The sequence below is a fragment of the Indicator indicator genome, chromosome 1 (assembly GCF_027791375.1).
Source record: "Indicator indicator isolate 239-I01 chromosome 1, UM_Iind_1.1, whole genome shotgun sequence".
Lineage (NCBI taxonomy): Eukaryota > Metazoa > Chordata > Aves > Piciformes > Indicatoridae > Indicator > Indicator indicator.
Genome location: NC_072010.1, coordinates 86,890,886 through 86,962,016, shown reverse-complemented (window position 1 = coordinate 86,962,016; position 71,131 = coordinate 86,890,886). Strand labels below are relative to the sequence as shown.

General features: G+C 43.3%; 2 protein-coding genes across 2 annotated transcripts; one reads left to right on the top strand and one right to left on the bottom strand.

Annotated features, from left to right (window-relative positions):
* The first annotated feature begins 12,798 nt into the window (after nt 1-12,798).
* On the top strand, nt 12,799-38,098 carry ST3GAL6 (ST3 beta-galactoside alpha-2,3-sialyltransferase 6). Its single transcript, XM_054384141.1, has 9 exons — nt 12,799-12,887; nt 14,054-14,122; nt 15,337-15,414; nt 17,947-18,050; nt 19,883-19,946; nt 27,370-27,465; nt 30,272-30,458; nt 36,433-36,585; nt 38,018-38,098. Exons 1-9 carry the CDS (start codon nt 12,799-12,801, stop codon nt 38,096-38,098), a joined length of 921 nt encoding a protein of 306 aa, XP_054240116.1.
* A 7,430-nt stretch (nt 38,099-45,528) lies between these two features.
* Nucleotides 45,529-49,824, bottom strand: COL8A1 (collagen type VIII alpha 1 chain). Its single transcript, XM_054384726.1, has 2 exons — nt 49,512-49,824; nt 45,529-47,435 (listed from the first exon to the last, which is right to left on the bottom strand). Exons 1-2 carry the CDS (start codon nt 49,822-49,824, stop codon nt 45,529-45,531), a joined length of 2,220 nt encoding a protein of 739 aa, XP_054240701.1.
* Between the last annotated feature and the right edge of the window lie 21,307 nt (nt 49,825-71,131).

Genomic DNA, 71,131 nt, shown 5'->3' with positions numbered 1-71,131 from the left:
TGGCATGAATAGCAATTCATGATCCTGGAGGCTGATCTGGGTTTGGTGTGGTCAGTGCAACAAGGAAAAGATATCAATGGACAAGACAGCAGGTCCTGCTTACAGTATGCCTTACTCTAGAGGATTTCCAGTTTTATGCTGAAGCAAGTATCAAGCTTCCTATTTTATCCCTGCCGCAGCATGGGGCAGTTTGGTTATGGAAGAGCAAATCTGTGCCACAAGAATCCATCACTCTGCTGTGACTCATGGGGAGGAGAGCCCTGTGTTGTCTCAGGGCATAATCTTATCTCCTGATTAGATAAGGTGGAGACACTCACACATACAGCCCTGGGCACATCTAACGCTCAGCAAAGATCAGGTAGGGTAGAACGGCTAATCTCTTTAAAAATACTCCAGTCCTGAAGAAACTTCTGTTCATTTTGTTGTAGCATTTCAGGACTGCTGAAACTGAGCACCAAACAGGCAAAACAGACAATGCTTCACTTACAGCAAACCAGGCTTGCCTTAGAAAGGAACAAATCAAAGTGGTGGAGGGAGCTGATGACATACAGCAGAAGGTACTGTGTGAAGCCCTTGCTGCAGCAGAACCAGGATGTATGTCTGCAGTCTACCCTGCAGAAAAGTTGCCTGAATGCCTGCTGGCTCTCAGCTGGGCTCATAGCCATTTTAGCCACTACAAGGCAGCCCTAGCAGGAGGGCTGTGAGACTTTGAAAGAGTGTGTGTGGGTGGGGTGAAAAGTGAATTTGACTCCCTTCAGTTTTAGTGGTGACCTTGGAAGAAGAAAAGGGGGGGAAACCCCAGGAAAATGGAAAAACCCAACCAAAATGGTGATACATAAGCTTTCTTTTTTTGGGGAGGAAGTGGGTTGTGTTTGAATTCAAGGAGGATTGAAGTCTGGAAGTTCTAAATGGGTTTCTCTGTGTAGCACTGAGTAAAGCATATAAGCGATCCCATCATTTCCTACTGACTAATTTAGGCAGCTTTCCTCCCAGACAGATGGCAATTGAAGATTACCATCACAGATAATTAGCTTTCCTTAGGTATAGGTAAGGAAACTAAGGTGTACAATTCAGGGCTTTAAACTTCATCATAGCACGAATATCCACTAAAAGTTAGCACTGCAATATGTGTTGTTGTAGTGTCATTTCATAGTTCTTCCTGCACAGAAATATCTGAATGTACTTTTGTGAACTTTTCCATGAGAAGCTGAGGTCCCTTACAGCAGCTAACAACTGCTCTGTGACCAGTCCCAGTTTGGGGTTTGTTTTGGTCTTTTAGCACACTCCTTTGTCGTGCCTTTTTGTTGTGAATTTGATTTCAGCTTTGTCTAAGGAAGATGCTCTGAATGCTGCAGTCAGATACACCTACATCTTTGCTTGTTGCCATTGGAAAACTTCATTACCTTACAACCTATTTTTTTTTTCTAAACCACATGCAGACTTATCAGTAACCTTTCCTATTCAGAAAAGATGTCAGTTATGACTTTGTCTTGTATTAAATGTTCTTCAGGACTACAATTTGCAGCTGTGCTATGCATCTCATAGCTCTCAAAATCCTCAGGTTATGTACTGTTTGGATACTGTATGTATGTGGTAATTTTTTCTATATTGACATTTGAGAAACGAAGCAAAGCATTAAAAGCCTCTCAGAGATCAGATACAACCTCTGTTGCAACCTGTAAGAGAGTTCTTTGTTAGCTCAAAAAACACTTTACCTCCAGAAAGCATTCTCATAGTTATGAAATTGCTAATTAGAGCTTTTCTTTTTATTTTTCCTATTGTAAATTATGTCTTTGGAGCTTTAGTGCAGTGTATAAAGGAGGCTTTTGAAAATAGTCATAATATTTATCATATCCAAGGTTTTCCAGTTTGTTACAGTCAGTCTGGGTTTGGCTTTCTTGTTATTAGCAGTTAAGGTGTATATTTCAAGATCCAAAGGCAACATGGATGTATTGCTTGGACTGCTGAATTGAGAGCAGTGGTGGAGGTACAAGGCATTAAAGTTATCAGAGAAGCTGCTTATACTGTTGGTGTCCTGCACTTTTCTTCTGAGCTGGCAGGATGGATTCCCTGGAAAAATTCCAAGAATTAGTAATAGTGTGGGGTGCTACCACTTATCTTCATTTTCCTCCCTGAATTAATTTAGCTTTACACTTTTCACTGACTTGTTTAGCTGCATTCCTGAGAATCCCAGAGCTCTCCATTGGCACACATGCATGGCAGCAGATTGACTTGCAGAATCTGCTGCTGGGGTAAATTCACCTCAAACACCTGGAGGTTTTTTGGAGTGTTTGGTGTGAGTTTGTTGTTTGTTTGGGTTTGCTAGTTTGATGGTTTTTTTTTTTTAAGCAGTTGAGGCAAGGTAGGGAGCAACACAGCAAAAAGCAGTGAACATGATGTGTTCAGGCCTCTTAGTACTGACCTGCTTTGCATGTTATTGAAATGAAAATTAAACTGTTCAGGTTTGAATGCTGATAGGAGCACCTGCACACATATTTGCTGAGCCTCTTAATCCACACAAACCTGCATAATGCGACTTGCTGCTTTTAAAAATATGGGGACTAAAAATTCCAATTAAAAAAAGCTGTGGCATCATATGAGGGAGGCAGACTGTACATATTTGGACTTAATCATGGCTGGGGCTTGCTGCTGTGAAAGCTAGTCACACAAAAAGCACCCATGTCTCTTTAGGGACAAACTCTGAGGAAGTGCTCTGATTTACTTGGAACTTACTGGAGCATTTCTTTCTCCAGATGCTGGTAGTGAAACAAGTAAATTAGCCATCTTGGTTGTCTTTAAAAAAAAAAATTCTCTCTGTCCTTGAGAGTCTTAATTTCACTTGTGTTTGGTATTTTTTTTTTTTTTTTGTATATGTGATTTTTATCTTAGCCTAGTTGAGATTATTTCCCCCAAGCTGACTGTTAGATTTAGTTTCATAATTCCCAGCCATTTTTGTGAGAGCTGGGGTTAAAAACACTAGCTCCAAATCAACCAGAGCTAGATGGCAGATATCCTAGGCATTATTAGAAGACAAAGTGTGCCTTGTTTTAGGGTGAATGTAATGCTGTAGTGAATGTGCACCTATAATACAATAAAACTCTTTGGTTGGACCTTTAAATATTTAGATTGATCATGATTTCTAGAAGGGAAAAAACGGTAAGCTCATCTGGTTTGTAACTGAACTCTTCAGAAGCCTGACTAGTTCGGTTATTTCCAGCCTGCTCTCCTTCTACTTTTTTCCATCCTTTCTGTGGGAAACCTAAGAAGGATTATTTGTTTGACCTCAAGCCTCTGACTCTGGAGGCAGTCATGGACAAAGAACAGCAGGTGTGAATAAGTAACTGATGTTGTGGTGGGATGTATGTGTTTATATTAACCATTTTCTGTTAAGGCAGAAAAGCATTGTGTAGTATGTCTGTCCTTTTTTTTTTTTTTTTTTTTAAATAAAGGAGATGAAGAAGCAATACTCAATCATGATGCTCTCCTTCAGGAAGGGCAGTTCAAGCTGGCAGTTTCAGTTATGCAAGTGAAGGTATGGGGAGCAAATGAGCTCTGACTGCCAGAACATGTTGCTCCACTTGTTTATATTCCAGTCTTTCTGGAAGACAAGCTGAAGGGAGATGGGAAGCACAGGCTGAGAAGGAACAGTGTTCACCACAGTACACAGGAGAAGCTGTGTGGATGGCTAGCACCTGTTCTCTGTGTATTTTATTCTAGCCTGTATCATACTGACACCTGTGATGTGGAATATAAATAGCAGCCTAGCTTAGGCTGGCTAAAGCTTTAAAGGTTAATCTGGAAGAGTACAACAGGGTTGGAAGAAATCTTTCAGCTAAGACTGCATTACTGAATTAGTGATTTTTTTTTTTTTTTTTAATGTGTATCTAGAGCTGGATTTGTGATGTTTGTTTTGATTAAAGCTTTGGGAGTTAAGGAACTGGAGGTGCTTGTGCTCAGCTCACACCTGCTTTGGACTTTGCATGCCCAGGTTAGGATTTGTCTGAAACCAAAGTAGTTGGTTTTGTACTGCACTGTCTCAGTGGCTGCTGGGCATGGCAGTGACTACTGGTCTGTGTGTGTGTGTTCAAGTGCACTGGAGGAGGAAAAAAGATACACACACTCAAAAGCTGCATATGTTGGGGGGAGGCATGTGGAGGGACAGGACAGGGTAAGCAATGGAATTGTTTCCCAACTCTGTGCACCTTTTTGTAAATTAACTGCTTCCTTCTAGTCTTCATCTCAAGGCACAAAGGCAGGCAAGAAGTTGAGGCTCTGGACTTGATCTTTTTCTTGATTGGAATTTTAAGGCAAGTTTTCTGGAAATTTGTGATACTTAGAGGGCACCAGGAGAATCCAGTAGTTATTCTTTTCCTCGAAGCAACAGTTTGGGATTTGGATCTTAATGGGGCTGACTTAAGCTCAAGTTAGCAGTGTTTGTGCCACAAAAAGTTTGTTTAGGCTGGGAAAGACCTTTAATATCAAGTGCAAACGTTAACCTACATTACCAAATCCACTGCTAAAGCCCCAAGCTGTTTTAGAACATGAGGGAATATTGTTTACTGTGTTGGAGGACAAAAATAATCAACACTAAAATTCATTAGCTGAGAAATACAACCCCAGATTTTTTTTTATTTTCACACTTGCAGGCTTGATTGTGTGTACACCGTGCAATGGAGCTTGCTGTCACTTTGAGCTGGTGCCAGGCATCCACACTTCACTGTGATAATCTAAGCTAAAATACTGGCTTGGTTCTTAAGGGTGGCATAGCAACCCTGTGGTAGCCCCAAGCTGGAGGTAACATGTTCTGTCTCTCTGCAGGGCTAATTTACTGAGCATTGGACAGTTGCACCAAATGCTGCTGCTAGTTGAGGGCCTTCGTGGTGTTAGCTAATGTGTGTGCTCCACCATTTTGCTCATGGTGGTTTTTTTGGCAGGATGCACTGGCTGATGCTTTGTACTCTGTGGAGCTAGTATTTGGTGTCAGTATAAGTGACATTAACTTTTGCATTGATAGGCTCAAAAGTGATGTGTCTGTGAAGCAACGTGCATCATCGATTGTGCTGCCTCTGAGGCCAGGGTCACAGCAGGTTTTTGCAATGTAAAGGGGGAGTGTTTAAGCTTTAAAAAGCTTGTAGTAACTTGACCTAGGTATGTACGTGTGTCTTCTTGCTATCTAGGAAACAGTCTTGAGCACATGCAAATTCTCTTTCCCCTTTATTCTGCCCTGGTGATGCCACATCTGGAGTATTGTTCTGGGCTTCTGAGTTCAAGAGACACTAGAGATACGCTAGAGAGTGTCCAACAGGTTATGAGGATGATTAAGGGACTGGAACATCTGATGAGGAAAGGCTGAGAGACATGGGACTGGAAAAGAGACTGAGAGGAGATCTTATGAATGTTTATAAGTATTTGAAGGGTGGGTGTCAAGAAGAAGGGGGTAATCTTTTTTCAGTGATGCTCTTTGATAGGACAAGGGGCAATGGACACAAACTGGAACACAGGAAGTTCCACCTCAACAGGAGAAAAAAATTCTCTGCTGTGAGGGTGCTGGAGCACTGGAACAGGCTGCCCAGAGAGGTTGTGGAGTCTGCTTCTTTGGAGATTTTCCATGTTTGCCTAGATGCACTCCTGTGTGACCTGCTCTAGGTGATCATTGCTTTGGCAGGGGGGTTAGATTGGATGATCTCTGGAGGTGTCTTCCAACCCTACCATTCCATGATTTTTTTTTTTTGCTCTGGACTTTTCTTTTTTTTCTGTTTCTGCTCCTACTGTGGGGCACTTGTAAAAGTTGCTGTGTGCTCAGGCAGAGGTGGGTAATTGGAGTGGACAAGGAACTTGGACCACTGAACAAATGGTACTGTACTAGATAAAAAGTAGATAAGAATAAAAGAGTCTAAGTGTGGTGATAAGACTGTAAAAGTAGGTCAGGACCTGCAGGCTTGTTTCAGGTTTTGTATTGCTGTGTCTTGTGGTATGGAAGTTCCACCACTAGCACGATGAATAAAGAGAGGGAGAAAAGGTCAAAGATGGGCACATCTCTAGTCTACATCTCTCCCCGGTAGGTTAATGTCAGCAGAGGCTACATTTCTGACTGTCGTAGCTGACAAAGAACAAAGGTGGACTAAATATACTAAAAATCATTACCTCTGTGATGCTAAATCTACTCAACATCATTGCTTGCTGTTGACTACTTGGAGAAAAGGCTGTCTTGTAGTTTCACAGATTCACAGATTGGACTGTGTTGGAAGGGACCCTCAAAGGTCATGTCCAACCCTGCTGCAGTCAGCATGGCCACCTCCAACTAGATCAGGCTCCCCCTGGTGACATCAAGTCTGGTCTTGAATGTCTCTAGGGACAGGGCCTCAGCTGCATCTTTGGGCAACCTGTACCAGCATTTCACCACTCTCATTGTAAAGAACTTCCTTCTTATGTCCAATCTAAATCTACCCTGCTCCAGTTTAAAACCATTGCCCCTCATTTTGTTGCTACAAGCCCTTCTAAACAGTCCCTTCCTGGCCTTCTTGTGGGTCCCCTTCAGATACTGAAATGCAGTTGTAAGATCTCACTGAAGCCTTCTCTGCTCCAGGCTCAATGACCCCACCTCTGACAGCCTGTCTTTGTAGGAGGGTGCCCCAGCAGGTCTATGCCTTTCTTGTGTTAGGGATCCCATAGCTGGACACCATACTCCAAGTGAGGATTCACCAGAGTAGAGTGGCAGAATCACCTCTCTCAGCCTGCTGACCATGCTGCTTTTGATGCAGCCCAGGATGTGGCCGGCCTTCTGGGCTGCAAGTGCACATTGCTTTTCAAGTCTTCTGCAGTAAGAGTAAGGGGAAATGTTTGGAGAAACATAAGAAACCTTCCTTAATGAAGAGAAGCTGCCTCTGGAAAAAAGCCATCCTTTTCCCCCAGTTATCAGGGAATTTCTTCCAATGAAGTAACTTACCACTTCAAAATTAGGTCGCTGCTGTTGGAGTTAGAAATGTAATTTTAATTCAGGGCCAATTTGCTAGGATAATCCAATATATCTACCTTCCTCATTTAAACTTAATATTTCTGAGGACTCCTTTCTTATTAAACTAAAATCAAAAGGATGATTCGAAATTAAGACAATGTAGGAGTGTGGGGGGGAAGCACTAGACTGGCTCAGTACTTCTAAGACTGCTACAGGGCTATTTCTTTGTCTGCTACAGCATTTCCTTTGTGAAAAGGTGGAGAATTAATGAACTGTGCATGTATTTAGAGAAAGAACTGGAAGGGTTAATGATTAATAGTGTGTAGATTTGTCAGAAGAAATACAGGTGTGTGCCAGACTGTGCTAATGTTTTGAGACAAATGATGACATGAGAAAATTCCCTCCTTGGTTGTCTTTTTGCTGCATAGTTGTTCCACCAGGCACGCTCTATCTCTTAACCAAAAGGAAGCAGTGCTGTGGGACTGGTGATGCACAAGCAAGCCCTCAAAATACTGACTGCATTTAAAAAGTCCTGATGTTTCTTTTAAAACTTTTTAGTAGGTTTTTGTGTGCTTTTTCTGCTGTCACTTTAAATTTTAAGGTCTGCTCAAGGCCCATTTTCAAGCTCACTTCCCTTCCTCCCCCACAACTACAAGGGCTAAGAATTTGATATCTGAGTAAGCTGAAACTTTCCTGCTGACAGTTGTAGCAGCAAGAAGTTAAACTGTCACAAGGCTAGGTATGGAGGTAAGATTGTTTTAAGATGAGTGGTGTTTAATTTATAGTTACCAATTCTTGGGTGTAAATACTTATTAACACTCAAAGGTGCCTTACCAAATAAGTGGAACAAATGGAAAAGCCTTCTGCCTTGTATTACCAGCAACCCAATTTTAAGGAAGAAAGCAAAAGGAAGGCTTACAAGCATTACACAAAAAGGTTATCGTGGTGTGGTCCTGCGATTGCCCAATCCAGCAGCTGCAGTTTCCTGCATGATTATTTTATTCTGTGGCACGGCTGAATCAACTGCATATGTAAGTTCAAAGATAAACAGAGGATATGAGACAGTGGTTCCTATCAGATACCACACTTAACCAAAGTAGCAGAATAAAAACTACTTGTAAGTAAAGGTGCAGCTCTGACCAGGCTGTTGGTTCTCTACCGCTACCAAGGGAAGAAAAGATGACCCTCTGGTCTTCTCTAACTCATTTGTCATATAACCAAATGTGGTATATGTGGTGGATTGGTGGGAGCTGGAGTGGACCAATCTGCCCATAGGAGATGCAGGCTGATCTCTTATTACTGTAACAGAATCCATCTTGTCTAATTCTGTGATTGTAGCTCTGCCTAGGTAGGGGGTGGGAAGTCGAACACTGGAAGTTAGCTTAGATTCCTGTTTAAAAATACCAATCAATTTTTTTACAACACTTATGCATCCTGCTGCTTGATTGCTTGCTTTCAGAAAACTGACCAGCTAATGCCATGAACATCTGGTGTTGGCGTGGGATGTGCCTCACCCCTTTCTTTGTGAGAATCACTATAAGGGTTTGGAAAGAGGAGGGGATTGAATAGTTGAGTTCCAGCTTTGTCTTCCTTGTTCTGCTTAACTGTGACTGATTTTGACCTAAGGACACAATGACCTCTGTCAGGTTGATGGGTTTACATCAAGATGCTGAGTCTTCTGTTGCGGTTAAGCTGGAACAGAACTGTCATTTTACATCTGAACTGTGTCTTTTCAATTGTCTGTTTTCTTGGATCTCTGTGGGAATTTTCTGGTATGATACTTGCACAGGAGGAGTTTGTTTTCTTTTGATTAACTTTCTCCAACACTCAGCTGTTTTAGAATAAGGGAGAGCTGGGAAATGCTGTCGGCATTTAAAATACACCTAGAGTAATTTCTCCTGTGAACAAGGCAATGGTTCTGTTTACTAAACCAGGTTAAGAAAGTCTTTAGTAAAAAGACCATCTTTTTTTGATCACAGAACTTTCTCTTCAAAGCACTGAATGAAGCCAGGCACTGAGGGGTGAGATAGTGAGACCACACTTGTATAAGGAAAGACCGTGTTTTGTTCCAAAGAGCTGAGCTTGATACACCTTTAATGATGTTACATACTCATATATGTGCCAAGCTGAATGTCCTACATAACATGCTGCAAGATTTTTTGTGATCCTGTTTGAAGAATGAGGTTGACTTCTATTCTCTTATTTTAATGACATTTTTGCAGGCTGTGTGCATGTCTTTTTGCAAACACTTTACAAACAAAACGATCTTTTTTTTTTCCCTCCCTTCCCCTCCTATATTATGAATACTATTATAGTATTTTTGCTTCTAAAAGATCATTTGTGGCCAGCTTTGCCTTCTCTTTACTGTGATTTGTAGCTTGGTCTGACTCTTCAGCAAGGTTCTCTTTTGCATTGCAGTCAGCAAAATTAGCAATTTAATCAGCTGTTAATTTAGCAGCTTGATCTGAAGAGATGTTTCATTATGTTCTGTTTAACTGCAGTTGGCACTGATTGAATTAGGGAGTAAAAAGTAAACAGTTGACTTCCACTTCAGAGGGATATTTTAGCAAACTTTTTCAAAGCAAGAGAGGGTAAAAATACAATGAAATAAAAAAAAGTGCAGTGTTATCTTTTTGAAGTAAATCATAGAATCATTGAGGTTTGAAAAGACTTGTAAGATCATTGAGCCCAACTGTTAACTTAGCACTGCCAAGTCCACCACTAAACCCTGTCTCTCGGCACTTACTTCTACATATCTATGAAATACCTCCAGGGATGGTGACTCAACCACTTCCCTGGGCAGCCTGTTCAAATGCTTGATAACCCTTTTGATGAAGAATTTTTTCCTAATATGCGATCTAAACCTCTTCTTGTGTAACTTGAGACTATTTCCTCTTGTTCCTATTGTTCCTATTGTTACTATTGTTACTATTGTTACTATTATCTACCTCTTGTTACTTGGGAGAAAAGACCAACCCACACCTCACTACAACCTCTTTCAGGTAGTTGTAGAGAGCAATAAGATCTTCCCTGAGCCTCCTTTTCACCAGGCTCAACATCCCCAGTTCCCTTAGATGTTCTTCATAAGGCTTGAGCTTCAGGCCCTTCATCAGCTTTGTTGCCCATCTCTGGACACACTCCAGCACCTCAATGTCCTTGTTGTGAGGGACCCAAAACATACCACAGTATTCAAGATGTGACCTTACCAGTGCTGAGTACAGGGGCATGATCACTTGCCTGCTCCTGTTGGCCACACTGTTCTTGATCCTGGCCAGGATGCTGCTGGTCTTCTTGGCCACCTGAGCATGCTACTGGCTCACATTCACATGGCTGTTGACCAGCAGCTCCAGGTCTTGCTCTGCTGGGCAGCTTTCCAGTCACTCTGCCCAAAGCCCGGAGCGTTGCATGAGGTTGTTGTGACCGAAGTGCAGGACCCGGCAATTGGTCTTGTTGAATCTTGTAGAATTGACCTCAGCCCATCAATCCAGTCTGTCCAGATTCCTCTATAGAACCTACCTACCCTGAAGCAGATCAACATTCCCCTCCAGCTTGGTGTCATCTGCAAATATACTGAGGGTGCACTCAACCCCCTTGTCAAGATCGCTGATAAAGATATTAATGAGAATGGGCCCCACTACTGAGCCTTGGGGAACACCACTTGTGACTGCCTGACACCTGGATTTACCTCCATTCAGCCACAACCTTTGGGCTTGGCCATCCAGACGGTTTTTAACTCAGCAGTGTCCACCTATCCAAGCTGTGAGCAGTTAGTTTCTCCAGGAGAATGCTGTGGGACAGTGTCAAAGACTAGGTAGACAACATTGACAGCTTTTCTCTCATCCACTAAGTGAGTCACCTTGTCATAGAAAAAGATCAGGTTAGTCAAGCAGGACCTGCTTTTTGTAAACCCATGCTGACTGGGCCTGATCACCGCTACATGCCATGTGATGGCACTCAAGGTGATGAGCCAGATGCTGTTGATGACACTTGACTAAACCCATTTTTGTTCTTTAATTTTTTGGAAAAGAACCTTTTAAAAAATCATGGCAAAAAATTTGGAGACTGTCAAAAATCTGCAGGGACCCTTCAAGAACAGTTGGAGATGTAAGGAAGGCAGCGTTGCTTCCCAAAGAGGCATGAAAGGTTGACATTGAAACAGCTGCAGCCTAGGAGTGTTTCATTCAGGTCACAGCAGGACAGCCTGGAGGGTATGCTGAAGGCTGATAGAATATAGCTTGATGGTTGCATGGCTCTGTTACTTGTAGATGCTGTTACGAAGCCCCACCTTTACCCCACTATTAAATTCCTGTGAAGGATATGGGGGGAGGGGAGGGGAAATAAATAAGGAAGTAGTGGCTTGTTGTACTCAAGTCCTTGTAACAGTTCACTGTCAGGTATTTCTTCAGGGTGCAACTTTGTGAGGGACAGTAGTTTTGTTTCTCCATTTCTAATAACCAAATGCAGATGTCTCTAGTAGTTTCGTGGCCTCTGCAGGCATGCTGTTCGGATGTACTGGCATAAAGAATATTGCTGTAAATCACTTGGACTGTATCTGCCTTGAGTTTTTATTGCTTTAGAGCTGTTTGACTGACACAGGCCTAAATTAACAGCAACTCTTAAATGTTCTAAGCAACATGAAATTAAAAAAAAAAAAAGAAGAACCCTCCCCAACAACCAAGCAAAAAGCAATCAAAAAAAATTAACCAACTCCTTCCCAAGCAACCAAAACCCTATAAAGCCACTGGTTCTGCTCTTGGAAAGTGCAGAGGTGTTTTTGCAAAGAGCTTGTTTTGCTGGCCAGCTGTTTATTACTTCCAGTTTAAAATACAGATATGCAAGTAGATGTTTAAGCTTTGCGTGCATTGAACCTGCTTACCGTAATCAGGGGAGAAGAGAGTGGAACGATACAGCTGTTGAGTGCATTTCTACAGTAACTTGTGGCCAGAATGTGAAAGGCCAAAATAGCCAAAATGAAGCAACAACAGTTCATTCATAGCTCCTGAAAGGGCAGCTCAGTGTGTTAGACGTGGGCATTGCAGAGCCTGCTTTTCCCCCAGAGTGTCTTGCCAGATGCATGAACTTCTGATATTTTGCTGGTTTTCTTTTATTAGACCCATGTGATGAGATGAAAAAATCTGTTTAAGAAACTAACACTTCCTTAGCTGTTTCTCTGTAATTTAGGAAGTTCCACAGATTGAGTCCTGACTTCTCTTCTTCACTTTGTGATATGTGAAAATAGCATTTTTCTATCACTTGATCAACAAAATCTGGGCTATGTCAGGAGCTGGAGGCTGCAGGATATGAGAGCATAAGCAGACAGCTTCAGTGCAGCTTTAGATGTCCAAAACCAGACGTGAAGAATATTTAGTGGTCTTAAAAAAGCTAAGAGCAATTTGAGCAGCTGGTACCCTCTTCTGCTTCTTCATAAATCTGCCTCCTGCAAAGTGATGGTGTTTGTTTAACTGTGTAGTTATGGAAACTGGTGGTAGTACAAGAAAGAGAAGTGCCAACTTCTGACACAAGAAGCTGGTTTGTTTGGGGACAGAATGCTTCTGTAAGAGCCTGTCTTCTTCCTGCATCTCCAGAGAGAACCTAGAGTGAGGCTTTCTCAATGCTTCTGTGCAGAGTATGCATGTGTGGTAGGTGCAAAGCAGCACTAAGCTCCTGTCAGCAGGGACTTGGAGACATCAAACGAGAGTGACCTCCCTGTCAAGCTTGTGGTGGTGGAGAGCAGCACTAATAATGAAGATTTCCTTTTGTAGGTTTCAGTTTGTTTTCTGAAAGTTCACACTTGGATTTAAATTTCTTGGTTTGTTTTTTCTTATGTTTCAGGTCTACCAGTCATGAAACGAATTCTTCTGTGTTTTATCCTGGCTGCTGCTGTTATGTATGGTATACTGCATGGAAATCTGTGGAGAAACAACCTCTACTGGTATGTTGGAGCTTTGTTTACTTATAACCAAACACCCTTGTTGCTATGTTGCTGAACACTGTTTAACAGTAATCAACAGAAGTCATTACTGCGTTTGCTTTGTATTTTGAGTTGTTGGATTTTGTTGTAGTGTGAGGGAATGAATGGGATTGTTCTGTCACCCCTTCTCTTGTGTCACTTTTAAACCTGGAAGTCAGTTTGAGCCTGATGGTGTGGAGAGGTCAGGACCTCAGAGATAGGGAGCTCCTCTGAGTTTCATGTGCAGTCCAAGAAGGACAAGGAACTAGAGAGTCCAGCAGAGAGCCACTAAGATGATGAGGGGACTGGAACATGTACATTATGAGGAAAGGCTGAGAGCTGGGGCTGTTTAGTCTGGAGAAGACTGAGAGGATATTTCATTATAAATATCTAAAGGGCAAGTATCAGGAGGATAGAGCCAGACTCTTCTCAGTGATGTTCAGTGACAGAACAAGAACCAACAGACACAAGCTGGAACACAGGAAATTCCATATAAACATAAGGAAAAAATTCCTCATTTTGAGGGTAGCAGAGCAGTGGAACAGGTTGCCTAGAGAGGTTGTGAAGTCTGCCTCTGGAGGTATTCCAAACCCACCTGAACATTTCCTGTGTGATTTACTCTGAGAGGTCCTGCTGTAGCAGGGGTATTTGACTCGATGATCTTGAGAGGTTCCTTCAAATCCCTTATTTGTGTGTCGTGTGCCCATATCTCCTTCCACCCTATGTGTGCTTACTGTTAGCTTGTTCCTTTAGATGTCTGATAAATGGCATGGGAGAGGTCTGCTCTAAACACTGGAGTAACTGCAGGTGTTGTGGGCAGCTTTTGAAAAGCTGAAATTTGTTGAGTCCCAGTGGCAATCTTGTGGGAACTGACCCTTCACTGTGTTCAGGCTGCATGGGACAGGTGGCTTGGGACCCAAAATTCAGGGTGTTTGTTGTAAAAGTTGAATTTCCATTGGCCTCTGCACAGCTGTCACCAGATCCGATGGGTGTGTTTGTGTTAGGAAGGTAATAGTGATAGTTTTTAGAAGCAGTGATTGATGTGCTTCTATTGGTCTTGTTTATAGCATACAGTTGATACAAATTGCTTTCTGTTGTGGTTCCTATTTATAGCAAACCACCATGTTGTGACATTTCCCTTTTTGCAGGATTAGCTTTTATGGACAGACTTCCTCTGTGAGGGCTCCTCCTTCCTATGAGACTAGTGGAGTTACCCAGTAAGTTCAGCAACCGAGTGGTTTTGATGGGGGGGTTTGGTTGGTTTTTGGGCAGGTGGGAGGGATTGAGACTAAAATCTGTAGTCTTTGTCTGCAGGTTCCCTGTTCATTTGGTTATTGTACAGCTGTGTCTATTGTCTGTTTCTGTTACGAACACCACTGTAGTGTCTGGCGGAAAGGATTTTGTCCATGTCACGTTTCCAGTGTTTGGTTAGTATTTGTGGCCACTTAGAGTGACTGTTTGCAGCAAGCAGTGAATTGTGGAAGGATGTTTCTTTACAATTTCCAAATTTCTGCAATTTTGAGTTACTATTGAATAAAATTAGTGGAGAGATGAGGGCAATTTTTGTGCTTAATACTTAATAAGTCAGAGGTGTGGTTCACTTGTGATACGCACGTGTGTATATAAGCAGATCTTGTGCTAGTGAATGCCTGTGCTAAAACCTAAAAGCAGGTTTCTGTTCTCTCTGAAGCTATCTGCAAAATGCCATCTATGAGGCTGATGCTGGAAAGCAGGCAGCTGGACAGCTGACCCATTTCACAGGGTGCTTTCTCAGTGTCAGCATTTATATGACAACTTGAGGTTACCAAAAACAATTAATCCTAATGGTCTGTTTGGTTTATGGTTCTAATGTGGTGGTTTCATCCTTCTGTTCTTAGTGCATCCCAGGCACACACAGTGCTCACACTGAACTTTACCCTCCTTTCTGGGCTTCATAGTTGTTATTATTTGGGCTAAATCACCACGGTGGGAATGTGCTGAAAAATACTAAGTTTTAGCTTTATTAGAAAGGAATTACTTATCCCAAAAGAATCTCATTTTCCTTGACCTACCCTCTCCAAACAAGACTTGCCTCTCTGTTCTGAGGAGGGCAGGTGATGCTATTTAGTATGGCCCCAGGGGTGATTCAGCCCTCTCTGCAGCTGGGCCTGAGATCTCATCTCTGGGTATGACTGCTTTGATAGTTGCTGAGCAAGAGGAAGTTACAGATGCCTTGGAGCAGCACCATGAGATAAAAGCCTTTACAAGTGAAAGGGATTGTACCACAGTGAGAAAGACACATCTTTATAATACAGAGAAAGGCAATCATGAAAATCTGATGTGGTGCTAACTCAGTAATCAGCTTTTACTAACTTGGCTTGTCCAAGTTTTACTGCCTTGGTGCTGCTGTGCATTCCTCTCATGCTATTTCTTTGAAATTCTTCTTTTGCAGGTTGCCACCTACAGCAGTGGAGAGAAGGAATGCACTGGATACTTGTCTTCTGAAACCAGCATTTGAACCTTTACTAGGGTGAGTCTTCTGAGGGAAGTTGGCAGGGAAGGGGAAGGAAAGGCTGTGCTGGTAGAAATGGGCTATTTACATATTTTGGACTATTTCCACATCTTGATTCAGCTCTGGAAGTACAGATTTTGGCCTTGGGTTCATTGCTGCTTTTCTTGGTTGTGGCAACACAAACTGTTTAGCTTGCCACTGATTAACATCTGAGCTAATACCAGACATCTACCTCAACATCCTGGTGTGTGTACCCAATAAATATTTCCTGTGTAGATATTCTAGTAACAGTGTAACCATTCTATTGATTGAAATAGAAGCCTTAAATTTTTCATTTTTTTTCTCTTACTTTTCCTGTAAAAGAAGCCTTCATATCCAAGACTGAAGCTCACTCCTTCTGCTAGTCAGAACCTAAGCTTAAAAGATTAAGGTTTATCACTATTTCTGTAGTGATCCAGGGATCAGAGAACTTTTGAAAATCTCTTCAATTTATCTGGAAAGAGGAGTATGAAATGCGCAAAAATCTTTAATGATATAATGGAATTTTTAGTTTTAATGGAGTTTAATGAAATTTGGGATTATTCATGTTTTTGTTTCTTTGATGGTATTGTTGAATTGCTTGTAGGTGTCTTCCACTTTCAGGTACTTGTAGGAAGCAGTCAGATGAAAATAGAGCTTCAGCCCAAACCAAAGGAAGTGTCTGGTCACAAAAGTGCATCCTCGAGATTTTGTGAGGAAATATTGTGAATTTTTGTTCTTAGAAGCACAAGTCTTAAATGAAAGATCAAGGAAGTGCTACAGGACCAGAAGCAGATGGGTTATATCACTGGCTTTGTGTTTTACCTGTGCTGACTATGGCCCTGAGAAAGCTTGAGAAGATGTTTAGAACAAGGAATCTTAAAAGCTCAGAGCAAAGGCACCATTGTTTGTTTGTTCGGTGGTGGGTTTTTTTGTGTGGATTTTTTTCCCTTTCCTTTTAGTTTTTACAAGAGAATATGGCTGTAATTCAGTGCTATTACTATTTTAAAGAACATGGAACTCTCTCAAGTTTGTCTTCCCCAAAGCAGTCCCATAGTCTTTGAGCTGAAGATCTGGTTTGTGCACTTTGGTAATAGCCTGGGGAGGTTGAAAGGATTTCTAACCTGGCAGAGTCATTTATTGGAAAGGAACCAGAGCTAGAAGAGCTAGAATGAAGAATCTCTATGCAGTAGGTAAATTATTTATTATGTCTAAGCTTACCAGCTGCTTCTGAACAGCAAGGCAAGTTAGTAAATTTAATATGGGTGGTTGGCACGATGTCTCAAAGTTAGCTGATCTTGCTTAGTTAAGCTATGGCCCAGGTTTTGGTGTGTGGGCTAGGCTGTGGTGTTTCATTATTTATGTGTGGCTTTTTTATTTCTTTTTTTCCCCCTCCTGTTAGCATCATCTGAGGATGTAGAGCTAAAGAGTGAGGCACTTGATTTGTGAAACTGAGGGGGAGAATTTTTTTAAAGCATTTACTAATATTCATAATGGAGAAACAGGTCATGTGCTGGTTGTGGGTATTTATGTTTAAGACTAGATTTTTTTTTTTTTTTTTTCCCCTCACTGTGATTGTATACTTTTGCATTAACATTTTAAGACCTGGAATGCAGGATTGCTACAAAATCAACCACTTCAGTGAGTGGATGCTCACGTAACTCCAAGATGAAGCCAAGGTCATGGTAGCATGTGATAGGATTTGGCACAACATACCATGTTGTCATGTTCTAGTTTGCAGGAGGAATGTGCTTTTGAGGCAAGCCTCCTCGTGACCCCCATGTGCCATGCTTCTTATCTCAGGGTGGCCCTAGGCTCCTTTCAGACATCTGACTTCCAGCTAAGCCAGAAGATGCACTGCAGGTGCACAACCAACGTGCTGTGACACTAAGGGGTCTTGAATGTGTAGGACCTTACTAAAACTAGTCCAGAGTAAAACAAATCCCAAAGATGTGTGTAATGTGGATGTGAGAACTCCCTGCTTTTTTGCTGTATGATTATAATCCTGTTGCTCCAAACAACTTAATAATGTCAACACAGCCACAAAATGCTGTTTCAAACAGGAGGGCAGCTCAAATAAGCTGATGGCTTCAGGGCATGGTATTTTCAAGTTAAAATGCCTTGTTTCAGACCCCTTATATATTAAATTGCTATAAGTAGTAACAACGCTTAATTTTGCTTGCTGCTTCTTATGTACTTTTCAAACCTGAAATTATTCATTCTCCTCCTGGATTACTTATTCTCTTTAAATGTGCTGTTTTATAGTATAAGCTTTCAGGATTCTAATGATTGTATAAGTTATACTAGCAGACAAATCGTTTAATCTCTCTCTCTGCATGTATTTTCCATGTTGAAATCTTCCCTTTTTGACAGCTGCTTTCTTTTCCTGCCTTCTTGAATTTTCTTCTTTTAAAAACAGATAATACTTGAAGTAAAATAAAGAAGGCTTTTGTAGAAGCAGTTGCATGAATTGTTGGCTTACTCAAATACATCATGTGGATTTCTTGAAATTTCTTATTTTTCCTTTATTAGTGCTGACAAAATATACCCATTCCTGTGTGCTAATGATTTTATCAGAGTGGCAGAGTTCCATGGAAGTGACAAATTTGAACTGCCTTATGGAATAAAGAGAGCAGGTTTGTTCCCCATGTTCTTATTTCCTTTTTTTTTCTTTTTTTTTTCCTTTTCTTTTTTTTTTAACCCCCAGACAAATACCTAAATGATGTACAAAGCCACATGATTCTCTGGCCCTGGTCTTTCCCATTCACTGATGTCAATCCTTCTAGGGGCATCTAGCAATAACTTAATGGGGTGGGTCTAGGGGAGGCCCACAAAGATGATCAGAGGGCTGAAGCACCTCCTCTGTGGGGATGCGCTGGTGAGGGAGTTTGGTCTGTTCAGTCTGGAGAAAAGAAAGCTCCAGGGAGACCTTATAGCAGCCTTCCAGTACCTGAAAGGGAACTACAGGAAAACTGGGGAGAGACTTTTTGCAAGGGCTTGTAGTGATAGGATGAGAGTGAATGGACTGAAGCTTGACAGGGGTAGATCTAGACTGGAGATGAGAATGAAATTCTTTACAATGAGGGTGGTTGAGGGTTGTGGATTCCCCCTCTTTGGAAGTGTTCAAGGCCAGGCTGGATGAGGCCTTGAGCAGTCTGGTCTAGTGGAGGGTGTCCCTTCCCATGGTAGAGGGCTTGGAACTAGATGATCCAACCCAAACCATTCTATGAATTTAGTCCTTTCGTCTTGGCACCTTCTTGTTGTAGTTGCCTCTCTCGGTAGAGGAGCTTCAAAAAGGTGGGAGTGAGGAATAGTGGAGCTTATTCAGCATCCATTCATTTGTCTGTGGGCTGCAGTGCTAAAGATATTTAGCTAGTGCTTTGCTAGGTGAAATATTATCTGGGTCAGTGTGATGAGGCTCAATCAACACACGTAAGCAAACTGGGATCCAGAGTCCTGCTGAAGCAGAAATCCCCAGGTTGGGCCAGTTACATCACCAAAATTTTCAGTGGTGTGAGAAGCTAGTCCAGTAAAAGGGAAGTTGTGTCACTGGGGCTGCAGTGGCATAGTCCTGCAGTTGCATGGCTGCTGTACCTCTGCAAAGTGTTCGCTTGCTCGTGCCTGCTGCCTTTGTTGGTCAAGGCACAATGAACAGGTCCAGAGACCCTAATGGTCTTAGTTGCCACTTTGGGAAGGGCTGTGAAGTCTCAAGTCTCAGGATTTTTTAACACTGAACAATGCACCTTCTTAGTACCCTGTGGATCTGGGCTTCAGATGCTTGATTAGCTCTCCATTAGCATAACAAGCATGGTGCGTTTTCTTGTACTTCCAGGATTGTGGTGAGGAAAAGTACTTTGGTTGTGGCCTCTTCTCAGAGGCACACTGAGTGTCCAGCAGGTACCTGCCCACCAAGGGTGGGCTGGGAAGGTGCCTTTGCCCAGCTTTTGCCAATGGGCATAGTCTGTTTGATGTCTTCTTTCAAGATATGTAATGTTACTGTCCATGGCTCTGTCCCCCTCCTTTTGGGTCAAGGCTGCTTCTGTTTCAGCTGAAGGTGGGTAGAAGGAAAAGCAAAGTCAATTAGGATGCAGGTCTTGGGAACTCTTCTGGTGCTTTTTAACTGTAAATAAGACTTTTTAAATTATTGTTGGTGTTTGGGTTTTTTTGGGGTGTTGTTGTTGGGGTTTGTTTGTTTGTTTTTTAATACAAATGCTATGCTATTTTCTGACAGCGAAGCTGGGGCAGGAAAAGCTTCCCAGAGAAGTGGTCTAATAAACATGAATTTCTTTGGCATCATTGTTTTAGGTCCACAGGTCAATTACAAGGGTTCTTATTTTTTTAATTTGTTTTTTTTAATGCACAGTGCTTAAACTATTGTCTGGAAATGCTGTAGTCAGGGTGGCATGCTTACTTTTATGTTGGAAAGCACTGAACATTTTCATTAGTCTTCTTTATTTTTACTTTCTAGAGCAATTTTTTCGTTTAGCCCTTTCAAGGCTGCAGAACTGTGGACTCTCCGATCAAGATGATAGGTGAGATGGTTTGTTTACTACTGGGATCTACTCAAGAGAGTCTTAACTGAGGACTATGAGGGTGATTAAGGGCCTGGAGCATGTGCCCTATGAGGAAAGGCTGAGAGACCTGGGGCTGTTTAGTCTGGAGAAGAGAAGACAGAGGGGATTTAATAAATGTTTATAAATATCTGAGGGCTGGGTGTCCAGAGGGAGGGGACAGGCTCTTCTCAGTTGCACCCTGTGATAGGACAAGGGGCAAAGGATATAAACTACAGCACAGGAAGTTCCACCTCAACATGAGGAGGAACTTCTTCACTGTAAGGGTCATGGAGCACTGGAACAGACTCCCCAGAGAGGTTATGGAATCTCCTTCTCTGGAGACTTTCAAGACCCATCTGGATGTGTTCCTGTGTGACTTGCACTAGATTATATGGTTATATGGCCCTGCTCTGGCAGGGGGGTTGGACTTGATCTCCAGAGGTCCCTTCCAACCCCTGGCATCCTGTGATCCTCTTTCTATTCGTGGCATTTATCTGCAGTGTCAGTGGTCAAGCAAGCCAAGTCGCAGATCTGACCAACAGTGTCCAAGCAATATGTAACTGGTTCCAAGATTTACATAAGTTTGGTTTTAAACATACACAGCACCAGCATGCCATAATTAATTTTCCTATGAGGAAGCTTAAACTTTGATCAGCTTAAACTGAGATTTCTTTTTAGGGATTTGCTAGCTCAGTGCAGTCCTGTAGTATCTTTTTGCACTTGAGGAAAGTGAAACAAGCCCTTAAAAACTGAATGTGATCTCCTATTTCAAAGTCATTGTTAGTGTAAGCTAGAGGCTGTTTGTGATAAGCAGATGCAAAACAATGACTTTCTACACAAAAGAAATCTTAGACACATCCCCATGACATTGCATCCGCTGGCCTGCTGCACACCTTTGTTTATGTACTCAGTTTCCTTTCTTCTGTGGATGAGTGAGACACAGGGAGACAGGAAAGGCTGTTCCTAGCGTTTTGGGAGTAACAAAGGTGTGGCATGTAGTAGAGCATGCCTTAGGTAACTTGCTTCCCATACATTAGATTGCCTCTTTGTTAGAAGCTGCTTCTGCTGGGATTTTTTTAGTTTGATTTTGGGGGATCTTTCCATATATGTGTCTTGCTGTTGGGTTGTTTTTATGGTTTTTTGTTTTCTGGGTGTTGGGGTTTTCTTTGGGTTTTGTTGTGTTGACGGTGTGTTGGTTGGTTTGTTTTTGGGGTGGGGTTTTTTAGTGTATTTATTTGGGGTTTTTTGCTTGCCTTTTTTTTTTTTTTTGAAGTGGTGTGGGGTTTTTTTTGTTTTGAGGCAGTATAGTAGGGTTGGCAAGAATACTAAAATCCTCTGTTTACCAAGTGATGCAAATTACTTCTTAGATTTGCAGTCTAGCAAAAGTGGGCTGACAACCTGCCATATGCCATGGCTAATATGAAACTTCTGAACGCAAGTAACGCTGAGGTTAGCTGCACTTGGGTTTGTTTTTTAATCAAGGAGATCAAAGAGAAGATTGTTGCTTCAAGCCAAATGCCAGGATCATATTTTAATTAAACCTGTTTGGGATATGAACAAAATAATTGGGGTTCAAGCCTAAGAATTATCTTGATTTTTGTTTTTTTTTTTTTTAATACCCAGTTTTCATTACCGATTGTACTCCTTCCTTTCCCTGTGTTTTGTATCTATTTCTAGGATGCTCAGACTTAGTCTTAAGGGAATGGGAAGAAAGGAAAAAAACCTCTTATTTTACATCAGAAGAATGATAATTGGGGAAATTTATGCACAACTGGCAGAGAAATCTAGTCTTTTGTCTGGAGTTTGAAGGAGAACACCAATGTTGTGTTAGACGTTTCATCAAATCACAACTTTTGGGCTGCAGAGGTGCTTGCAGTGCAGCATAGTACATTTTAAATGGATGTGCCTGTCCTATACATTAAAAGGTAATTGGGTTTTAACCTTTAAATGTAGGTTCTCTGATATATCCAATCTAAACCTCTCCTGTCACAGTTGCAGGCCGTTTCCTCTTGTTCCATCACTAGGGAGAAGAGACTGACCCACACCTCACTCCAACCTCCTTTCAGGTAGTTGTAGAGAGCAGTGAGGTCTCCCCTCAGCCATAATGCTGCTGCCGAATTCAGCCTCCTTGACAGATTGCAAACCAAATGTCCCTGTAAACTTTTCATGTGGCAGGGTGAGGGAAGCTACTATGAAGTATTTTAACAAGTGTTTGGCTACATGAGCACCAAAGCTACAGTCTTCATATAGAGGTATTTTGTGTAACTGAGGTAAAACCATAAATAGTGAGATACAGTTGTTGGTTTGGTGTTTTGTTTTTTTTTTTTCCTGAACAGTGCCATTTTCCATACTTCAATGGCATTCTCACAGTGTAAAGTTCTCCAAAACTGGAAGTCAGCAATGTCACTGACTTCAGTAAAATGGGCTGTAGGAGAAGGGTTTTCCAGGCTAATGCTATGTCTGTACTGAGTACCCTCTGAGCACCTGTTCTCCATTTCCTCATCACTACTTGCTGGACTCTCACGATTCAACCACAGTAAATTCTGACAAATGCATTTACACTATTTTGAGTCAACAGTATGTGACCTCTGCGTCCTTCTTTTAGCAAATAATCTCAAAGGAAATAATTTGCATTCCTCAACTGACTATGGGAATGTGTGTTAAAGGAGTTGAGGTTGAAGATCTTCTTTTTCCTTTTCCAGAGAAGCAGAATTTCAGTGGAATGTGGAGGATGCAAGCCTTCTGACTTCTAAAGGCTACATTTTCATTTAACAATATTTTTCTTTTGTACACTGGGGAAATGTTTCTTTTAGCATCTCACCGTATAAACGAACTATTTAGACTAGTGCTTGGCCTTGAGGTTGAGGGGCTTCTGTACACCACATGAGTAGGGCAGTGCTTTGAGTGACTTAAGGGATTGCTTTTAGTTGTTGGAGATCAGGTACCATGCAGTTTGCTACAGGATCCGTTTATACTGTAAGCAGATCTCTAACACCTAAATGCAATCCCGTAGCCACTAAACCCGTTGCTGTAGCAGTTGTTACAGCTCAGGTCTTAATATGTCTCCAGCCATCTCAGTCTTTCGTATTTCAGTTGTAGTACACCTGATGTTTAATGAATTTATTTCTCTTCTTGCCAATTTATTGACTTGGAGAAACGAAGAGTGTTATTCACCCTTTGGTTTTAGTACAAAAACATTATGAAAAAGGTAACTTTACAAATCTTCAAATTAAGTCCAGCCTTGCTTTCATATTCTTTATCTCCATTTCTTATGTTGTTTTACTGTGATATTCTGGTTTGTTTTGTGTGGTTTGTTGTTTTTACTGTAGCATAAACCATTTCCCTCCCTGCTTGTCATTGTTGGTGGAATCTGTGCCACTGTGGACGTAGACTTATGTTTGTTACTGGGGATGCTTGGATACTGGAGGTGGTGGTGCTAATGGGAGGAGACAATTCAGAAATTCATGCCAGACTTCCTGTTTGAGTTGGCCCACTTCAACTTCCTGAGCTTGACAGAGATTAAACGCTGGTCTTTCTGATTTGTGTGACTGTATTTGTGGCTGTAATCTTGTACAATTCATCAGAAGTACTTGATCTGCTTGTTGACTTTATCCATTTCAAAAGTTCACATACCAGTGTTAGAAGTGTTATTGGTTATTTGAAGGCAGCTGATAACTATTTTTTGAGTATGGATGTTAAGGGCACTGGAGGTTGAAGGCTTTATTAAAATTTCACTCTGTTTTCCATGGCAAGTAGTGCTGGTCAGCTCTTAGCCATGAACAAGTTCTGCATCTGTCAGTAAGAGGGAATAGAGTTCAGATTTGACTTGAGAGCAACTCTCCATGTTCTGTAGATGCATGAACCTTGGCTGACCATCCCTAAAGTCACATTTTATTTTTACCTTCCCTGTCCTTAGTGGGTCCTGCTGCACAGTGCAGAGAGGAGAAACTAAGAGCTCTCCATTTTTTATACCAGAGTGGAAGGCATTATTTCAATAGCCAGGGACTGACATAGTGAAGAAGCTTTTAAATTATAGCCTCTGCCAAAACTTTAGAAGGCATGTAATAAGTAATCACTTTAAGTTCATCTACAGGGGACAGAACAAGCAGTGCCTTCTCAAAGTAACTTTTTGTCTGCTTTTTGTCTGAAGTAGAGAAGGGAAAGGTTCTGTGGGTATGGGGGGAATAGGCATACTGAGGGCAGGATGGTGTAAGAGATGCACAGAATGCCATTTTGGAAGGAACCCCAAGGACCACCTGGTCCAACCTCTCTGGGTAATAGCAGAGTTGAAATGAGATGGTCCAGCACCCTGTCAAGCTGGGCCCCTCACTACAGGAAGGACGTTGAGGTGCTAGATCATGTCCAGAGAAGGGCAGTGAGGCTTGTGAAGGGCCTGGAGCACATGACCTACAAGGAGCATCTGAGGGAACTGGGGTTGTTCAGTCTGAAGAAGAGGAGGCTGAGGGGAGACCTCATCATTCTTTGCAACTACCTGAAGGGAGGTTGGAGTAAGGAGGGGGCCAGCTTCTTCTTGGTGATAAGTGACAGGACTAGAGGAAATAGTTTCCAGCTGCATCAGGGGAGGTTCAGACTGGATATTAGGAAATATTTCTTCACTGAAAGGGTTATCAAACATTGGAATGGTCTGCCCAGGGCAGTGGTGGAGTCACCGTGTCTGGAGGTGTTCCAGCGGTGTGTGGACCTGGCACTTTGGGGTGTGGTTTAGTGTTGACCCTTCAGGGTTGGCTTAAGGGTTGAACTGGATGCTCTTTGAGGTCTCTTCCAACTGGATGTATTCTGTGGTGCTGTATTCAAACTGTCCAGTGTAGGCAAGTCCACTGCTTCCCTTTGAGGATGATTCCAATGTCTAACTGTTCTCATGGTGAAAAATTTTCTTGTGGATTCCAATCAGAATCTCCCCAGGAGTAACTTGTGCCCATTACCCCTTGTCTTTTCCATATAACTCCTTGTGAGGAGTCTCCATGGTCCTGGTAGCCACCCTTCATGTACTGGTCCATGGTAGTTAGGTCTCCCCTCAGCCTTCTCTTCTTAAGGTTGATCAAAACCTAGTTCTCTCAGCCTTCCTCATATGGCAGCTCTTCCAGTGCTCTGATCTTTCTTTTGCTTTTGCTTCTATTCATCAAACTCCTGTACCCCTTAAATGGGGGCAACAGAGGTGTTCAGTTCTCCAGCCTAACTCATGACACGATATGTGGTCTACCCCAATGGTAGTCAGCTCTATCTTTAGAGGACAGGAAAAGGTAAGCCAATAAAACCCAGTTCTTCACACAACTGCAAAAACACTAGCACAGCCCCATGGGGTAGGGTCACAGAATAAGTTCTCTCCTCCCTGAGTTCAGAGGAACTAAGTTACATGGACCTGTGGCATTAGATGGAAATCTTTTTTTGAGTGCATGGTTTCTACTAAGCTACTGAGGAAACACTAGAGGAAGGTGTGCCAGCTTTTTTTCCATGTCCACCCTGTCCTGAGAGCTGCATTTAGCACTACTGTTTATATATTTTTAAAGGCAACTCCCTCTGCAGATGTGGCCCTAGAGCAGCAGGCATAAAGGTGCTATTCCAACTTTTTTTTCTTTAAAATACAGTGCTTTTTACAGTTAGCATTTCTTCTTGTTTCACCTTTTTTTTTATTATTTATTTTTTTTGTAAGCTTCAGGTTTTCAGCATTGCTTTGACGCCCAGTTTCTTTTTGCCTGTGCAGCACAGCATGAACAGTTCTGCAGGAACTTTCAGTACCTGAAAGGGGCCTACAGGCAAGCTGGGGAGGAACATTTTATAAGGGCTTGTAGTGATAGGATGTGGGGTTTAAGGAGGGCAGATTTAGATTGGATACTAGAAAGAAATTCTTTATAGTAAGGGTGGTGAGACACTGGAACAGGTTATGGATGCCCCTTCTCTGGAGGTGTTCAATGCCAGGTTGGACAGGGCCTTGAGCAGCATGGTCTAGTGAGAAGTGTCCCTGCCCATGGCAGGGGTGTTGAAACTAGCTGATCTTTAAGGTTCCTTCCGACCCTAAACCATTCTATGAATTTATGAAATACAGGGAACTGCTTTGTACCTTGAGATGTTGGTCAGTCTCAGCTTGAGCAGGCTGTTTTCATTGATGTTGAATTTATACTCAGCTGAAAAAACAAGTTGGACTGAGGAGAAGGGTTTTAGTTAGTGCCACACTGGGCACTTAATGCAGATTATGATATTCTTTGGGACAGTTCCAGAGCTCCCTACAGAAAAAAATGCCATAGAGCCTTTTTCTTTTTGAAGAATCAGGAGCAGGATGTTGGGATGAGACTCATGCTCAGTAAGCTGTAAGCCTGTTTGTGTCTGAAGAGAATATGAACGGTTTTGTTTTGTCATTTTCTCCTCCTGCTTTCAAGGTGAACAGTTTTTGCTCTAAAGAAGTCTATCTACAACAAAAAATGATATGCTTGTTCTATAAGGAGGAGTTTGAAATTTTATACGTTGCATATAAACTTTCCCTAAAGAGCCAAAATCTCTTGGTTAAAAAAAAAATCAGCAAACCAGTTTACCGTTTTTATTCTTAGCAAAGCATTTTACAAGCATTGGAAGAAGACAGTAAAGAGCAATAGATTAGAAAACCTGGGATAAGATGGCAAATCTTACTATTTTGTCTGTAGTGTAAGATCTTATGTGTAGCTCAGTGTTTTATATACTTAGTAATGCTGTCTAATGTGAATCTAGTCTTTTGAAATGCAACCTGTAATCAAGCACATCCCTCTGATGTCATGATAGCATGCATGTTTAGACAGTACTTTCTAAATGGAGAAAAATCAACACGATTATATTCATCTGAAGAGCCATCAGGTGTCATTTGGCTACATTTTTTTCACACGGTACAATTCAGAGGCCTCTAAAGTAAATTGTGAACATCAGTCCTGCTGCTTTAGCTTATGTTGAAGATCTCTAGAGGCCGGGAGTTGTACAGTATTGCAGAAGCACTTGAATTCAGGTTAGTTTTTTTCAGACAGATTCTATCCTAATTGGTGTACCCATAGAATGCAACAACTTTTTAAGCATTATGGAAGGCAATTTATCTGATGGCACCTGTATCGCCAACTGGTTGATCAGTCTTAAGCAGCAAACCAGTAGAAAAAGGACATGTATGAAACCAGTTTCACATGGTAGAAACCATTTCCTGACTTGGTCAATCCCTGAAGTAGTGCAGCTGCGTTTTGCTTGTTTGTTTGCTTGTTTTTGAAAGCAGCTTTAGCATGTGATACAGGATTGAGACTGCTTTGTAGGGGCCAAAGTAAAGTATACAGGACAGCAGTCAGTAAATAAACCAGCTAAATGCAAATATATCATTAATAACAATATGAAGCAAGGGAAGTTGTGCATGTTACAAGTTCTGTTTGTTCCACAGCATTGCCTGCCGACGATGTGTGGTGGTTGGTAATGGAGGAGTCCTTCGAAATAAGACCTTAGGGGAGAAAATTGACTCCTATGACGTGATAATAAGGTAAATGGTGTCTCCGTTTTGTGTACATGCAAAGAAGACTTTTGCTGTCAGCTAACAGTTTTGGAGTTAGGTTATTATACAAATGAAAATGTATAAAACCTCCTGTTTAACTTACTCTGTGACAACCTTCGTTTAAAAATATTTAGGAGAAAAATGGATGTGTGGCTTATCACACAGACTGATAGATACTTGTGGGGGAAGGGTTACTGGGTGGCTAGCCTGCCTTGAGGGATGGTCAGACCCCTTCTGGATGAATCCAAGCATGTGGCAGCCCAGAGCCCTGCATAAGTTCCTCATTGTGAGCCAGCATCCTAGGCAGCTCTGCCTCTTACCCCTCTTCTGGCATGTGCCTTGCTCAAAGCAGACTAAACAATGTTTGTGATGGGGAGTCCATCTCAAGGCATATGTCAGCTGGAGGATGATGTTAATGTCTGCCTCTCTTTCTCAAGCATTTTAGTTCATACTGGAAGTTTATGAACTGCCTTGATCCACCAGAGGATGGTGGGGTCTGAAGAGGAGGAATCTGGACTAGGGAAACTGGGGAAGTGCTCAGAGAAGAGCAGACAAAGAGAGGGTAGGGAGGGGGAAAAGCTCAAATGCCAAGTAAACTGAAAGTAGTCTGATTGACTAATTATAGCAGAATTTCCTGCACGTTAAGAAGAAAAATCAGTTTCTCCTCTGCAGGAACTGAGATGGTAACTGTTTAAAGAGCTCTTCTGCTTGTAGGCACCCTGTAGATAGTGTGCCTGAGCCCTTTTTGAGTAAACCCTTGTTGACTATAAAACCTCTGAGCTGCCATTTCAGTTTGTCTTCTTTAATGTTGAACAGAATCTCTTTTTTGTTACTTTACCATCAATCCTAATGCTTATTTTAGTAATAGTGTTTCAGTCTTCAAGCACTCCCATAATAAGTTGTATAACCTAGAGTTAGTGCATTTGCTGTGTGAATGTGAAAATGAAAATGTGCTGATAACGTGGAAATGAATACTTGAAGTTCTTCAGTTGTAGCTCCTCGTATAAACGTAAAACTGTAGAAAGTGATCCAGATAAAATCCCCATTCATAGTAAACTTGACTTTCCTGACAGCTTTGTGCTTTATGAAAAAAAATCTTCCACTTATTTTTACTGTATTTTTTATCCACTTATTACTGTAAACTGGAAGTAGCAAATATGGGTTTATTTAGATACTGAAACATTTTTCTTCCCATCTAACAGCTGCAGCTGCCCAACATGCAAATACCAACCTATTTTGCCTAGGAAGTCTTTATTTCTCCATGAGAATGGAAATAGAATAAATTTCATGTAGAATTAATTTCTGTAATTCAATAAATCAGTGTCTAGCTGGAATGTGGTTATTTACATGCATGAAGATGTAGTTGTCTTCTTTAAAAATCTGCAGAGAAAAAAAATTACTTTTCACAAATGAATGAGCTCAGAAGTTTGTCCAGTGGTCTGGAATCGTCTAATTCCATGAGCTAGAAAGGCAAATGCAAACCTGTAATGAGGTGTAGAAAAATCGTGTGGACCTAGCACTCTGGGACATGGTTTAATGGCCATGGTGGTGTTAGGTCAATGGTTAGACTCAGAGGTCTTTTCCAACTGAAATAATGATATGATTCTATGATTTTCACTGTAGCATAACCACACACAATCACTGTGATGCAAGGGGGACTCCATGGATTATTTTGAAGCTATTTCAAATATTTGTGCTCCTTGTAAATCTGTCTGATCTTCTTACGAGTCCTGTGGACTGCTGTCACGCATTCAAAAACAGCTCTAAAGTCAAAGCTTTTGCAGAAATAAAGTACACTCTTGTTTACTGTGAGTGAAGAGGTGGTGTTTGCATTCTGTGTTTAATGATGAATTCTGATAAAACTTTGAAGCGTTTGTCTGCACACCTTGTAGTGCAAACATTGGCTCCTAAGCACTGTCCTTCGTATTCTGAGCAGTCAGCCATGCTGCAGGAATGGAGGGTAGAGAGAGCCTGCCTGAATTCTCCAAAGAATATGCAACATGCTTAACAAGTAAATACTACCAAAAAAGAGACTGAAACACAGCCCCTATTACACCTCAGACCTTACCCACCTGCTCACTGTTGCTAATTTGTTCTATCCCAATCTGTGGCTTGTTATATCCCAGTGGTGGCTGGGCAAGTAATATTTTAAACAATCAAAAAAACCCCCAACCAACCAAACAAAAAAGGCAAACAGGTGTATCAGTGTCTGGCACACAACCGTAATCCCTGCATGCTGACAACAGTGAAGAGTATGAAAACCTTAACTTGCCTCTTGTCTGACTCGGATCATCTTAGTAGCGTGACTGGAGCAATAGGTAATTTTCCCAGGCAGATACTCTCTTTGGTCTTCTCCCATGTCTGTGTTTGAGCCAAATCAGAAGACTGCCTGCTCAAGTGACGTGATAAGCAGTTGTGTGATTGTATTCTAAACCACCTTGGCCAAGTTCCCAGGTGTGCTTGATCCCTCTGAGTTAGAGGTTGAGTGCACCTGATAATTGCTTATCTAGCACGTAATGTGATAAATAAATGCTGGGCCATCAAACCCTTCTGTACCTGACCATGCTGTCTGCCCTGCAGACTCTGTGCCAGCTACCACACAGTAAGGGCATGACTGGGGTAGTCATAGAATCTTTTTTGGTTGGTAAGATGTTTCAGATCAAGTCCAACCATGCTAAACCATGTCCCTCAGCAGCTTTTCTCTGTGTCCTTTAAACATCTCCTTGGGGGAGCCTGTTCCAGTGTTTGAGAGCCCTTTCAGTGAAGAAGTCATTGCTGTCTCTGTTCTCTGCAGAATGAATAATGGCCCTGTTATAGGGTATGAAGAGGATGTTGGGAGGAGGACCACTTTCCGTCTTTCTTACCCGGAATCCATCTTCTCGGATCCCATCCACTACGACCCTAACACAACTGTTGTTATTATTGTCTTCAAACCACGTGACTTGAAGTGGCTTTGGGAGATACTAAGTGGTCAGAAAATAGTAAGTTGAACGATTCATATGCTTTGGCTCAGCTTGCCACACGCCTCTCCTGTGAAATACCTGGTTTGCTCTTAAGCTTAGTTGCAGAATTGTAGAATGGTAGGGGTTGGAAAGAACCTCTGGAGATCAGCTAGTTCAACCCCCACTGCCAGAGCAGATTCACCCAGAGCAGGTTGCACAGGATGGCATTAAGGTAGGCTTTGAATGACTCAAGAGACGGAAGCTCCACCTCTCTGGGCAGCCTGTTCTAGTGTTCCACCACTCTGGAAATAAGGAAATTTTGAGCACTGGATCTTCTAGTCAGTCTGCTCAATATCCCTTTCCCATAAATGATTCTATCCTCCTTTTCGTGCACGTATTTGATCAGTTCCTCATTCCAAAGCCATTTTCCTCTTGAAATACCTTTTTATCCTCTTCCTAGTGCTGTTTTGTATTCTGACATATATATTCCAACCATTCTCCAGATTATGTTATCCTACGTACTTGGTGGAATTAGAGAGTAATGTTGGAAGCAACCTCTCTCCAGAAGTCTTTAGTCCAAAACCTTGTTGAAAGAAAGCAGGGCCAAGTTCAAAGCCATACCAGAGTCTCAGAGCATCATCTAGGTAAATTTCCAAGGATAGTTCTGCAACCTCTGTTTCAGTGCTGCAGCACTCTCACAAGAAGTAATTTTCCCCTTCATCATGTACCTCTGAGAAGAGTTTGATCCTGTCTCTGTTTGTAACCCCTTGCCAGATAGTTGAGGGTGTGCTGAACAAACCCAGTCTTCTCAGAACCTTCTTGTTTGATGTGCCTCCTGGCCCCCCCAGCTGTTTTAGTAGCCTTCTGCTGAGGTTGCCCCCATTTGACGCTGTCTCAACATGAGCCCAAAACATCGTTTATGAGATTGCAGAAAGGCACAGTACAAAGTACTTCAGAATGGTAACTTCTGTCTGCCTGCTCTCTCTGCTCTTAGTAATGTGGTCAAGCACACAATGAGCATTTCCTATGCCCTGGGTGCAGTGCTGGTGTCTGTTGTCCATCAGGGACCTTTCTGCAAAGCAGTTTGCAGGCCAGTCCCAACCTCTACTGTTGCAGTAGGTTATGTTGTTGTAGGAGCCCAGTTTGGCACATGTTTGTATTTGGACTCTGGGAGGTTCACCATTTCTCTTCTTCCTCAATCTCCTGCCCTTAGATTTTACTCTGGTTAGAGTAAAATCAACTGTTCATAGCTGTTAAAAACGTGTATTTGCTTGCATGTTACAGAGTGCTAAAGGCTTTTGGAAGAAACCAGCTCTGAACATGATATACAAATCTAGTCAAATCAGGATTCTTGATCCCAGCATCACCAGAAAGACTGCTTATGAATGGCTTCATTTCCCAACAAGATTTCCCAAGAAGGAGGTAGGATTTTTCCTTCTGTGGCTTTTAGTTTTATGCAACCAAATGTGTACTCAGAGGTAATGGCCTCTTCATAGTGGACTGTGCTAAAACATCATTTAGGTTCGTTTTGCAGTAGTTTGCTTTTAGCAGTCGGGAAAGATGGGAAAATGGAATCCATAAAGAGAGTGAGGAGCCTTGTATGCTGGAGTATTCTCATGGATTCTATAATTAGTGTTAAATGGAAATGTTTTTGTGGATGGGCATAATGTCTTTCACAAAATTAGGAAAAGCAGACAGGCATTGGAACATGGCAGATCCCAAGAGCCCCTGGAAATATATAAGGAGTCTTGAATTATTAAATGTGGGGCATGTTTGTAGTTTTTCTTAAAAGCCAAACAAAAGCCACAAAACAAACAAAAAGAAGCCCAACCTGCACCCTACCCCCCAGACTCCACCCCTGCCCAAACAACACAAACCACCAAAACATTGAAACCCACTCCCTATACCAAACAAATAAAACCCCTCAAAATCCCCAACAACCCAGTCATTCTAACACTGCTGCACTTTCATGCTGCTGGAGATGGGTGGGAACTGGGAAGCATACAGGATATTCCAGCCCTGTGCTAATGACATGTGTCTAGCAGCATTCTTGTGCTTACTGATTTGATGCCAAGCATTGTAAGGAACTAAGTAACAATTTAGATGTAAAAATACATTCCAAGTGTCAGTTTATGACTGAAGAATGTTCCAGATGAAAGGTAAACCTTCAAGCTGGAGACCCCCCTTGAGCAGCCAGGACTGACCACGTGCTATTTAGCACAAATATATAGTGTTCCCTGGGGTCACATCATTGCACAGAGCTGCTCCATGAGGATCAGCCAATTGACATGTGGAAATGTTTGACAGGCTGTCATAGGGGAGTATCTACCACAGCTTTGTTTTCTGGCTTAATCTTTCTAAGATTTAATGGAGTTGTTGAGTGTGGGGGGGTGGGTGGGGTTTTTTGTTTGTTTTGTTTTGGGAATGTTTGTGCCTTTTTTTTTTTAAAATTATTTTCTTTTTTGAGCCTACTAAGTTTCCTCCCTTATTAACTGTCAAACTGGAATACCCAGTTTAGCTGTGTGCTTCCTGGGGCTTCCTGGCATTTGAGCTCTTCAGCAAGGGTGGGAAAGGAGCAGAGTAATGGTTGGGTGCCTGTCTCCTAGTGGGCTACAGAACATCTGTGGCTACAGAAATCCTTTCTGTCTCTTTCTGTGCTCCTCTCTCAGTGAGAGTAAACGTAGAACCAGTGCTGTCAGTGAGCCAAACAGATGTGTAGTGTCCTGGACCTGGTACAGAGCCACAAGGCTCTCAGTTGCTCTGGGTAGCATGCATGCTCTCTGGTCCTCTCCTGCTTGCTGTGTCTTTCTCCTGCTGCAGAGTCTGCCTGTGCTTGGAGCCCTCTTCCCACCTACACATCCTGCTTGCTCTTTCTCAGGGGGTTTGCATTCCCTTGTCCCTGGCAGCCCCAGTGGTCAAGCTCAGATGTGCTTTTCCTCAGTTTTCCCCCATCTCTGAGGCAGGCGGTGGCTGGGAGCCTGCACATCTGCACTCACTCTGACACAGCTCAGCTAAGCTGCAGGTCATGCCTCAGGGGTCCCCATTTTCGTGGCAACTTTTTGCAGGACTGGTTTTAGAGTTCTCTGCCCTGTAGCACCTTCCTGGAAAGGGCTGGTGCTGCTTTTGATGTCCTGTGCTTCTGCTGCAGGAGGTCCTGAAGAATACAATTACTTCCCTGCTGTCTGCCTTATCCATTAAGCCAGCCTCGTGTTCCTTGTGTGCACATCTGTGTATAGTTCACCTTCTCTGTAACAACTGTGATGGTGTTAGCAGAGCTGGGAAGAACAACTGCAAATTTTGATGTGATGCCCTAGCAGTGCTGAAATCAGAAAGTGTTGGCAGAGTCATTCCAGGGCTGTGCCTATTCCCCTTAAACACGGCTGGCCAAACAAATTTCATTACTGGCCCAGGATGTCTGGATATTGCTTAGGTGCTAGTCACAGAATCATAGAATTGTTTTGGCTGGAAAAGCCCTCCAAGATCGAGTCCAACTGTCAACCTGACACCACCATGGCCATTAAACTGTGCCCCAAAGTGCCATGGTCACACATTTCTTGAACATCTCCAAGGACAGTGACTCCACCACCTGCCTGGGCAGCCTGTTCCAATGCCTGACCGCTCTTTCTGTAAAGAAATTTTTCTTAATATCCAATCTAGTGTGCATTTTGAAACTAGTGTTGCTTTTTTTTTTTTCCCCCTAGTTTTTTCTTTTGAGATGAACTTTATGATAGCCAAAGATAAGCAGAGCCAATTGCAACCTGTGGAACTCCTGATATTCCAAATAGCACTAATCCTGACATGTAGCATTCCTATCATAATTCTCATGTCCTATTCAGTATGGATATTGCAACAGAATCACCACTAAGTTTATGCTATTGGGTCCCTGGGGCAGAAAGTTATTTTGCTAACTGTCAGGAGCCCTGTGTTACTCCAAAAATTGTATAAAGTTCCAAAACCCCTCCTTCATAAAAGGTGATAGTTAATTCTGTGACCTTAATTAGGCTCACAGAGCTCAGGTTAGTAGTTTTTCCCTGGGATTTGTCCTTGTATGATATAATACAAAGAAATATTTTTCTATATCATTGAGTGCATTTACCTTTTGCTTGGAGCTGTCCAGTACTGCTTTGCCTACTTCATTTTCAGAGGTAAATGAATTGCAGAATGGTTTGGGTTGGAACGGACCTTAAAGATCGGCTAGTTTCAACCCTCCTGCCATGGGCAGGGTACCTCCCACTACAGCAGGTTACTCAAGGCTTTATCCAACCTGGCCTTGAACAGAAAATTTCTTCCTAATACCCAATCTAAATTGACCCTTCTCAAGCTTCAGTCCATTCCCTCTTATCCTGTCACCGCAAGCCCTTGTAAAAAGTTCCTCCCAGATCTCTTGTATCTCCCTGGAGCCTTCTCTTCTCCAGGCTGAACAGCCCCAACTCTCACGGGCTGTCCTTGTAGGGGAGGTGCTCCAGCCCTCTGATCATCTTCGTGGCCCTCCTCTGGATCCACTCCAGCAGTTACCCATCCTTCTTGTGTTTGGGACACCAGAACTGGATGCAGTACTCCAGGTGTGAGGTATCACAAGAGCAGAGTAGAGGGGGAGAATCACTTCTCCCATCCTGCTGGTCACACTTCTTTTGATGCAGCCCAGGATATGTTTGGCCTTCTGGGCTGCAAGCACACATTGCATTGAAGTTAGCCTTGAGTAAGAGATCAAAAAAGTATGTGTTTTTTGTGTTCAGCTGAGGTTCGATTGCAGTTACTGAAAATATTTAGCTTATTTGGATTAAGGTGGTTATTTTAATTAAGGGCATTAGTGTCTGAAAGTTTTGTCCATTTTTGAGGGCATATTTTCCCCTCAGCTTTGTCATTTAGGCTAATGGAAGAGTTCACCTCTCTGTACACTCCTTACCTCTTTTACTTTCTTAGATCATTTGAGCTGCTGCTGCTGTCAGGAGTCATGTACCTCATCACAAAATAAACCAAGTGGTTGCAATGAGTTGTTCTCTGCTCTTGTAAGAAAAGTTAATTTTTCGTAAAATTCATTAAGGTTGGAAAAGACTAAAATCATCAAGTCCAGCCTCCTCCCCAACACCTCCATGACCACTAGACCATGTCCCAGAGGGCCACATCTACTCATGGAGGTCCATGGATGGTGACTCCACCACCTCCCTGGGCAGCTTGTTTCAATGCCTGACAACTCTTTCAGTAAAGAAATTTTTCCTAATATACAATATAAGCTTCCCCTGTGCAACTTGAGGCCATTATCTCTTGTCCTATTGTTAGTTACTTGAGAGAAGAGGCCAACATCAGCCTCACTACAACCTCCTTTCAGGTAGCTGTAGAGAGTTTTGGTTAGGTGCTCTTAATTTTGCATGGTTAAAACCTGTTTATGACCTGTTCTTGATATTTTACATTGTATTTGCTTCACTTCAAGGAGTTTTTCTTCTAAAGGAATAGTGAGGGAGGGTCTAAAGCTGTGTTCTTCTGGAATTTCCCTGCTCTGAAAAAGTTTGAATGCAGCAAAGTTGATGCAGCAGTGGCATTTATACGTTTTTTAGTTTGGTGTTATAAAGATTTGAGACATGTCATGTTTTTCTATTTATTTGGCTCTCTATCATCTAGAAACTTCTTAACACATCTGCTACTTCAGTCAAATTTGGCAGGGTGGAATGGTCTTCAGTATAGTGAAGCCTGAGCAATTTCATGAAAGTAGGCCAAGCAGAAGGATGAGGAAACCTTCCTTATGTCTCTGGCAAGGAAAGTGCTACAGTATGGGTTCAGCCCACACTAGAAACCAGAGAATTCTGGGAAAAGCCAACATGCCAGATAGCCTTGATCATGGAAAACGTGCAGGCAGCATCTTGCTCATTATGGGACACAAAGAGGTGAAACCATGAAACCAAGTGTCTGTAGAAGAGCTGGGCTGCCTGACTTCTGCCTCCTTGGTTCTTAGACTTGCTGCTCCCATCAAGTTGCCAATGATTTATGTATGTGTGCTCTTTGTGTTCCATTTTAGAAACCCAAGCACCCAACCACGGGGCTCATTGCCATCACACTAGCATTTCACATGTGCCATGAAGTTCACCTGGCAGGCTTCAAGTATGACTTCACTGACAGAAACAGTTCTTTGCACTACTATGGCAACGAAACTATGTCTCAGATGATGCAGGTATGACAGTGTGGATAATGATATTTGTGTTCCTTGTGCTGCAATGTCTATTCTGCAATGTCTGCATGAGATCTGTACATCTGCATGCTTTGTTTTGCTTTACTGATTTTATCCTTAGGTTAGGTGGCTCTTGTTCCTAGAAGTGTATTTGCTACCACTGTCAGAACATGGATAATGTTTCTGGTTGCACTTTCCTTTTCCTTGGCAGCTGCTTGCACAATTTTTCTTAGTTTCCAAATTCATTAAAGGGAAAGAAGAGTAAAGTCGGAAAGGAAGGAATTAAAGACCTACAAACTTGCAATTGGGAAAAGAGCTAAAGTTCAGAAATGGAAAGCATAACAGAGCAGCAGCTCATTGACAGTGGCAGGAAGAGAATGAACTGCATGCAGGAGAGGGAAGCCACGACTTCCTAATCAGAGGGAGCAGCAGGAGGCTGGCAAATGTCAGCAATGCCTTCTCCTCCCATTCTGTGGAGAAGGGCCTCTTGCTTTGCTGTGGTCATACCCCTGTTTTTATTTTGTCTCTGCTCTTGTCTTCATCTCTGTGCTCCAACTTCAACTCAGCCCTTTACCTCAATACAAAGTTTTCTATGTGCATGCCCGGTGTATGTGGGGACTTTCTTTCCTCCTCCCTTTCCTGAAGAAGGAGAAAGGGGGCAATGTCCATAGAAGCCTCTCATGTTTCTCTGGAGACTTTATAAGGGCCTGCTGCTCTGAGATTTTTCTGGCACTGAACTTGCCCTCGTTTTGAGGTTCCTCTCTGGAGGTGTGTTTTCACAATGTGCACAAAGTTAGGGTGAGGTTGATCACTGGTTGGACAGCCATAAGTTTCCTAAAGTCTTGAAACTTTAAAATGAAACAATTGATGAAAAATTTTGTGGTTAGTTCCTTAGCAGTGCTGAGCTGTAAATGCTATACTATATAGGTAAGATATTTTAGACAGTATTTCTATTAATTTCAATGTACTGATTCGGTGTGTCAGATTGTCAGTCAACTTACTTCCCTTGTGCTGTCTTCCACTAACTTCAGTGGTCCTTTGTGTATCCAGGATCTGGTTTTGACTTCCTGAAACTGTTTGGCAGGATACACCTGATTTACAGATGTTCAGTGTGTGCTTTTCAAGAACCTACACTGAACTTTGGGAATTGGTTTCAAACTGGTTGTGCTGTAAACGTGGCTATGCAGCCATCTCACCTATTCTTGCCACTGAGGTATCATTCCTTGTGGTTTGTATCTTACCTATTTTTGAGCAAGAGTCACTCACCTGTTTTCTGGGGAAACTCTGCTACAGCCTTTGCTAAGAAATCTTTTCCACAGAGCTGTCCTACTTTTATCTTCCAATTGCCACAGAAATTAAAAGGCAAGGGGGCAACAAAGTGATGCTTCTGATAATAATTTGATTTTTTTTTAATTATTCTGTCACATCTCTTTAGAATGAATACCACAACATCAACGCTGAGCAGAAATTTTTGAAGAAGCTTATAGACAAGAACTTTGTGGTCAATTTGACATGAAAACACAAAGAACAATCACTATTTTCAAGATCTGAAAATTTTTTTATCTTTTTATATTGACTTTTAAAAACGTGCAACATAACTGTTTACTGTTGAAAAGGAGCACAGAAACCTCACCAAGGCAGAAGTGTCTTCTGAGCCTGAGGGTAATGAACTATTGCAAACAGTTAACTGAATTTCTGTGAAGCTATTTAATAATGGGAAAACCATTAAACTTTCAGCTGAAAGTATCAGGGATGTATAAAAATGTGATGCACATCACTTATTTATCAGCAAGAACTCTTTCTAAATGATTACTTCTCTGGAATGCTTTTGTTTCTGAAAGAAGAACAAAAAAGTTACACAGTCAAGAGACTGAGATGACCAGTGTTTAATTTAGTAGATGGATGTAAAGTCTCGAATGTCTGTCTTGTAGTATGAAAATGGCTTTAAAACGATACCTATAAATCATTACTGTGTGTTGTGGAGAAGGGGGAATGTGCAGAGTACAGGCTTGGTCTGCCCTGCCTCGGAGGAGTACACGTCCATCTTCAGGAAAGAAGCTGCAGCTTCTGCACTGACCATTGACTCTGAACTGCTGCCTGCCTCTGCCAAAGGTGAAGAGCCTTTGGTCTGATTTGTGGAGATGTTGGTATTGACATAGCTTGTATTGTGCCCAGGTTATGGAAATCCATACCACCCATGCTGTGTGTCCAGTGCATTTTACAGTTGGCAACTTGACTTGGAAAAGAGGGAATAGTTGTCCTACTTGCATGTCAGCTGCTTCCTCCAGACCACAGCAGAAGCGTGAGCCCAGACAGTGATGTTCAAGGCTGAGTTTAAATTGAGAGGCAATGTTTGCTGGATTCCTAGATCTCCAGGACAGGATCTCTCATGTATCTTTCTCTTTGCTCTCCAAGAACTGAGGTGTGTTTTTCCAAGCCAGCACAATCTCCTCTCTCAGATGTAATGTGTTTCCACCCTCAGAACGCATCACTAAGCAATGAATGTTCCCTTTTCTGGCAGAAGAGCATGCTAGGGAATATCCAAGATGTACCTCAGCTGAATTACCATTTGGCTTCTGTTTACCTCTTCTTGACATTTAGGTTTAAAGGATGTGGTTAAATGAAATCATTTAGGAGTGGGCACTTACTTGGGATTTTAATTGAAGCATTTAATGGGATGTTTGTTTCCTGTATCAGTTTGTCTCAGGTAAGCCTGCTGATTAACTTAAATCTGTCTGGGAATGCCCTTGACAGCTGTCAGAGAAGAACAAGTAATGTGATGTTCCAGTTCTCTCATAGGGTGTGTATATTTATGTTAATTTTTTAAATTGTGATAGATTTGCTTGGAGATCTTGTGGGTATCTTGATCAATCACACCTAAAGAAAGCACAAAAGTCCACTCAGAAAAACAACAATCTTTCAAGTTGGTAGAAAAAACCTTTGCTGCTTTTTAATAAAATGTATATATAGAGTTTTATACATTTAGGAGCAGTGGAAACAATTCCAATATGAATGCAAAACTCTAGCAGGCCAAGAGCACAGTGTTTGTGTGTTCAGAAGCTGAGGATTATGAGAGCACTGAACACAATTTCTTTGCTGTCGCACTGTAGAGGAATAAGCATTGAAGTGACCAAAGAGTCATCTTTCTTTTCCCTCTTGCTGAGTACAGTAGATATTTAAGAAAACCAAGCTTCCTGTAGTTCTCATCTCCATCTTTAGCTCCCTGGCTCTGCTGTTTGGGAATTGGTGAGGGTGGTGTGATTTTTGGAGCGGAGCCACAGCTTAAGGGGAAGAGGCTTGTGTTTTCATCTAGTGACTCCAAAGATTTGGTGTTTCAAGCAAATCACACATATCTGAAATAACTCCAGATACCATAAAAATCTGTGGTGGAGGTGGGGAAGGACCCAGACATGACCTCAGCAAGGGACAAACTGTGCCATGGTGTCCTGCTAGCTGGATGTGTGTCCCTTGGGCCCAGCTGCTGCAGGAAGTTGCCCCTTGTCCAGCCATGTGCAGAGTGGTGGGCAAGAACATGGAGAAGGGTGTGCAGGAGGTCCTGGGGCACTGGAGCAGGTGACTGTGGTGGTGGAGACAGGGGAAAGGAGAATTACTTTACTAGGTGGCAGAAGGACTCTTACCCAGTTCTCTGGGTCCCATCTCCCCTGCCTTTTGGGGCTTTTTTATTTTTTGTTTCCCCCTTTATTTTTCAAGCATCTACATTTCTGAGGCTCTGAGGAGATCTTTGTTTCAAAATCTGAATGCCAACAGGTGGAGCCTGCTTCAGGAAACAGTGACACTGCTGTCTTTCCTTTTACTGGCATTTTTCTCATTACTACTTCAGTTAATTAAAGGCTTGTCTGTGACCCTGCATCCCCAGAGCTGCAGTGTTTTAAACTACTGACAACAGCAATTCCATGTGGAAAAATGCTGAGGTAAGGCTGTTTGCAAAGCTGGTGATGCTGTCTGAGCTCTCTTTGCATGGGGGATCTTTGGCAGATCTCACTGCAGAGCCAGGCAGAAGCAGAGTGCTGCCTCTTCCCCCTCAAAACCCAGAGTCGATCCTAGAGCCCGGTGCCCCCAGCTCTCCCACAGGCTGCCACTGCAGATCCAGCCAGGTCCATGTAAGTTGTAACAGTATGTTGGCCATGAGGATTGTGTCCAGGAGAGCTGGAGAGCTTTTGAATTTGCCCTCTCTTCACAGTGCCTGGTTCTTGTGATGGTGCAGGCTGCTTCCCTCTGCCTCTCCATCCCTGTCCTTAGTGACAGGAGGTGGGTCCTTACCTTTGCTTTTTAGGAGATGTCTTTATTTTTCTTTCCTTTATTTCCTCTCCAGAGATACTCGTCCTGATAATCTGATTTCTTTCTCCTAATTTTCCTAGGAGGTTTTCTGCCTTTTCTTATTTTTTTAAGGACAGTGAGGTGGTTTTGCTGTAGTTAGAATCCAAACAAAATAACTGCAAAAAAGGCTTAATGGAAAACAAATGGTGTCCCCCAAAATCTTCTTGCTTAAAATAGACTCCTTTTTAATTTTTTTAACTTCTTTTTTTCCCCATATCAGCTTTTTTTGGTCTCCCTATTTATTTAAATAACACATTTGGTATTCTCAATGCATTTAATGTGGTGTCTGCAAGCACTTATTGGCTACTCCCTTTTATTTCTTCTTAATAATCCTTGGCATTTGTATGACAGACTTGTTTTTGAAATTAAGCAGCACTCCCAGGGATATTTTTCTCACACTTCTGTGCTCTTTTTCTTCCTGTATGAATTACAAAGTCAGATGGTTTCATCCCTTGTTCCAGCAGCCTGCTGAATTTCAGGGCAGCAGCATCTGACAGTCAAGGTGCTCCTGCATTTTATATGCCACCCCCTTCAAAATGCTGCACCCTCAGAAAGACCCAAGCACACAGACCACAGGTGGGGTGACATGTGTTAGCTGAAAGCTCTGCTTGGCTCAGACATTTAGGGGTGTTTCTGTTTGTTTTCAGTCAGGAAAGTATTTTTCCCTCTGCTGTAATAATTAAGGAAGAGATACAACTGAAGGAGGAAGGTCACAAACTATTGCACTAAATATGGATCTGAGAGTGCCTAAAAGATACAACTAAATGACATTGCCAGTGGCTGTATTGGTGATAATAATAAAGAATCACAACTCTGGTGTTTCATACTTAATGGATGGTCCCTTTTGTTTCCTATGCCACACTTTCCTTTTTAAAATGCCCTGAGAGGTAGTATAAATACCTTAACTTTTAAATGGAGTCTGATTTTTTTTTTTTTTTTTTTTGGTTGGTTGGTTGGGTTTTCTTTAAGAACGTATGAAGCTCAACATTTGTTGTTGGTATCGGTAAATACTTATTTTATTTGCCATTTGTCTTAAGTTTTATATGCCTTTAAAGTGCCAGCTGTATTTGGAAGACAATCCTTACAGTTGTTCCGAGTAGCATTTTGAAACGCTACGAATGGAAAAAGATTATTTTCCTGTGAATAAAAACTGTGTTAAAAGACGTTGCCCTCGGGTTTCTTTCTGCAAGGTCAGTGCTGTGTGTGTGTGGATGTGTTGAGTATGCCCAGCCCCATTATTCATGGTAATGGTGTGTCAAGTACACACAGCCCTGTCAGCGACGGTGTCAAGTTTCAGAACAAACTTTCCTGCTTAGTAGAGCAGAGAGCTGAAAATGCTTGAACCTCAGTAGGCTGAGCTGTACTGCAGTTGATCTTACACCAGGCTTAGTAAAAGCAGGGACATAGTTTTTGTGGGTGAGCTCAAGAGCAATCATCCTCCCGATTTTAATTTTTCATGGATTTGTATTTTTGACTGTCTTATAGAATCATAGAATTGTTTGATTTGGAAAAGACTTCTTAGATCATCAAGTCCAACCATTAACCATGGCCCAGGTGCCACGTCCACATGTTTCTTGAACACCTCCATGGATGACTCCTCCACCACCTTCCTGGGCAATCTAATCAAATGCCTGACCACTTTCAGTAAATTATTTCTTAATATCTAACCTAAACCTTCCCTGGCACAATTTCAGGCCATTTCCTATCACCTGATACTGGGGAGGAGAGTCTGACTCCAGCCTCCTTTCAGGTGGCTGTAGAGAGCAATGGTCTCCCCTCAGCCTCCTTCACACTAAACAGTTGCAGCTCTGTCAGCTGCTTCTCCATAAGACTTTTTCTCTAGACCCTTCACTTATTGCAGACTTTCAGAGGAATGCTAAAATACAAGATAAACTTTAACTAAGAAGATTATGTGTGTTGAAAGACTTTAAATAGGAGAAGGACAGCAATTGTGATAGTTTGCTCATGTTTGTTTTCTTCTCTTTGTGCAGTAAAAATGAGATGCTGAGGAGTGGAGAGCAGCTTAGCCAGCGACTTCAGGGAGTCTGAGGGATATTTAGAGAATTATTGCCTTACAGAAGAGTTCAGCAACATTCAGTGGAAGGTATCTGATGCATTCAGTTTAGTATTGACAGTTCAGGAGTTCACCAGCTTGGAGGAAATGCCAGTCTTTGAGGTGAGACTCCATGGGGGAGCTACATTGTGGGTTCTAACTTACTCTCCACACTGGAGCCATAGTTGAGTAGTGATATAGATCGGTGACAAACATTTTGCCACCTTCACACTAGGTTTTTGTTATAGGTGAGGAAATGGAGAGGGGGAGGAATGGGAAAACTGTCTGCAAATCAGAGGTAAAGCCAGGGCAGGGGTGTGGTGTGCATCTCCCAGTCTGGGCAGCCAGCTCTGGCTTTTGGTGAGCACAAATCCCTGACAGCACACCTCTGTGATGCCTGCTTCTGTGGCTGTCCACACTGCCCCTGTGCCTTTTTTTAAAGCTGCACTCCCATGTTGGCTGGTGCTGAACTGCTGCCTGCTGGAGCCCTCAGTTCAGTCCCCACCCTCCCACAGAATCAAAGAATCATTAAGGTTAGAAAAGACCTTTAAGGTAATCAAGTCCAACCATAACCCAGCTACCATGACCACTAAACTATATCCTGAAGTGCCACATATAGATGCTTCTTGAACACCTCCCAAGTTGGTGACTCCACCACCTCCCTGGGAGCCTGTTCCAATGCCTCACCAGTCTTTCAGTAAAGAAATTTTTCCTAATATGCAGTCTAAACTTCCCCTGGCAATGCTGGGATGGCATGTCCCCCCCAGCCGTTTAGGGCAGGTTTTGCCAGTAGAAGGTAACTAAAAATAGGATCTTCTTTTTCTTCATGTCAGGCTGTCAATGGTGTCAGAGAGTCTTTGTAGTCTAAAATTCAGTGGCTTGAATGTTGCTTCTAACAGTTCTGCTGAATGAAGACAGGATTTTAAATATTTTTAAAAGATATTTAATAAGATATTTCTTTTTCAAATCAGTACAAAAATTTTAAATACAAAATTATTTGCTTTTGACATATCTCATATATTCTGGGAACACGCCAAAATCACCAGTGCCTGGTGAACTATCTGTCTGTTCCTGCCACCGTTCCATAAAATTTCTGAGATAAAGCACCACGTTATATGACTGAAGTCCTTAAGTCAATGTTAGACTGCATTAAACTCTGCATTTAAATAATGGTAATGCCAGTTAAATCCAATCTTAGTTCTGCATGAAAAACCTAGTTCATTTTTTGAATCAAAAGCGGTAGCGTTAGCTAAAGGCATTGAAAAAGTGATGAGTGTTTAACTCAACTAGCATTAACAGTGTGTGATGTGCAGCACTGTACAGGGAACCACAGCAAAGTACACTGCCCTTGGGAAAGGAGTAGGAGGTGAGATTAGCACCATTGATGAGCTCACAGCTCTTGCAGGAAAGTTGCTTTCCTCGTGTACAGAAAAGATGGAGGCCTGCAGGTTCTCCTTGACAACTGGTAACATATAAATAAGATTAGAAATCAGCTTTTACATGAAACAAAGTTCTCGGATAAATCTGCGTTACTGGTATTGCTGACAAAGTTACCAGTTGATCTCAGACAACAAATTAGCTAATTAGCAAACAGAGCTATATCTGCTTTGCCTAGTCATTGAAGAGGAAACTGATTTAATTTTCACTGAGTGGCAGAATTGGCATCTTTCCTGACAAGCAAACAGATGCTGGTCCTTGGCACAAGCACAGAAATCCCAGTGAGTTTATGCTGCCCTGCAGTATTGCCATGCATTGGCCAAAATGTCTTGATCAGGTGGCACAAAGCAAATGGGGAACCCTTCATTTTTGTGTCTCCTCTACCTCATCTGCTTCAACCAGGCAAATGCAAAATGGAGGCTTTTTGAGTGCTGTGGCATTTGGAGGAGAACCCAGCACCTGCTGGAGTCAGTGGTGGTGTTCTGGGTCCAGTGACTGCTGGAAAAGACTTGTGGGGAACAGTTACACCATCAGTATTCCTTTTCATTATAAATAAGTTGTTCAGGAAACAAACCCTGCAGGGATATTTTATATGGAGGGAAAGGAAATAAAGGTCTCCAGCTAAGAGAACCTTTGCTTGTCAGGCAGACCTGCTGTCAAAAAAAATCAACAAAAAAAGTGCCACTCGATTTTTTTTTCCATAGAATTTGAGACAGACCTACTTGGGTTTAAATCACTGTTTTTAATTTCATAACTATGATTAATGCAACAGTCAACTATGCAGCAGGAGTGAGTGATGTACACTGATTTGAACCTTAGCACTGAATTGTGAATGAAATTAAGTAAGCATGGCATCACAGAAATATATCATTACAGCTAACGTGCCCCCCTTGGGTGCAAAACAACTGTTTGTGAACATGATAAACATCTTCAGAGATGTTTACCACACCATTTAATTTTTTTTTCCATAAGTAGCTGTGCATAATGTTAAACCTTGTATTTGTATTTTTTTGTACAAGATGGCCCAAAACAGTCATAAAAATGCATCTTTCATGGTATAGAAGTTTGAAGCGGAGAAGGAAGTTGTTGGGTTTTTGTGTGTGTGCCTGGATTTTGTTTTACATGGGATACAATAAATATCCTGAAAAGGACGAATGAACGTACTGCCCGGCATAGAGTCCTGCCGCCTGCTCGGATGGCATCTGAACGTAAACCTTGTCTCCGTGCATCAGCTGGACAACAGCGCTGCCCGAAGCCTGGTCAAGGAAGCCCTTCTTGTACTCATCGTAGGTGTACATCAAGGGCTCGTTGTTCTTGAACAATGCCACCCAGACACTGGCTCCTTTACAGTGGACGTGGTAAGCGAAGTAGTAGATACCAGGGATCTCGCAGGTGAAGATCCCTGTCTGGGGGTTGTAGTTCTGCCGGCCATTGTAGAGGAGCTTGTCAAACTTCACAGGCACCCCAACCCGGGGAAAAGGAGTGAGGAGCTCGGCTGTGAATGCAGGCATCTCATAGACGACACCACCAGCCTTGCCTTTCTTGCCCTTGTAGCCATAGGGGGGCTTGAGGCCATCTATGCCTGGCCCCACCTCAGGCAGGTACTGTCCTACGGCTGGTGGAGTTGGTGGGATGATGACCGGGGGACCTGGGGGCCCAGGGGGTCCAGGTGGCCCCTGAAGGCCTGGCTGGCCAGGGGGACCGAGTGCACCAGGCTTCCCTGGAGGTCCCTGCAGCCCTGCAGCGCCAGGTTTGCCCATGCCAGGGAAGCCAGGGGGTCCAGGCAGGCCAGGCTCTCCCTTTGCTCCTGGCAGCCCCGGGGGCCCGATGGGACCACTGGGCCCTGCAATGCCGGGGATGCCTGAGGGGCCCTGAAGCCCCTGGGCACCAGGGAGCCCTGGCTCACCTTTGGGCCCCATGAGCCCTGGGACACCTGGCAGCCCAGGCAAGCCTTTGTGGCCGGCTTCTCCTTTGGGTCCTGTGGGACCTGGCAGCCCCCGCAGCCCAGGGGCGCCCACTTCCCCAGGAAAGCCTGGCTTCCCTGGGAACCCCTGCAGGCCGGGTTCGCCCTTGGGGCCCACTGGTCCTGGTGGCCCCACGGCACCACCTTCTCCTTTAGGTCCTGGAAAGCCAGCGGCCCCTGGGGGGCCCATGATGCCTGGCAGTCCTGGCTGGCCTGGCTCCCCTGGTGGCCCCCCAATGCCAGGTGGCCCTGCATGTCCCTTCTCCCCCTTTGGTCCTAAGGGCCCTGGCAAACCACCCATGCCACGTTCACCTTTGGGCCCAGGGAAGCCTGGCTTCCCAACTCCGGGCATGCCAGGGGGCCCCGGGGGGCCTGGAAGGCCTTGCTCCCCTTTCCCTCCTGGGAAGCCTGGCTGGCCGGGGACCCCATCCTGGCCGGGTTTGCCTACTCCGGGCAGGCCGGGAGGGCCTTGGATCCCAGGAGCCCCCGGGGGCCCCTGCAGCCCTAGCTCTCCTGGGGGTCCGGGTTTGCCCAGAGGTCCCTGCGGGCCAGGGAAGCCAACCATGCCTGGCTTGCCAACCCCTGGCAGCCCTATGGGACCAGGGGGGCCAGGCAGCCCAGGTGGACCCTTCAGCCCTGGTAAACCTGGGATCCCGACGCCCTTCTCCCCTTTTGGGCCTGGGATCCCAGGGACTCCCGGGGGGCCCTTCATGCCAGGCTCCCCTTTTGGCCCTGGTTGTCCCTGCAGCCCCGGGGCACCTGCTTTCCCTATGCCGGGAAGCCCATGAGGCCCTGGTGGTCCTTGTGGCCCAGGTATTCCCATGGGCCCAATCTCCCCCTTTGGCCCCATCTCCCCTCTCGGCCCTGGGGGCCCCATGACCCCTGGTTTCCCTGGCATCCCAGGCAAACCCGGCTTCCCGATTCCTGGATATCCTTGCGGCCCTGGTTTTCCTTTGGCTCCTGGCACACCGTGACCTGGTAATCCTGGTGGCCCCGGTGGCCCTCTTGGTCCAGGCTCACCGGGGGGACCTTGCTCACCCCTCAGACTGCGCATGGGTATTTCTGGGTCAAGGAGAAAAGAGAAGAAAAAAGAAAAGGGAAGGGGGAGGGATAAAAGGTGTTGGCAGTTGCATCCTTTGAGAAACAGTTTTGCTTTGAATACGCTTGTTATGATGCCTCACGGTTTTGTGGCAGGTGGGGAGGCAGAGCTGGCCAGTGAGTTACAGGGTGGTATTTGGAATGAAGAAGATGTTCCTCCTGTTTTGTACACTCCAGAATTGCATGGGCCACAAGAATGATCAGAGGATAATAAGGCCTGCCATATGAAGAAAGGCTGAGAGAACTGGATCTGTTCAGCCATGAGAGGAGGAGGCTTAGTGTAGACCTTATTACTATGTACATCAGGAGTGGCTATCAGCTGTATGGAGACTGTTTTCACGAGGAGTCACGTGGAAAATACAAGGGGTAATGGGTACAAGTTACTCCTGGTGAGATTCTGCTTGGACTCCAGAAGAAAATTTTTCACTATGGGAACAATTAGACATTGGAATCATCTCCCAAGGGAAGCAGTGGATTCCCCTATATTGGACAGTTTTAAGACGGCTTGACAACGTGCTGAGCCATCTCATTTAAACTCTACTATTACCTAGACAGTTTGGACCAGATGATCCTTCCAACCTGGCATTCTGTGCTTCCGTGTGTTCCTTTTTCCATAAGGTAATTATTTTGCATTATATTTGCTTAATTTTTGTCATACAAAAGCCATTTACACTTTACTAGTGATTTCTACCTCTACAATCTTAAGCAGCAAAATCTGGTTTTTGACCCATATTGCTGTAAATTAATCTATTTTTAAGAGGTTTTGCAGGTCACAGAGGCTGCTTGGTGCTCTTGTGCTGTAAGAGGAGTTCTGGCATAAAAGTCCCTTTATGGGAGGTGCTTACACTAGCAAGATCAGTTCTAAAGAATTGTATTAGTAAGAAGTAGGTATGACTGCATTTCCACCAAGGCTTCGGTTCCCATGAAGATATTACTGGGAACCTACAGTCATACCCAGCGTTGCTAAGCTCCCACAGGTTTTTGGCATAGCCACATCTAGTTAGAGCTCTTCTAAACACTTCATGAAATATTTTTATTGTCCAAACCCACATTTTTGTGTATGTGACCACTTAGCATTGCAGGTCAGGGTGAGGGAGCTGCCGTGTGGGAGTGCTTGTGCTGGGGCTGGTTGCTTTTCAAGCTGCAGGCTTTTTGGGTTAAGTGGAAAGTCTGCTTCTTTCTGGCTCTAAAATGGATCAAGAAGTGAGAGGTTTGGGGAAGTGAAGGGATAAGGTTTCAGAACAAGAGCATTAACTGTTCTTTGGGAAGCAGAAACCCTCCTGCCCTGCACATGTTGTGTTTTACGCACGTAGAAAGCCTTTGCTCACATGATGGGTTGGTTTTACTACAGCCAGTCGTCAGTCGTGCTTGTTCAGACACTCCCAAAAAACCCTCAAATCTTCCATTTCCTTCTGAAGCCAGTGGAGGCTGTGGTTATGCTGAACCCTCAGTAAAACAGAGAGTTAACCACCTTGTCTGAAGATGCACAGACACTTGCTGTCCTCACAAGGGTTTTATGACACTGGCTGTCCCTGGTTGCCCTTCTTTTGGTTGCTTTCCTAAATATCCTAATACTGTCTAAGCTTCCATTTCTGAATACTGAAAGCACTTGGACATGCAAACATGTGCAGTAATGGCTCCATTACACCCACAAATAACCTACAGCAAGAGGACTGCAGGGTCAGGAGAGCAATTGTATGTGTTTTTTCTGCAAACCTCTTCTGCAAAACTCCTTGCCTCAAACAAACACCTAAACAAATCTGGGGGCAGCCTCGGCTGATAGAGGCTAGTCAAAAGTAGGGATTCTCAGAGGCTGTGCTGCAGCCTGGAGGATGATTGTGGCCTTGATATGGTGACCCCATGGCCAAATGCTGCAGTCCACCTATGCCTAGGTACTAACCTGGCCAAGCCCTTGGGGCACCTGAGTGCTGTGTCCAGCCTGCAGCAGCCTGCTTTCCATTTTCTGTCCTCCTGGGTCAAAAAGTGCTGGGGGCACCAGGCAGGACTATGCAGGGGTGGCAAGGTGTGTGTTGAGCCTACCTTTCTCTTTCTTGGGAGCCATGTCCTTGCCAAGTAGAGGCATCTGTGGGACCTCCTTCATGTACTGAGGCAGATGGGGGTACTCTTTCCCGTACTGCATATGGGGCACCTCCTTGCCCATGTGCTGCATTGGAATGCCTTCTTTGCCCAGTGGCATGTGAGGTACTTGTTGTCCAAGAGGTTGGTACTGGGGCACCTGGGGTGGCAGCTGCTTGATTCCATAGTAGGCACCACCTTGAGCAGAACTCACCAGCTCTAGGTAAATGGTGACAGCCACTGCCAGCAACTGCACAGGGAAGAGCAGCACAGCCATCACCTGCAAAAAACACACCAAAACCCACGGTTGGCAGAAAATGTTTGGTTTGTGTCATGCATTTCCCGCTAGGCCCAACTTGCTCTCGTTTTCTGCAGCAAACTGGACCTGAACCTCTGCAAACTGGCTCTGGTTTGTGTGTTGCCCTGAAGGACATCCTGCAGCAGGTTTGCATCTGGTTTGTTAGAGGCTTTTACTCAAATAGTACTACTACTGCAGTGAATGTCCTTATGTGCATTTAGTTTTATACTCCCCTGCATACCCTGAGTGGTGCCCTCTGCAGTTTCTCCATATGCGGACCTGTTTCCTGCCATCTCTAAGCTTTAATTTGCTGCTGTCTTGCTTGTGACATGAGGTTTGGGGAGCAAAGCTGCAAGCTCCAGCAAAGGGAGAAAGGGTAAGCAGGGTCATATGGGAGTTTCTTAAAAGCATTCTGCTCATGGAAGATAAATTATCAATACTTATTCTGCTATGGTTTCCATAGTTCAGTTTCTGCAGCTCAGATCTTTGCCTAGAATTGTGCCCCGTGGCTGCAGATTCTAGGGGCTCTCCATTTCTATCTCAGCGCCTTTCCTGCTCTCCTCTTAAACTGGGCCCTAATTGCTCTCCGCGTTCACCCAGATGAACTGAGCCATCTAGGGGCTGTCTGGGCCATCACTGCTTTCAAGCCTTTCTCCGAGGCGGGGCAGCTACTTTCTAAAGGTCTCCCCTGCTGCAGACTGTTCCCTCCCCGGGCAGCCCATCCCAGCACCTCGTGATCCCTGCTAACACCGCAGAACAGCATTGGTTTTCCTTTCTTCGTTATAAAAATACAAGTTTGTGACTTCATACCGTCTGCTGCTGGCTTTCTTTTCTGCAGTAAGTGCTTTACTAGCAGGTTAGCAGCAAATCAGGGATCGGGAAAACCCCAAATTAATGCAAATTTGGGGGCAGCCTGAGGTAAGAAGGAGAGTCCAGGTGTTTGAGTAACGCATTGTCCCACAGGCAAGTCCTGCTCTTTTCACACGCACAGGGCAATTACCAGGCCCAATGGCTGTCCCTGCTTTTCCAGTAAAGACACAATGCACCCAACCTGAGCACTTGGAAAAGCCCCCACCATGCAGGCACACCAGCAGAGCTTTGCCAGCCTGTTCACTGGGACTCTCTCCCAGCAGCTGCTGAGCCCAGGTGTGACTAGGGTGGTTTGAGGAAGCAAGTGAGGCTTTTATACCACCTGCTTACTTTCCTGTCCTTCTCTGGCAGCCTGGCTTAGGTGAAAAAAAGCACTTCAGTCTGTTGAAAAGGATCTCAGCATCATGCTCCCAGTGCCTTGAGAGGTATCTTTTGTGAGGAGAAGCTTTTCTGCCTTTCTGGCTGTGGCTGTTTTTCACCTGAACTCACAGGGCTCCCCTGCACTGACTGATTTGCAGCATGCAGGAGAATCCTCCTCACTTGGAGGACAGCTGACCCAACATGAGCTAGGATGTACCCTTGCAGGGACCCTACAGAGACCTGTCTTTGGGCAGCTGAGGCCACCACTGTGAGCTGGGGGGAAATATAAAAGGTAGGTGAGGATGGAAGCAGGAAATGTATTTATGGTCGAAGGGGCAGCAAGTGGCTCTGCTTGCCTTCTCTAACACTGCATAGCCTGCAGCAGGCCTCCATAAAGGGCCTCAGAATAAGCTGGGAGGGGAGACTGCAACACAAGAGACTCATGCCCAGTGGGCAAAGGGTGAGAGCAGGCTGTAGGGTGGCTGTGAAACTTGCTGAACTCACTGGCAGGTCAGTGGCAGCGCAGGAGTCCAGCCCCAGAGTTTCCCCACTCACCAGTTGGGCTGGCATAGACATCCCAAAGATACTGCTTCTCTTATTAACCATGTGGTAACATTGGGTGTCATTTAGTTCTTTTGGTTTTACTCTTGCTCCAAGTTCTCCATTCACTTTGCATTAGTAAAGTACCTAGAGAAATGCTCACTGGTCTTTTAAAATAACATTTCTCCTTAATTTTGTTCTAAGAGATCTAATCTCTCAATGGAAGTCAGTCTATCACCCTTCCTGAAGGTGTAAATGGAGGCTAAATCAGCACAGTTAATGTGTAGTTTAAAAGACCAGCAGAAGGTTACTATTTTCTATAGTGATGCTAAATAGACAAACTACAGAAGAAATGGAACTATGTGTTAACAGCAAAAGAAACTACTCCAGAAAATGAAATATTAGTGAATAAACACTAGATGGAGCATATGTTGCACAGCTGAATCTCTAGTCACTTCCTCTGCCAGGAATTTAAGATCTTGGATGGAACCAGCTGCCATGTGGCAAAGAAAACCAGAGCCAAGACGTACAGGAGTTTGTAAGGGTAGCTAAGGCCCAAGCACAGTTGCTCATCTTTTTTCAGCAAAGGCTTCATCTCCAGTGAGCTGGATGTGGCTTTTAGCCCACAGCTGGCTGCTTTGCAGTAAGCTGAAGGATTAGGGCCTTAGGAGGTGGTATTTCTGCTTAAAGCCCAGTGGCACTGGGCTGGAGGACAGCCTGTGCACAGTCAGTGACTGTGGCTCAGCTGGGATGTGGTAACATTAACTTGCTGCAGCTTCACCTGGGCACGTAGACCCCAAGCAACCTTTTTTTTTTGGGTGGGGAGCAGGTAGCCACGCTCTTGTCTGTTGGCCTTTCTGTGCCATAACAAGTAACTGGTTGCAGCTTTGACTCTGTAGCTGAGCAGAGTAACAAACACCTGCACCAGCCTGCAGAGAAAATCCCAGCTACTGCAAGATGTGCAGCCTTCTCTGCATCTCTCCCAACAGAAAAACATTGCCTGTATGAAGAGAGAAATGCAGTGAAACCTTCTGTCCAAAAAAAAAAAAAAATTAGAAGGTGTTGGATGATTTAAAACTGTTGTTGAGACCTACAAGTATGAAGGACATGGTGGGTTTTGAAGAATGAGGTTATTAAATTAGCTTCTTGGCTACTTTGTTGTTCTGGTGACCAGTTTTAGGGTGGTTGGTTTGGGTTTTTTTTTTATTTTTTTAGATAACTTCAGAGGGATAAGTGAAGAAGGAAATAGGTAAAATTCCTTTGGATGTGAGTTTTCTCCTTGTTTTTATTACAAAACATGGGCTTTGTGTGCAAGTGGGAGTTACTTGAAACAATTGGAAAAAAAAAATTCCTATGGGGAGACACCAGCCTGCCTGCAGCTCAGGACAAATCCAACCTCCCGCTGCTTGTGCCAAGCTGCCTTGGCCATGCCAAGTGTCATGCAATGCACCTGTGGGTTCACAGGCGTGGCCCTGCAGCAAGATGGAAACTTGAGGGAAGACTTCTACAGATAGGAAGGCTCCAGAAAATTAGGTGATCTCACTACATCTGTGTTTCCTTCAGTGTTTTTTGACTCAATATAACCAAAACAGCATGGCTTGGAAATGACAAATTGTTTCTCATCTATTGATTTTGGCTGGGGCTAGTGCCTGTGAGTAGCTGAGGTGGAAGGTGGGGGTTTATTTACTGAACAACCTCGGGATAGATGGGACTTGGCCGACATCTTTGTGGGAGGAGGTCAGAGCCTCCCCAGAGGCCTCATGTGAACTGTCTGGGTCTTGGGATCTGCTGGAAGCACCTGGGAAGCAGCCTGTGTTCGGCGCCGGCCGTACAGTTTGTCTCTCCCCCTGCTCCCAAAGGAAGGAGGGATCAGACAAAATTAGTCTTGATGAGAAATGTAGTAGAGGCATGTGTGTGACTGCTACTGCTCACTGCTTCCTGGCAGTGAGTCCAGCTGGATCATCACTATCAGATACCGTCACCATAAGGCAAGCCTGCCCTGAAGCATGAGGGATGCCTGGGATGATCCTTCAGTGTTTCAGCTCCTTGCCTGTGTCATCCTGCTCAGCTACTCCAAAGAGTTTTTTATGTACTGAGAGAGAGGTCAAAGGTCTTGTTTTCTGCTATGCAATTTGTTTCTGAATGCCTGGGTGCACAACTGTCATTGTTTGGAAACCACCAGCATCTTTGAACACATAAAATCTACTGAAAATCTTGATCTTGTTTTTTAAAAGAAGTGTGTAGGTCCTAAATGTTGGCCAGGTTCTCTAGAGTTTATGAAGAGCAAAAGGAGATTTTCCTAGCAGCAACAGGACTTAAGGAAAACACTAGAGTGAGGAGGAAAAAATCCCGTGCTGAAGATGCTGCAGCTGAAGTGGAAGACATCCCACAGCCTTCACCCAAATCCAAGCAATTGAGAGATCATCTCCAAACATGTTCAAGTAATGTGATCTGATGTGTTTTCAAAGGTGTCCATCAGCAGAGCAATAAGCTGGCTTTGGAATGGGATTCTCCTGGGTTCCTGTCAGAAAGCAGTGGGAATGTGTCTGCGTATTTATGGTAAGTAAATCACAGTATGCAACTTTAGAGAGGCCAAAGGTGTGGAGAGAGCAAAGTTTTACCTTAACTGTTTGAATGGCTGAAGGAAGATGGAGAAAAAGCAACTGTGTCTTCACAGTATGTGACATGTCATCTTGCACCAGTCATTCAGATTAAGACACAATGAAAGTTTTGCTTTACCTAGAGTGGGGCAGGCCTCTCAAGGATGAAGGAGCATTACCCTAAACCAGTGTTCAGCTGTCTGTGGGTGAACTTGTGTGGCTGACTCTGTGGGTGAGAGACAGTCTCTGAAAAAACACATTTTTACAGGCAAAGCTCAAGTGAGACATTTCTCAATAATCTCTTCAGTAGAACTGTTCTCCTGAGAAAACTAGAAAGGACCTTCCCCTGGCTATTTGCATTTTTCAGTAGAAACTGAAGACAAAACAAAATGTACCAGCAGCTGTAATTCTTAAATTGGTGTGAAGAAATAATGGCTGGTTTAGCCTAATTGTGTAAAGAATGTATGGAAAGACTGATGCCTGTCCACATGGGGCTTGAAACCATAGGTGGTCTTGCAAAGAATGGAAGCCAGACCTTGATTTATTGGTGCTTACAGGGAAGTGATTGCTCTGCAATCAATTTTGGGGTTAACTGAAATCTACCCGTGTCTCGGAACTTCTGCAATGCTTGCTCAGAGATTAGCCCTATGGGCTTCATTTACCACATGTTGCTTTTGAGCTGCTGTATTTACCAAAGAGGCGTAAGGCATGAGTAGGTCTGGGTGACTCTTCTGCTGAAGGGTCCCTTTCACAGGCATTGTCTAAAGTTGCAGGGACCTGTTCCCAACTGCACTGAGGAGACAGATTTGCTAGCGTTCAACTTTCCACATGGAAAATGACTGCTGCAAAGCAAGAACCCTAGTGATTCTGCAGAATTTGTGCCCAGAAGAGAGCTACTAAAACAGATTTGATGCTAAAAAGCTAAATTCTCTAAGATGTTTTTGACTGGAGATCAAAAGTGGTTAGGAACACAGCTACTTTTGAAGTCACCTGGATAATTGATCATATTACCATGTATCAGAGAATCATAGAATTGTTTTGGTTGGAAAAGACTTCTAAAATCATCAAGTTCAACCATCAGCCTAACACCACCATGGCCATTAAACCATGTCCCAAAGTGCCATGTCCACACATTTCTTGAACACCTTCAGGGAGGGACTGTGACTCTACCACCTCCCTGGCACAGCCTGTTCCAATGCCTGACCACTCTTTCAGGAAAAAAATGTTTCCTAATATCCAACCTAAACCTCCCCTGGCAGAATTTCAGGTCATTTCCTCTCATTCTGTCACCTGATACTTGGGAAAAGAGACCAACACCCACCTCATTACAACTGCCTTTCAGGGAATTGTAGAGAGCAGTAAGGTCTCTCCCCTAGCCTTTCTCTTCTCCAGACTAAACTATCCCAGTTCCCTCAGCTGCTTCACATGAGAGTTGTTCTCTAGACCCTTCACCATCTTTGTTGCCCTTCTCGTGACACATCTACAATGGTGCAGCCAGGGATGGCTCTGCTCTTGGGGGTAGGGGGGCTCCATTGCAGGGGAACATTATGAACCTCACTAAAGTCTCTCTTTGTCATACAGAGACGTGCAAGGACAGCATAATACAATGGAGATGGCAAATCATGTGGGGAATTCCATGTAACACAACTTAGAGGCAGAGGTTCATGGCAGCTCATGGGGAGTCAGAGAAGGGTTTGTAAGAAAAAGCTACAAAATTTCCACAAGCAGTTACTATTTTTGTGTCTGTTTTCATTTTTAGTTGCTTTAATAACTAATAAGCTACTCTGCTCCTGTTTTCTGCAACATGCTTCCCTTAAGCTCTGGCTTATATGTGCAAGTGTGCACACCTTCACCTCATACACTTCGTGTTACGGTCCTAACCACCTGAAAAGCATCAGATTGGTCACTGGGCATCTGATCTATTTTTGCATTTGTAAACTAATTCTGTTACCCAGGTACCTCTCTTCTATGAATTGTTAGCTCAAAATGAGTAGAGCAGCTATCGAGGCCTTAGTTCCTTAGTCACTCAGCACCAGTGAAAAGCTGGGGTGACTTCAAATGGGGGAAGTCTTTAGATGTGAAAAGCGAACACAAAAAGGGCATGGATCTATTGGAGAGAGAGAGAAGGGCCACAAAGATGGTCAGAGGGCTGGAGCAGCACTTCTGTGAGGACAGGCTGAGTGAGTTTGGCCTGTTCAGCCTGGAAAAGAGAAGGCTCTGGGGACATCTTACAGCAGCCTTCTAGTACTTGAAGGGGGCCTACAGGAAAGCTAGAGAGGGATTTTTTATAAGGGGCTGTGGTGGGTGATAGGACAAAGGGCAATTGTTTTTGTTTTAAGCTGGAGCAGGGTAGATTTTGATTGTACATTAGGATGAAGTTCTTTACCATGAGGGTGGTGAGACATGGAAACAGGTTGCCCAGAGAAGCTGTGGATGCCTCATCACTGGAAGTGTTGGAGACCAGGCTGGATAAGGCTTTAAGCAGTCTTGTTTAGCGGGAGGTGTCCTTGCCCGTGGCAGGGAAGTTAGAACTAGATCATCTTTAAGGTCCCTTCCAACTCAAGCCATTCTATGATTCCATGAAATGTTAGTGGTTGTTCTCAGCAGCAGAGCTGTGATGTGTAGGTGATTTGAGTGGTGATCTTCCCAGCAAATTGCTTTCCACAGTTTTCAAAGGCACTATTTCAGAACTTAATCTCAGCTACAATTAATCTCTGGGTCATTTAACTCCTTTGAGGACTGATTTAGTCACTGAGTACTTTCTGAAGGGATCTGATGATACTCTGTACTGCATGGAGAGTGAATTTTGATGAGAACTCACATTTTCAGGGTCAGGAAAAACTAGAAATCCTCTGCTTGCTAAATAAATATTTTCTCAGAGTTTAATTTAATGCATTTAATGCACACATTGCCACTTGAATATAAAGCACTCTTCTGCTTTTCTGTGTCAAACAAGGTTGGGCCCCTCACTATCAGAAGGATATTAACGTGCTGGAGCATGTCCAAGGAAGAGCAACCAAGCTAATGAAGGGCCTTGAACACAAATCTTAAGAGGAACAGCTGAGGAAGCTATTGTTGTTGAATCTTTAGAAGAGGAGGCTGAGGGGACACCTCATCACCCTCTACAACTGCCTCAAAGGAGGCTTGAGCAAGGTGGGGGTTCATTTCTTCTCACATGCAACAAGTCAGAGGACAAGAGGAAGTGGCCTCAAGTCGTTCCAGAAGAGGTTTAGGTTTGATATTAGAAAAAAATTATTCACAAAAAGGGTTGTAAATCATTGGAACAGGCTGCCCAGGGAAGTGGTGAATTCACCATCCCTGGAGGTGTTTAAAAGATGTGTGGATGTGGTGCTGAGGGACATGGTTTAGTGGTAGTGGCTTAAAAGTCATGGTGGGACTGTGAACTCTAGGTGAGCAGCTAGACTCGATGATCCTAAAGATCTCTTCCAACCTCAACAGTTCTGTGATTCTGAGTTCACACTCAGGACTAGGTAAGCTCAGTTTGGGGGATTTCTTTTTGAAAATGTTGTCATACCCCACCTAAAAACATGGAGTGAAGGTAAGCAGATGGAACCTGGCACAAATGTCCTTGAAAGTTAACCAGTTTCACAACACAAATCAAGAGCAGGAGGACAGTAACAAAGAGCCCTTGTGTGAGAGCTTAGCTGTGCCGTTGGCAGGAGATGGTTGCTCTGTGCCTGATTTCAGCTGAAGCAGGTTTGAAATCCTGCATCACTTTACTTTTAATGTAACCTACAGCTTCACTGAAGATGATACTTGTTTCTTGAGTAGACAGAGAGTTTACTTTGCTAAAGGGTTTCTAAGGGCCTGCACATTCAGAGGGCAGGGAAGTAGATTGTGGTAGATGTAATCCTGCCTTCTTGCCTCTTAGGAAACTCTCCCACAGAGATCAGGTTTATTATTTTTTCCCCCCTCTTTTCTTTTCACTGTCCCCTCCAAGGAGACAAAGTAGCATTGAGTGGTCTGTGTTGAGTTTAGATTACCAAGAAACAGCTATTGTTCAGTATGTGAAAAATAAATTTAATCATATTTTGCTCAAGGTCTAACAACTGTGTCTGATTATCATGTGGTATTTATTAAATCTAAGACAGTCATAACAAGGATTGGCATAATAAACATTTTAAAATGCACACATGCATAAACCTGCTGCTAATGGGAAATATTCAACATATGGCAGATGCCTTTTTTTTTTTAATTCAAAATGGTGCCTACAGTTGCTCTCTTAGAGAAGTGTGAAAACATTTACATAAATGGTTTAATCTTAAAACCTGATGGTCATCTATAAGATATTTTTCACTTCAGTGGTAATTATATGATCTTTTCTTTCAATGAGTGAGGAGATCTCTATTCATTTGCAAAACCATGGGTGGGTTCAGAAGGTGGCCACAAAAATGGTCAGATGGCTGTAGCACCATTCCTGTGAAGACAGGCTGAGAGAGTTGTGGTTATTATGCCTGGACAAGAGAAGGCTCTGAGGAGACCTTATAGCAGCATTGCAATATCTGAAGGAAGTACAGGAAGCCTGGGGAGGGACTGTTTCCAAGGACATGTGGTGACAGGACAAGGGGCAATAGTTTTAAACTAGGGCAGGGTAGATTTAGGTTGGTCTTTAGAAAGAAGGAAGCTGTTTACAATGAGGGTAGTGAAATACTAAAACAGGTTGCCCAAAGAGGTGGTGGAGGCCCCATTCCTGGACACATTGAAGATCAGATTTGATAGGGCCCAGTCTAGTTGGAGATGTCCCTGCTCACTATAGGGGGGTTGGGCAAGAAGGCCTTCGAGGGTCCCTTCCAACCCAATGCATTCTATGATTCTATGAGAACAAAATTAGGCCATGCAGACGATTATGTTGCCTTTAGTCTTCTCCTCATGCCCAATCTGCTGCAAGCCCACCTACGCTGGTCTGGATAGGCATCTCCATCTCTCTCTGCAAATCTGGGTATGATTACATTGGCATCTCCGCAACCCCTAACTCCCAGGCACAGGGCTCTGCCGACTCAACACAGGCATGAGGCTTGTGATTTATGGTGGTTTTCAGATGCCTGGTACTAGTAATTGATTTCCAGGGCAGTGAGTCTCTTGCATGTCTTTGAGGATCTGGCCCAGAAGCTGTTTGTTGGAAAATGCCTGAAAGCTACTTGCAGTCAGATGGCAGGGAGCCGTGACAAGCATCAGTAAGCAGGGCATCGCTGGCTGGGTGACCACAGTCCCCGGGGATGCATCTCTCTTGCGTGGTGGCATGTACTTGTTTGCACGAATCGCTGTCTGACCTTGGGGTGGGGAGGAAGGACCAATATGGGGGAATGTTTGCAGAAAAGCATGCGACTTTAATTATGGGATTAGAATTAATTATAGGTAGGATTTAGCAAATACCTGCCGTTGAATACATTTTCCTGTTCTCTGCCATGCAGCATGCACTCGAATCCTCTCCTAATGCTCTCTTCTGGGCAGTTTGCCTATAGTCTTGGTGGCGGGCAGCTTTGATGGAGATACTTAAGCAACTGCCACTAGCTCCCCATTCAGTGACCAGCTGTGTGAGGCACATAAACTCCTCATGCCTGATAATGTGGAACACACAAAGTGATCAAAGCACAGAGTTTCCTCCCCGCTTATCGGTGCATAATCGGCCTCCTGGTGCTGAGCCTGGGACTGGCAGCTGATGCATCCCAGCACAGACTGTTTGTTCAACATGGGAACTGAATTGAGGGCTCCTCTGAAGTGGTCCTGCTACCAGGTGCTGCAGAAGGAGATCCCCACAGGGCACAGGCTTTGACATCATCCAAGGAATTTGATGTATCAGATGTAATAGTTTTGCTGTGTGTGGCTGACTGGCAACGTGGCTGCTTTCCATGGAAGTGCTTTTAGAGTCATCCAGACATCTCCTGGGGGCATTGTTAGTTTGGGGATTGTTCTGATGAAAACACTTCACATCTACTGCCAGTCCTCTACCCCAAAATAAATACAATTTAAAGATGCGCTTCAGACTGAAGTGCTTCATCCAGTAGGCTAAACCTCAATGTGCTTGGTGATTACTGGTTATGAAACAGTGCAGACAGGGAGCTGTTGCTCATCACCCTTGGCCTTAACCTGCCCTGAGACAGAATCATAGTATCATAGAATGGCTGGAGTTGGAAGGGACCTTAAAGATCATCTAGTTCCAACCCTCCTGCCACGGGCAGGGACACCTCCCACTAGACCACATTGTGCAAAGCTGCATCCAGCCTGGTCTTCAATACTTTCAGGAATGAGGTGTCCACATCTCTGGGCAACCCATTCCAGTGTCTCACCACCCTCACAGCAAAGAACTTCTTCCTAATGTCCGATATAAATCTACTCTGGTTTAGTTTAAAACTGACAGGTTGTGCTGGCTGCGTGCAGCTGAAGCCTCCCAAATTTTCATGGTACAATTGTTATTATGGTACAATGGTCTGCAAAGTGCATCACAGCATTTTACTTGCTTAATTCAAAGCAGTGCCTCTAGCAGTGCTGCTGTGAATTAAACTCACTGCTAGAAGTGTAAAAAGTTTCCATTTCACTACCTCTTGGTTCAGCCAGCTACAGCTTTGTGAACAAGCCACACGCTAGCAATTGGCTCTAGATAAGTGAACGATCTGCAGAGTTTAGTGTTAAGCTTGTTAATGCTCTGTCTCATTAGATGTAGTGAGTAGACAAAAGTGAGAGTAGGTGGCTGTCTCTTTATGTGGCAATAAAATAAAATATATCACCAGTCTTCATTCAAATACTTAAAAGTGGCAGAGTCTTATTCTGAGGGATATCTACCAGTTTCACTGCTCAGAGAACTTTTAGTTCCTCATTTGATTAATCAAAAGTAATGTATTAAAAGCAGAAAAAACAAAATACATTCTTTGTGAAGGTGCATTGAGCCCTAAAGACACAAAAGATCAACTCAGGCTATATATATTTTATTCTAATACAAGGATGATTTAGGGTTTTCATTCATGTGTATGTTAGACATAAGGAGGAAGTTCTTTACAATGAGAGGAGTGAAATATTGGATCCATTAACATCTACAAGACACAAATAGGTACTAGTGTACCTATTTTTGTGGAACACTTCCCAAGAAGTGGCAACAGAAATGAAAATCCTTGTTATAAATGTGCTTTTGGTAATGGGAATGATTGTTACAGATGTTGCAGTGAAAATAATCTGTCTTTTGATTAGATTAAACCTCATGTAAAGCAGTATGGATGTCTGCAGATGCAATATTCACATAGGCTTCATTTTTCAGACCAGCTAAGCTGTGCTTGGTGACAAACTTGAGGAGACAAGTTAAAACTGGTTAGAAACTGCTATTGTGCTTCTCTTGATCCTGAGGCTGTAGCAGGTGCTGCTTCAGTTGCTGGTGCCACTTGAGGTCTGACTTGCCTTTCACCCCCACAGGCACCTGCCGCGCCACAGCCACTGTCACCGTGTCTTCATTTTGGAGGTAAGAAGGCTGCACTGTGTGGAGCAGATAGAGGCCGTCCTGAGCAGATGGAGCCCAGATGCAGCTTTGGGGAAGGCAGGTGTCTGCCTCCGTTACCACTGAGGTCCAGCCCATGCTCTGCAGTGGGGCATTTTAGGGGCTGAGGGCTCCTGGCACCTTTAGGGTGCCTGGGGCAGGCAGTAAGATTGGCTCTGTGGAAAGGGGTGAGTTTTAGCCCCTTTATAATCAGCGATGGAACAGGGACTTCTCTGAAGTTTACCACTTTTATTTCTCCTCCTCTTCCCTCCTCTTCTTAGCACTGCACACATACCGATTAAATTGAAAAGCTTCACAGTGATCTATACAGGAGAAATTAATTCCTAACAAGGCATCAAGATTGTGAAGTCTCATTAAGAAAAGAGCCTCCTCTGTGCACTGGTTCTTTGGTTGAAGTCTCTTGGTTATAGAGAATCTTTGTTTCGTGTGTCCCTTACTAGGGCCTTTGCAACCTGGACAGTGTTTACTTCAACAATCCTGGGAGTTCTTAAATAATAAAGCAAGAAATCTGTGTGGGACTCTGAAGTACATGGCCTGATCTTAATTTGAAACAATTTATTGTTCCCTGTGACTCCTGTTGCAATCATGTGGCCTTACATGTTGCCTTCTTGCCATAAAAATTCCTTGATTGCCTTTTTCTGAAACTGGCACGATATAGCATTTCTGTTTTCTTGCTTTGATGGTGGACAAAATGGATTTTCTTGGCTCTCACCCTCACATAGCTTCATGACTTTTTCTTTCTTTTTTTTTTTCTTTAATAAGAGCCTTTAATAGAGCCTACTTTAATAGTAGAGAGTAGGCTGTATTGCAGAGATGAATTTTTACCACTTACAATATTTCTGTTCACTGTGCTCAATGAGCTTATTAAGAGAAAGAACAGCTTGTCTTTCCTTTATTTTTATTTGCTGTGTCCTAACTTTGCAGCTCCTTGCAACCCTAAAGCCCCAGTCCAAGGGAGATAGGAAAACAATTACAAATGTCTCTAGAATATTTTGTTTGATAAAAAACTCCTGTCTGCCAAACAATTTTTATCATTGCCATTAAGAAGGTTCCTGCTCTTCATGTACTTTTTCTGCCTTTGCTCAAACAGTGGAAGGAATGATCTTGCCTTAGAAGGGTAAACATACTAAACTACTCCACCCAGACAGAAATAAGAAGGATGCTTTAGAATTATTTAGCAACAGTTATTTTTTTATATTATTATAAAGTGTTACAGATATCATCATGTTTGATGGGATGTGCTGACCTTAGTCATGACCTGTGACTGTTCTATTCACAAAAATCTAGCACATATTATCTCATGATCATATTTCCTAAGTGAGTAATTTATGTTTTTTTTAATACTGCTTTTCTCAGTGTCTAATAAAATGATAATAGCCACAACTAAACACTCATTTGTTTTAGATGGTTTCAAAACTGGGTTTTCTTAATTTTTATAAAAGACCCTATGTCCTCTGGGTCATAGCTGTTGGAAACTTGAAAGTGCTAGATGATTGACAGTGGACCTACCAATGCACATCTTTTCATAAGCTGGCAACTTGGGTGCAATCACCAGTAAAAACGCTCGTGTTCCCCTCTGCACTGCCACAATGGCTTAACTACACACGTATATCCCTGTGCTGTGCCAGACAGGTCTGCCCATTAAAGACCTTCTGTCTTCTCCTGTGCAGCAGGTAAGAAACGCTCCTTAGTCAAGTCTACTTCAACACAACCACTTGACCAATCAATGGGCAGAGATGCAGATTGTAGTACTTGTTCCTTGTTAACAAGCATTACCATGTACAGGCCTACACAGATGCCACTCTTCCCACTCTACAAGTGCAGAGATAAGCATGACCAAGAAAAAACCCTTTCAACCCGAGTTGTGAAACAGCTCGTAACTTTGGTTCAGTGAATACTTACAGTAAATGTTTCTGTCCTGTTTCTGCTTCTTAAAAGCACAGTTAAAAAAAATGACTTTTGAAACACACACACGCACACAAGGTCCCTAGAGGTTTTAAAAAACTTGTAGACATGGCACTTCAGGACATGGTTTGATGGCCATGGTGGTGGTAGGTTGATGGTTGGACCTCAGGACCTAGAGGTCTTTTCCAACCAAAATGATTCTATGATTCTGTAACTCCATAGTAAAGATCCTCCCACTGCACTCACACACTCCTATCCATGAAAATATATGGTCACTGAAACTCCAAACATTCCATGAGGCAGAATTAATTTCCCACATGCAATCCAATGTGCTGTGGTTTAAAGGACTTGAAATTACCTTTATCTGTCAACTTGGAATAACCCAAACAAAGCCAAGCACTGAAGAGCAAATACTATTGCTCACTCATTTAGGTCTCTCAATTCTATTCCAAGAGAAACAACGTTCAGTGCAGCCATTTGGCCCCATGATCACTGGTATCTGTGAGACTAGCAAACTGGCTATAAAGCTGGTCAGCACCCAGCTGTCCTAACTGTTATTATTTGTATGCAGCAGGACCTGGCACTTGCATTTCATCAGTGCTGCAGCCAGGACAAAGGACTGTGCCAGAGACAAGCTGACAAAGCTGCTGCTACCCAGCTGCTAAACTGGATCAAAGCAGGACACCAGCCTCCCTTCAGCTGCCTGCAGCACTACAGGGCAGAGGTGGGGACTGAAAACACACAAGGAAATAGGATTGCAGGGGGAATGTAAAGTCCGTAATCAAAATCCAAGTTCCCGATCAGGGACTGATTAGCTATTGCCTAAGCTAGCAAGTCACTAAAATCCTTCTCAAGGGCTGTTTAGTCCTAGTGCACAAACCTTCTTTAGTTCAGGGCATGGACTTGAGGTTCCCTTTGCCTGCTGACCCCTCCCAAGCTTTCAGACAGACTCTCTCATGACTCCTCTCCAGGCTTCCTTTTGTCTGCCGTGACCTGTGTCAACTCCCACTCACCTCCTGGGAGTTTATGCCTGTAGCCTGTTTACTTGGGCATGCCTAGGAGTTAGGAAATGCACACTTCCACACCCTTTGCTAAAGAAAGCAATTAGATCCCTCTTCTATAGCTTAAAGACTCTGCTTGAGCTTTGGAAGAGTATTGTGGGCTATGAGCTTAGAGCAGAAGGACCTCTGCCTGTTTACTTCATTAACCAGAAGGTACTTAAACCCAGGAGAGAGCTAGGGTTTAGGGTGAACTGCAATCTTCAGCTTTTCCTATTTGGTTGGTTTAGGCAGCTCCCCAAACAGTGGTTTTTGTGAATCCCTCTCTGAGGCACTTAACTCCCCTTACATACATGCGTGGAGTCCCGGCATCTAATTCAGGCATGTGGACTCCATTATGGGGCCAGATGCAAACATCCTCTCATGGATTAGGAACTGAAGGGTTCTATATCCTGATTGACAATCCTTAGCTGGATTGTCAATCAGCTAAGGCCTCTGTTTTCCCTGCCCAGTCCTCCTTTTTTGTTTCAAAATCTGGATTTTTTTTTTTAAACAGATACGTATTTAAAAAAATTCTTCAAAATTCTTCTTGTACCAAGACAGAGGAGTAGTTAAGGCACCTGCTAGCTATTGTCAGGGTGATGCAGCTAACAATGACTAACTTCACAAAATCTGGTGTTAGAAAAATCAGTGCACAAAAATGAAGTAATATTCTTCCCCAGAAACTTTGTTCACCAAATTCTAAACCAAGGTTCATGGCTACCTACAGGCCATGGCTTAGCCAAATGAAAAATAAATTCTTTGGGCAAGTGTTTCAATAGCAACTTAAAAGGAGTCTTGTTTCTCCAAAGAGCAGAAGATCTATCAACAATGCTTACAACAATACTTTCTCGCTTGCTTGGTTTAACTGTGAGATGGGGCACCTACACTAATTTTAAGCTAATTTTGTGTTAGGTCAAGAAACCTGCTCAGGTTTTCCTTCCAGTACCTGAAGGGGGCCTACAAGAAAGCTGGGGAGAGACTTTTTACAAGGCCTTGTAGTCACGGGATGAGGGGAAATGGATTTAAGCTGGAAGAGGGTAGATTTAGACCAGATATTTGGAAGAGATTCTTTACAGTGAGGGTCATGAGACTCTGGGACAGGTTGCCCAGGGAGGTTGTAGATGCCTCCTCCCTGGAAATGTTCAAAGCCAGGCTGGACAGGGCCCTGGTCTAGTGGTTGCTGCCCATGGCAGGGGGGTTGAAACTAGATGATCTTTAAGGTCCCTTTCAACCCAAACCATTCTATGATTCCATGTCAGTGGAAATCATGTATTCTTAAAAGGAATGCTTCTAATATGCTTTGTGCAAGGCTTGTTTAACTCTGCTAAGGAAAAAGATAATTTGGAGAACACAATTATAACCCAAAGGGTCAGCATTTGAGAAAGAGGGGTTTGTTTTAGGTCTGAGCTGTATTTCCAGAAAATTGTTGCAAAATTCTCAATAAATTAAATAACAAGCTGATTAGGTCCTGCAAAAATGAACTCCCCAAAGGCCTGTACTCACTAGGTGTGTTAGTAATGTCATGAAAATACTGATGTTTCCAAAAGATTCATCTTTGTGAGCTCCAAAAACCCCTGAGGGATGCTTTGGCAAGTGTCAGTACTGGACACTGGGTGCAATTTAGGCTATATTTAGAGTAAGAGCACTTTACTGCTAATGGAATACTAAATCATAGAATCATAGCTTTGTTTTGGTTGCAAAAGACCTCCAAGATCATCGAGTCCAACCGTCAATGTAACACCACCATGGCCATTAAACCATGTCCCAAAGTGCCATGGTCACACGTTTCTTGAACACCCCCAGGGACAGGCCACTACCTACCTGGGCAGCCTGTTCCAATGCCTGACTATTCTTTCAGTAAAGAAATTTTTCCTAACATCAAATCTAAACCTAGCCTGGCACAACTTCAGGCCATTTCCTCTTGTCCTTTCACCTGACACTAGGGAGAGGAGGCCGACCCCCACCATGCTCTGACCTCCTTTCAGAGAGTTGTAGCAATGAGGTCTCCTCTCGGCCTCCAAAGTGTTTCAGGCAATCTGGCAAAGTGCTTCTAGCTGAAAAGCAGCCACACCAGCAACTCTGAACAATGTGGTGCCATAGTTAAGCCCTGACAACCCCCTACCCCCTCCTTATAAGCATATGCACAGAAATGAAATCATCAGTAAGAATTAAAGAAATCAAACCCTCCCAAGTCAGCTTTGCTGGTGCTACTGCATTTATATGAGGAACTTGTGGTAGCAGAACTGTTTCAGGCTGCTGGCTAATAGGACTGCAGAGTGCAACAGCTTCATGGCAGACAAAGGAAGAAGCACCTGGAGGAAAGCTGAGTTAAGAAATAAGGGGAACACGTGAAGGAATTAACAGAAGTACCAGAGATTTAGCACTTTTCTCCCTGGAATTGAGAAGTAATCTAATTTCTTCCATCTTCACTGACTTAAGCTTTGATAATAAATCAGCAGTGACCCTACTGCACAAAAATTTAATAGCTTTTATAATCTGTGGGATTTTATAGCATCCTTGTTTGTTCTTTCATTAATACTATTTTCGTTACAGGTTTTTGGAAAGAACATTTCAGACAGAGGAAGTGAGACAGACTCAGGGAGGGTTTTCATCTCTTCCTTTAAGACATAGTGGGCAAAATGTATGATGACAATGCCATTGCTTTTAAAAGCAGATTTGGATGGATTAGTTTCAAGGAATATCTTTTTTTTTTGGGGGGGGGGGGGGAGGCGATAACGACCCTCCTCTTTTTCTTCTATTTGACCTAAAAGGGAGCACTGGTAATCATAAGAATTAGGAAATTTAAAAAACAAAAACCAAACAAAACCACCAAAAAACCAAAACCAATCCAAACTAACAAAAACCTCCAAAACTAGACCAAACCACAGCAAAAACAAAACAAAACCAAAACCCAAACAGCTAAACAAAAGCCAACCAACCAAAAAGCCCAAACCAGCCAAACCAAACACTAAAGCCGCAGCTCTGTGTCTTCCATGTTTTAGCAGTTTTGTTTCTTTAGCCTGTTTAAGCTCTAGACTGGATTATCTCCTAATGTGTGTACAAATCTCATAAATCACCTTTAAGAACTGCTGTGAAATTCTACTCGTGCCTCTCCTCTTCCTGAATTCCTTCTTATCTCTCTTTTCTTTATGACTGATAGCTATACCTCGTTTTATCTTTTCCTGTACTTAAAATTTATCCTCCAGATGATGCAGGGGTCAGTTGAAAATAATTTTGATATTGTAATAATGATTGCATGCTGTTATGTCTTTGGCTTGCAATGAAGTCCTTATTTTGATTAAATGTGACACCTGAAATGGATGCATCTTCAAAGGACTAAGCCATGACAAATCATCCAGAGGGAGGGGAGAGGACTGTGTTTTCCTCTGCTCACACTTCTAAGTATATGGTGACCATGCAACAGTGATATGGCATTGGTAATGTACCAATAACTGTTATGGAAGAGAAGGCAAACCTACTTATTTTTCATTTGGAAATGCAAAATTATTAACACAGTATTGTTGAAGAATTTTCTTGTCTAGTTTTCCCTTGGCTGCCTTGGACTAAAATGACTGATGAAATTTAATATTTTCTTGAAACATCCTGACTGTGAATGCTTAGTAATTTACCTTGGACACAGATAAAATGTGGAAATCACAGAATCAATAAGGTTGGAAAAGACCTCAAGGATCATCAAAGCCCAACCTGTCACCCAAGACCTCATGACCACTAAACCATGTCACCAAGTGCCACATCCAATCCCCTCTTGAACACCTCCAGGGATGGTGACTCCACCACCTCCCTGAGCAGCAGAAGAACTTTCTCCTCACCTCGAGCCTAAACCTCTCCTGGCGCAGCTTGAGACTGTGTCCTCTTGCTCTGCTGCTGATTGCCTGGGAGAAGAGACCAAACCCCCTCCTGGTTACAACCTCCCCTCAGGTAGTTGTAGACAGCAATGAGGTCACTCCTGAGCCTCCTCTTCTCCAGGCTAAACAATCCCAGCTCCCTCAGCCTCTCCTCGTAGAGTTTGTGTTCGATGCCTCTCACCAGCCTCGTTGCCCTTCTCTGGACACGTTCCAGTATCTCAATGTCCTTCTTAAATTGAGGAGCCCAGAACTGGACACAGTACTCGAGGTGCAGCCTAACCAGAGCTGAGTACAGGGGCACAATGACTTCCCTGTTCCTGCTGGCCACACTATGCCTGATGCAGGCCAGGATGCCATTGGCTTTATTGGCCACCTGGGCACACTGCTGGCTCATGTTCAGCTGCTATCAATCAGTACCCCCAGGTCCCTTTCTGTCTGGCTGCTCTCCAGCCACTCCAACCCCAGCCTGTAGCTCTGCATGGGGTTGTTGTGGCCAAAGTGCAGCATCCAGCACTTGGACTTGTTAAATGCCATCCTGTTGGACTCTGCCCATCTGTCCAGCTGGTCAAGCTCCTTCTGCAGAGCCCTTCTACCCTCTAACCGATCAACTCCTACTCTCAGCTTGGTGTCATCTGCAAATTTACTGATGACTGACTCAATCCCCTCATCCAGATCATCAATAAAGATATTGAACGGGATGGGGCCCAGCACTGATCCCTGGGGGACACCTATATGCAGTAGTGATTGGAACTTTGAGGAACTCGTGTCTTAGCAGTTCCTGTCCATCAGTTATTTTTTTAAAGTAGAAAGAAAAAGAAGTAATGAGGCATATTTTCTAGAGTTCAGTAATTCAGGCCTCCACATGATCTGAAACAGCTTTTTCTCAAGTGATTCAATTCGTTACTTCCATGTGACAATTACCAGCATTAGAAGCTTGTGAAATTGAACAGTGAGGGAACTGTTCACCTGTGCAGGCCATTTTATGTATATAGGTAGCTTCATTGATTTTTAATGAGACCTAGGGTTTTCTAGTTGTTAAATATGTTTAAATGGATCTTACCTTCTATATATGCAGACAGTTAGCCATACAGTAGACTACAGCCTCTTTTTCTTAATCAAGCAAAACTACAATGAGAATTTTGCTCAATTAAGAACTGAAGAATTTGGCTGAGTTTTATTCAGTTCTTGGCAGCAGGAAAGGATGGTCTTTCCAACAGTAAGTGCCAGTGCAAAATATTTTGCCAAAGAACAAATGTCAATTTAGAACTATGAAATTCCCATTTTTCAGGCAGTAAAATTAGAATCACTCTGGTTTGTATTAGCACAAAAGCACCCAAACCTTGGCCTATTATTTGTTTAGCTAAGTAAACAGGTACCCACTATACTGGCCCAGATAAAACAGGATTTTGACCGCAGTGAAGGTAATTCTTATATATGAGCAGAACAACCAATATCGCCGAGACCTGACTTTTCCATGTGCTCAATTTATTGATAGTGGCATTCTTCTGCTGTAGAAATGATCACAGTGGGCAGCAGTGATTGTTATTGAGTCCATTTTACTGCATCTTGCTAATGAAAAGCTTTTCTTGCCTAGCCCTTCTGAGCTAAAAGGAAAATTTCCAAAGATGCAAGAGCTGGATGATAAGTGGGAGTGTTGCTTTCCTTTAATTATTTTCGAAGGAAATGTTTTTCTTATCATTCTTTTAATCTATTCAAAACTATACCAAATTCCTCCTGGAAACTGGGCTGGAGATGTCATGAGAGCAGACATGAGTTCATACATCTGATATCTTATTTTTTTTTAACTGACGACAAAGATCCCATTTAATTAAATGAAAGCAGACTTTGGATGTCTCTGTTGATGTACAATCCTACAGGCAGTAGGAGAATGAGAGAAGAACCTGTCCATTATATTAAAAGTACTTGTGTTCAGACTTGACTGTTGTTTTACAAGGAACTCCTAAGAAAACATGCATGTGGATCCCATTTCCTGCAGAAGTTTGCTTTAAATGCTCATGAAATCAACATTTCATACTTCAAAGATTTCTGAGTTTAACTAGAAGTAGGGCTGTAAATGTTCTGCTCATATCCTTCACATGGCTTAGCTGATGCTATCAGCCAACCCACTTCATACCTGTGGAAAAGACTGCTCTCCTTAGCCTGCTGGGCAGCTCTGTAGGCCAAGTGTTGGCACTGCAATCAGGTCTGTAAATCTAGATTATTCGTGTGCTCTTGCCCTTGTGATGAAGAAATAATTGAGTTGCAGAACTCCACCAGTACACATGAAGCTCATTGAATTCTATTCTCTAGCAAAAGCATTATTTTGTAAATGGAAAAAAAAAGAAAAAGAAAAGTAAGTAAGCAGATACATATGTTTTTTTATATTGGAACCCATTTAATTATATCATTAGTTTTGCCAAATAACATGACACAGACAAGTTAGATGTTAGCCTTTTTATAATTTAACCAAAGTGATCACATATATTGTGTGCTGGCTACTCTTACTATGTTTGATCTTTGTCCAACCACAGAAAAAAAAAAGCATGGGAGGACCCAGGGTTTCCAAATGTGTTAAACTCATTACAAAGACATTTTAAACTT

Bases quoted from the DNA above. Each gene is read 5' to 3' on its own strand.
- ST3GAL6 (XM_054384141.1), top strand. From the start codon at position 12,799: ATGAAACGAATTCTTCTGTGTTTTATCCTGGCTGCTGCTGTTATGTAT. The intron at 18,051-19,882 runs GTTTGTTCCCCA...TTTACTTTCTAG, and splicing joins TTATGGAATAAAGAGAGCAG to AGCAATTTTTTCGTTTAGCC. The intron at 19,947-27,369 runs GTGAGATGGTTT...TTTGTTCCACAG, and splicing joins CTCTCCGATCAAGATGATAG to CATTGCCTGCCGACGATGTG.
- COL8A1 (XM_054384726.1), bottom strand. From the start codon at position 49,824: ATGGCTGTGCTGCTCTTCCCTGTGCAGTTGCTGGCAGTGGCTGTCACC. The intron at 47,436-49,511 runs GTAGGCTCAACA...TCCTTGACCCAG, and splicing joins GGCTCCCAAGAAAGAGAAAG to AAATACCCATGCGCAGTCTG.